At 43.8% G+C, this 72,089-nt stretch overlaps 4 protein-coding genes and 1 long non-coding RNA gene across 6 annotated transcripts; 4 read left to right on the forward strand and 1 right to left on the reverse strand.

Annotated features, from left to right (window-relative positions):
- The first annotated feature begins 3,875 nt into the window (after nucleotides 1-3,875).
- Nucleotides 3,876-4,909, forward strand: LOC115204957 (olfactory receptor 2AT4). Its single transcript, XM_029770533.1, has one exon. The coding sequence runs from the start codon at nucleotides 3,935-3,937 to the stop codon at nucleotides 4,907-4,909; it is 975 nt and encodes a 324-aa protein (XP_029626393.1). The 5' UTR covers nucleotides 3,876-3,934.
- Nucleotides 4,910-6,238: 1,329 nt separating this feature from the next.
- LOC115204958 (olfactory receptor 2AT4-like) lies at nucleotides 6,239-7,276 on the forward strand. Its single transcript, XM_029770534.1, has one exon. It carries the CDS (start codon nucleotides 6,271-6,273, stop codon nucleotides 7,219-7,221), a length of 951 nt encoding a protein of 316 aa, XP_029626394.1. The 5' UTR covers nucleotides 6,239-6,270; the 3' UTR covers nucleotides 7,222-7,276.
- An 866-nt stretch (nucleotides 7,277-8,142) lies between these two features.
- sln (sarcolipin) lies at nucleotides 8,143-8,588 on the reverse strand. Its single transcript, XM_029770535.1, has one exon. It carries the CDS (start codon nucleotides 8,391-8,393, stop codon nucleotides 8,298-8,300), a length of 96 nt encoding a protein of 31 aa, XP_029626395.1. The 5' UTR covers nucleotides 8,394-8,588; the 3' UTR covers nucleotides 8,143-8,297.
- A 10,549-nt stretch (nucleotides 8,589-19,137) lies between these two features.
- alkbh8 (alkB homolog 8, tRNA methyltransferase) lies at nucleotides 19,138-27,979 on the forward strand. Of its 2 annotated transcripts, XM_029773707.1 has the most exons (12): nucleotides 19,138-19,499; nucleotides 19,736-19,967; nucleotides 20,091-20,222; nucleotides 21,120-21,215; nucleotides 21,329-21,433; nucleotides 21,699-21,769; nucleotides 23,672-23,778; nucleotides 24,863-25,023; nucleotides 25,124-25,389; nucleotides 26,614-26,763; nucleotides 27,029-27,284; nucleotides 27,411-27,979. In XM_029773707.1, the coding sequence occupies exons 1-12, from the start codon at nucleotides 19,365-19,367 to the stop codon at nucleotides 27,794-27,796; spliced, it is 2,097 nt and encodes a 698-aa protein (XP_029629567.1). In that variant the 5' UTR covers nucleotides 19,138-19,364; the 3' UTR covers nucleotides 27,797-27,979. The 2 variants fall into 2 exon arrangements, with proteins under 2 accessions (XP_029629567.1, XP_029629565.1); XM_029773705.1 differs by having other exon boundaries at nucleotides 19,143-19,499; nucleotides 27,029-27,979.
- An 8,860-nt stretch (nucleotides 27,980-36,839) lies between these two features.
- LOC115204961 (uncharacterized) lies at nucleotides 36,840-37,243 on the forward strand. Its single transcript, XR_003880540.1, has 2 exons — nucleotides 36,840-36,912; nucleotides 37,193-37,243. It is a non-coding gene; the product is annotated as an uncharacterized LOC115204961 (long non-coding RNA).
- The last annotated feature ends 34,846 nt before the right edge of the window (nucleotides 37,244-72,089 follow it).

Below are 72,089 nucleotides of genomic sequence, written 5' to 3' on the forward strand. Positions count from 1 at the left end.
GAAGGAGAGTTTACAGTCTAACCAGACACCTAGGTATTTGTAGTTGTCCACATAGTCTAAGTCAGAACCGTCCAGAGTAGTGATGCTGGACGGGCGGGCAAGTGCAGGCAGCGATCGGTTGAAGAGCATGCATTTAGTTTTACTTGTATTTAAGAGCAGTTGGAGGCCACGGAAGGAGAGTTGTATGGCATTGAAGCTTGTCTGAAGGGTATTAACACAGTGTCCAAAGAAGGGCCAGAAGTATAGAGAATGGTATTGTCTGCGTAGAGGTGGATCAGAGACTCACCAGCAGCAAGAGCGACATCATTGATGTATACAGAGAAAAGAGTCGGCCCAAGAATTGAACCCTGTGGCACCCCCATAGAGACTGCCAGAGGCCCGGACAATAGGCCCTCCAATTTGACACACTGAACTCTATCAGAGAAGTAGTTGGTGAACTAGGCGAGGCAATCATTTGGGAAACCAAGGCTCTTGAGTCTGCCAATGAGGATGTGGTGATTGACAGAGTCGAAAGCCTTGGCCAGGTCAATGAATACGGCTGCACAGTATTGTTTCTTATTGATGGCGGTTAAGATATCGTTTAGGACCTTGAGCGTGGCTGAGGTGCACCCATGACCAGCTCTGAAACCAGATTGCATAGCGGAGAAGGTGCGGTGGGATTCGAAATGGTCGGTAATCTGTTGACTTGGCTTTCGAAGACTTTAGAGAGGCAGGGTAGGATAGATATAGGTCTGTAGCAGTTTGGGTCAAGAGTGTCCCCCCCTTTGAAGAGGGGGATGACCGCAGCTGCTTTCCTTGTACAACACGGAATATAAGAACACCAGTCTGGCACGTCACAAATAACACGTAACACAAACAATATCACACAAAGACATGAGGGTGAACAGAGGAATAAATACATGCAGTGTGATTGGGATTGTAAACCAGGTGTGCAGGGAACAAGACAAAACAAATGGATCAATGAAAATTGGAGTGGCGATGGCTAGAAAGCCGGTGACGTCGATCGCCGAACGCTGCCTGAAAAAGGAGAGGAGCCGACTTCGGCGGAAGTCGTGACAGCAATTTAGGTTGTTAAATGGATTACTGTTACAGTGCTATTTAGGTTGTTAATTGGATTACTGTTACAGTGCTATTTAGGTTGTTAATTGGATTACTGTTACAGTGCTATTTAGGTTGTTAATTGGATTACTGTTACAGTGCTATTTAGGTTGTTCATTGGATTACAGTTAGAGCTATTTAGGTTGTTAATTGGATTATCGTAATTTCCGGACTATAAGCCGCAATTTTTTTCCCACGCTTTGAACCTCGCGGCTTAAACAATGACGCGGCTAATATATGGATTTTTCCCGCTTTCAAATGTTTTTTCTCCAAAAAAACACATTCTGTGACATGCTCAGTTTTTTGCTGGCATGAAGCTTTCATTAGACCAATGAAATTGCCGTACGGGTTAAGGTCAAACAACTTTTTTGTTTACTGTTTAGATGAAATCGAGCACTCTCAAACTTCCCATCATTCTGATTACGGTAGTCATTTTGTCACCCTCATCATGGCAAAGACACGGAGAAATCCATATGATGCAGCTTTCAAGTTGAAGGCGATTGATCTGGCTGTTGGAAAAGGAAATAGAGCTGCTGCACGGGAGCTTGGTCTTAATGAGTTGATGATAAGACGTTGGAAACAGCAGCGTGAGGAATTGACTCAGTGCAAAAAGACAACTAAAGCTTACTGCAAATTGTTTTTTTTTTTACAAGCCGTGTTTCGTTAAAGCCTATTTATTTTTGTTACAAGCCGTGTTTCGTTAAAGCCTATTTATTTTTGTTACAAGCCATGTTTTGTTAAAGCCTATTTATTTTTGTTACAAGCCGTGTTTCGTTAAAGCCTGTGTAAAGTTCACTTGTTTCAATGTACCGGTAGGCACCTGCGGCTTATTTATGTTCAAAATAATATATATTTTTTAATTTAGTGGGTGCGGCTTATATTCAGGTGCGCTCAATAGTCTGGAAATTACGGTACTGTTATAGCTATTTGGGTTGCTAATTGGATTACTGTTACAGTGCTATATAGGTTGTTAATTGGATTACTGTTACAGTGCTATATAGGTTGTTAACCAGAAACCGTGGATGGATGGCGGCATAGCCGTGTCCTCAATCGCTCCCTATCCCAGTCTGTTGTCCCCACATGCTTCAAGATGGCCACCATTAAACCCAAAGAGGTCATCACCATGTTGGTCTCCCATAGCAGCTAGCTAGCTTTATGAGACAGATTAAGATAGCCTAACTAGCTTTTATCATTAAGTATGATGAAATAAAAGCATGTCTTTGAATACTTTTTGTTTTGTGTAGATATTTTGCATCATTACATTATGATTTAAATAAATAAATGACAAAGAACAAGAGAAAACCCCTCATAAACACTGTGTATAATTACCTTAGGGAGTAAGGTCAGGTGCAGAATTATGTCACGGGGTGTCAACAGTTATTATAAATTGGACACGGCAAGTGTCCGTGTCAGACATCAGACTTGGGTAAGCTTTGATTTACTACTATGCAGATCTGGAGTTACATGGCATGTCTTGATAGCTCACTTTATGCATCTTCTTAATGTGTTTTCTGAATATATGAATGAGATGGAATATGTTCTCTAATCTTTAGATGATAACATTGGATAACTTCACTTCATGACACAAGACTCCATTGAAAGATTTATTGTGAGATGCAGCTTTTGTATTGACATGCCACACATTGGGTGAAAATAGGTTGCTGAAAAATGGTTATTCATTATTTTAGTATTATTCTTTAAATGTCTTCATATCTTGATAGTAATATATAGTGGGACATACACTGAGTATACCACACATTAGGAACACCTTCCTATTACTGAGTTCCACCCTCTTTTGTCCTCAGAACATTCTCAATTTGTCGGGACATGGACTCTACAAGGTGTCGAAAGTGTTCCACAGGGATGCTGGCCCACGTTGACTCCAATGCTTCCCACAGTTGTGTCAAGTTGGCTGGATGTCCTTTGGGTGGTGGACCATTCTTCATACACACGGGAAACTGTTGAGTGTGAAAAACCCAGCAGCGTTGCAGTTCTTGACACAAACCACTGCGCCTGGCACCTTCTGCCATACCCTGTTTTGTTTTCACCCTCTGAATGGCACACATACACAATACATTTCTAAATTGTCTCAAGGCTTAAAAATCCTTCTTTAACCTGTCTCCTTCCCTTCATTCTACACTGATTGAAGAGGATTTAACAAGTAACATTAATAAGGGGTCATAGGGGTCATAAGGGGTCATACATTAATAGGGGTCATAAGGGGTCATACATTAATAAGGGGTCATAGCTTTCACCTTGATTCACCAGGTCAGATTCACCAGGTCACTATGTCATGGAAAGAGCAGGTGTTCTTAATATTTTGTATACACAGTGTATAATATGATACAAAATGTCATATCACTTGTAATATCAATAAAATAATACAACGTTAAAACATACCGGTACGCTAGAAGAGATATGTACATTAACCTATAATGATGCATTGACATCCAATTAATGTACTTTTCACTGCAAAACGTTTACTGTCTACAAGAAAAAGATTTTACTCCGTTGATATAAAATGTATGAACTTATAATATAATATAACCAAATGTGCTACCTAGTTTTGTTAATTCAACTTAATTTCCAGAGTTGACATACTGTAAATTAAAGATGAAAGGCAGCCTGGTAACTTAAGTTAGGTCAAATCAAATTGAGTTGACAAAACTAGGCCAAATAAAATGAGTTACAACTTCATACAATATATCATTTTAAGTCAAGAGGGTAACTCTTATACTTTACGATGAAATAGATAACATTTCCATTTAGATTTCAATTAAGGATTCAATAATTAATTAATCCTTTATTTCCGCAGGTTGTCTAAGAGACCATCATCATGTCAGCTGGGAATCACAGCTTTGTGACAGAGTTTATTATCGTTGGGTTCCCTGGACTTCAGCCAGAGTTCTACGGCCTTGCCTCAACTGTATTATTCTTGGTGTATTTTTGCACTGCAGTAGGAAATGTTATTATTCTTGTATTGTTCGCAACAGACCGGGATCTCCACAAACCCATGTATTTTGTTATTTTACATCTGGTTGTTTCTGATATTCTCTTTAGCACCACCACATTACCAAAGATTATTGCCAGGTATTGGTTTCAAGCAGGAGCCATTTCATTCACAGGTTGTTTTGTCCAGATGTACTTAGTGCACTATTTTGGAACTGTAAATTCATACATTCTATTTATAATGGCTTTAGACCGATATGTTTCAATCTGTTTTCCGCTCAGATATCCAATGATTATCAAAAACTCCACTATTCATATTCTCAGTGCCACTGCGTGGATTGTTGCGAAAGCCTGCCCATTGATGATGGTAATTAGGGCCTATCCTCTTCCTTACTGTGACTCAAACAAAATCATGCAGTGCTACTGTGATCATATCGCTATAACAACGCTTGCATGCACTGATAGGGCCCCTTATAGTTTTCCTGCTTTTATCTTTGCCATGCTGGCATTACTGGGACCTCTTGCTTTTATTATATTCTCATATTGCTCTATTATTGTGGCAGTTGTTCAGATTGCGAGCCCCCAAGGCCGCCTCAAAACCCTTTCTACCTGCAGTGGTCAGCTGATCATCATTGCCCTGTATTATCTCCCCAGGTGTTTTATTTATCTGTCCAGTAATATCGGCATTAGATTCAGTACTGATTTACGTATTGTTATTATCATGTTGTATAGCCTGCTTCCTCCCCTGATCAATCCACTGATATACTGCTTCAAAACTAAACATATAAAAACAAGCCTTATGAAAAGATTCAAGAAGCCAATTGCTCCACAGAAAGATGATGTATTTGCTGTAAGCCAATGATTAAAGTTGATTTTTAATCAGAGATTGAGTTCTGTTATTACTTTTAGAAATACTCGTCCTTACAACAATATTAACTGAGTACCAAATCCTGACTTCAATGCCAAAATGGACATATATGGCCCTAACGCTGTGTAACAGTAGCGAACACCTTGTTAAATTGACACAGATATTGCATGTAGTGTTTATTGTTGTACAAAGAACATTATGTATTTAGTTATTTTAAATCGGGTTGTTTCTGATATTCTGCTTTAGTTTCCACCATATTACCAAAGATTATTGCCAGGTATAGCCGACGATTACATTTGTTTTGAATCAGAGGATTTTTTATTATGTAACAGAATTCCCTACAACAGTATAAACTGAGCACCAAATCCTACCTTAAAATCTAAGAGGGACATAAAAGGAAGGCCTTGATTCTGTTTAACCTGCTCCGTAGGGAACACAGCATGTTAGATTGACACAGACACAGCATGTAGGGTTTCTTGTTCTAGAAAGAGTATTGTGTTGACTCACTGGGTAGTTGTTCCCCTTGTGGCTTTGCCATCTACAGAACTTGTCAACGTCATCATAAATTATTCGGTCACTAAGTAGATAAATTGTGAGCATAACAATCATTGGTGAAGAGCTTCTCAGGAAGTGTCTTCGTACTCACATTGTAGTTTACTGTAATCGAGGTAAGGACATTTTTCTAATGGAATTGATTTGATTTTTGGTGTATCAAACTGAGTACATGATGATGAGTGATGATGGTACTTCGTTTCTCATTTGATTTGCCAACACCTTATTTGAATGTCTGCTTTTAAACTTCTTACACATAGTATTACATTGTTTGTTTCCTACTACATTTAGTAAATCCATTCATAAGGCCTGTTGTTCATGATTAGTATAGCTTTACAGGTCCTGGTTATACATTATGTAAGTCAATACATTCACATATAATTAATCATATCAATGAACAAATAACACATTACAATTTTCAAAGGTTTACTGATGGTTATTTAAGACAACAAAAAAATATACATATGTATAATATTATGATTGTTGGCATTGTAAAACAACTCTGTCTGTGAGCTGAAATAATTATTGGTAAATGCACAATGGGCCAAATCCTAACATGAAACCTGCACTCATAACATTTCTTTGTTCAAATCTTCGATTGACAATATGCATGATTTACATGAAAGGCACATATGCATACGTCAATTTAGGATTTGACACTGCAGTATTATGAGCAATGTTCCAATTGATTTGACAAAAACCTGATAAAAACTCTTAGGCTGCTCTAGTTTGTAATGATGGATAGTTTACTATAACATAAAATGTTAATTTCTTTCCAGTGGTGGTTCTAAGAGGACATCATCATGTCAGCTGGGAATCACAGCTTTGTGACTGGGTTTGTCATCGTTGGTTTCCCGGGACTTCAGCCGGAGTTCTACGGCCTTGCCTCAACTGTATTATTCCTCGTTTATTGCTGCATTTTAACAGGAAATGTTGTTGTTATTATCTTGTTTGCAACTCATAATGTTCTCCATAAACCGATGTATTTTATCATTTTGAATCTGGTTGTTTCCGACGTACTATTCAGCACCACCACTTTACCAAAGATTATTGCCAGATATTGGTTTCAGGCGGGAGCAATTTCTTTCTTTGGTTGTTTTTTGCAAATGTACTTAGTTCACTATTTTGGATCCGTAACTAGCTTTCTCCTATTGATAATGGCTTTAGACCGATACGTGTCTATCTGTTTCCCGCTCAGATACCCAATGATTATCAACAACTCCAGTATTCATATACTCAACGTCACTGCGTGGGTGCTTGCACACCTTCCCTCTCTTTCAATGGTAATTAGGGCCTATCCTCTTCCTTACTGTGACACAAACAAAATCATGCAGTGCTACTGTGATCATATCGCTATAACAATGCTTGCATGCACTGATAGGGCCCCTTATAGTTTTCCTGCTTTTGTTGTAGCAATGGTGGTATTACTGGGACCTCTTGCTTTTATTATATTCTCATATTGCTCTATTATTGTGGCAGTTGTTCAGATTGCGAGCACCCAAGGCCGCCTCAAAACCCTTTCTACCTGCAGTGGTCAGCTGATCATCATTGCCCTGTATTATCTCCCCAGGTGTTTTATTTATCTGTCCAGTAATATCGGCATTAGATTCAGTACTGATTTACGTATTGTTATTATCATGTTGTATAGCCTGCTCCCTCCCCTGATCAATCCACTGATATACTGTCTAAGAACTGATGAAATAAAACAGATCATGATCAAGCGATTTAGATCAATACAAGTGCACGTTAGATAAGAGCGCATAGGACTAATATATTATGTGTTCAATCAAATAAAAATACTGTACTGTATATTCGTACATGTGTGCTTTATAAGTGTTTAGCTTCCAATACAAACAGCTTGTTTGTTATTGTTTCATCATCACACAATCAACAGTTATTCCAGCTGAAGTTCTCTACACTTACAAAAAAGGTGCTGTCTAGAACCTAAAATGATTATTCGACTATCCTCATAGGAGTATTCTTTGAAGAACCCTTTTGGGTTCCATGTAGGACCCTTTCCACAGAGGGTTCTAAATGGACCCCAAAATGGTTCTACGTGGAACCCAAAAGAGTTATATCTGGAACCAAAAAGGGGTTCTGCTATGGGGATAGCGGAAGTATCCTTTCGTCCCCTTTTTTCAAAGAATGTAGGTGTGTGCTCTGCTTACTGTCAGGATTTGCATGCAGATGTATTATTTAAAACAATGTTGGATGCATCAAACAAGAGAAAAAAAATGTTGGTACAATAACAGTTATTTTTATTGTAGAGCGTGTAAACAGAATGCTTGCCAACTCATCTCTAACACAACAGTCCCTCTAAGAGGCAGGAGTGAAGAACTGCATGTCTTTCTTAGCAGACAGCTGAAGCAGTGAAGCTATATCTATACCTTTCAATGTCTTGTATTCACTTCATTTGTCTTGTATTCACTTAATATGTGCAACTGCTATGTTTCAGAATTAAGATAATATACGATGTATTGTACTTTATTGTCCGTTAACTATATTGTACATTAATGGAAATGTGCCTTTAAGCTCACACCCCAACCCCCCGAGACAAACACACACCCGAGGGACTGGAAGCAATGGGTCAGACGCATGGATCAGCCGCAGAGAAAGTGTAGGGGGTCAAGTGCCTCGCTCAAGGGCACAACAGCAGGCAATGGCATCTAGGATGATGCCAGCAGCCCGGGCTCTAACCACTAGGCTACCTGTCGCCCAATAAGCTTTCAAGATTGTTTGCAACTGCAGTAATTGGATTAGAATGTACCACCCAGTTCCCCCCATTTCTCAGCCCTTCATCTCTCTCCCCTTGTATCTTTCCCCTGGTGGTTCAGGCCTGGTAAGTCTTGACTAGGATCCACATGAGCAGCACAGTGATTAAGACTACTGTGAAGTTCAGAAACAGCTCCTGCACAGACCGGTCCATTCTGCCCTGAGAGGGGTGGCAGGAGAGGAGAAGAAGAATGGGAGTGTGTGGAGACAGGAAGGATGAGGGTCCTCACACCTTGCTTGGGAGGGCAGGTCACTCTGTCGGGGGTCAAAGTCTCTGAAGGTGGAATCTGAAAGGGGGGAAGAAGTTTACCTTGAATTTTCTGGTGACAAATTAAAACAGTTTGCCAAAACACCTTACTCCAGGGACGGACTGGAACCAGATAAAAGACCTGGGCATTTTACGCCCATTCTATCTTGAGGCCCCCATTATTAGCTGAATAATTATAATTTTGTGACAAAACTAGAGTTTAGACAGGCCCACTAGGCTTAAGGTGGACCAGCCCATTTGATATTTTTGCCAGAATTGCCTTATGACCAGTGTCATGACGTTGGCCTGTGGGTAAGGTTTATGACCCCCCATAAATACCTTTCTCCCTTCCCCTCTCTCTCTGACCCTACTGAAGGACTTTGAATAGCCTTTGTTAAATATAGAGAGTCTGGGAACATCAAACAAATGGGGAAAAGGAACCATATTTCAGTAATAGAACCAGTTGGAAATATGCGTTGGAACTTAATGAGTATGGATGTCAGTTCGGCTGTCATCTGAGACATTATGACTGATGACAGGACGACATAAACTGTACCTGGGAAAGTCTACACATTCTAGTTATCAGAGTCACATGGAATTGTTGTGCAATTTAAATGTTTGATATTGAAATTAAATGTAATTTTAGCTTCCAAATGAGAGAATTGGGTTTTCATAGGAAAGTGCCCTGCTTAAATCAGTGGCCCGCCCCTGTGAAGAGACATGGGTTATAAACGATGAAACACACCCTTCTCCCTCTCCACTATATAAGCCTTTGACGAAAAGGTAACCAGCTGTTCCGGGTACGTGAGGTCTGCAGCCTCTGCATTAAAAGGACTCAAATGTCAAGTACAGAACTAAGCCAACCTCAGCGTGAGCTTTGGTTGTGAATGCTATGAACTTGGAACTCTCATTCACTACAGAAGTGATGCTTCCTAGCCTTTGAGTTAGCAGCGGCCACTTTAAACGTGGGCTAGGAAAGGACGGACGACGGATCCAGTCTAACAACCACAGATGAAGATACCACCACGTATCCACTTTACCACCAGAGACATTCTTCCGAGGACAGGAAGATCTGTTGGCCAACCCGGCCAGCATCTACGACCAACCTACCGAAGCGCAGCTCAGAGTAAATATTTATTGCATTTTCCTTTTCCAAATGGGCGGTAATTTAGAATGCATAAGATTCTGTATTTACGATAGCACAGCTTCTCCCTTTGTTCCTCAGTCTTCCCGCTCTTTCATTCAAACCCAACCCCCTCTCTTTGTGTAACAAGCCTCATACAGGTTCTGTCCACCAGGGACGTTTTCTGTATGACAATTTGTATTCTGTGTATATGTAATTCTGTGTGATTAGTTAGGTATTTGGTAAATAAATAATTAAACCCAATTTTGTATTGCTGATTCAACTTGTTAGCCAGGGTTCGTGAAGATAACCAAGAATTTACAACTTTCATATGAGACTGAATAAGGTGACGATTAATATTGACGGCTATCGATGTAAAATATTACTAAGTCTTTAAGAGTTTATTCGGAAGATAACGGCTCTATAAACACTCTTCCGTGGTGTCCCGACTTTCTAGTTAATTACATTTACATGATTAGCTAATCAGGTGATATTAATTACAGAGAAAGGATTTTATAGGATAGCATGTCATATCACTTAATCCGGCATAGCCAAAGACATGACACCAGTCTGTCCCTACCATGCTCCTTCCTCTAGCTCCTACCCTTTCTGTAGCAGGTTGGCATTTATTGTCAGGAGTCTTGCCCTGAAGGCAGCTCTGCAGAATGTGCCTATGCCAGCTCGTGACCAAAGTCTTAAAATCTGATTTTAAACCTAACCTTAACCTTACAGCCAGGTCATCCGTGACACAAGTCAGTAGTCGACGTCCATCCATGTTGTCTGAGGACATCGGGAGATGACGTGGAAACCATCCATTTGGGGCAACAGTGAGCGCTGTTACCTTCAAGTAGGTTTCAGTTTTGCTCTGGTGAAATCCTAAGGTTAGGCATTAACTCCTTATTATTAATGGTAAGGTTTGGGACAGGCTTACATTTTTTACATCAAAAACAACAGGTGTAAGGATCTGCCTCTAATTCCAAAGGTTGCAAGTTTGAATCCTGCGATAGAAAGTTGTTTTTGATGTAAAAAATGTAAGCCTATTGTCACGGCTGTCTGAAGGATCGGACCAAAATGCAGCGTGTTTGTAGTTCCACATATTTATTTATAGTGAAACTAAATGCAATACACAATATACTTGAAACACACACAAAAAAAATGTGACGCAGAGAAGAAAACACACTACTCAAAAGATAAATCACCCACAAAAACAGATGGGACAAACATCAACTTAAATATGACCTCCAATTAGAGGTAACGGGGATCAGCTGCCTCCAATTGGAGATCAACCCAAACAACACCAACATAGAAATACAAAACTAGAAACTGAACATAGAAATACAAAGACAGACAAACACCCCCTGTTAAGGTTACGGACTCACCTCACACAATAACCAACGGCTTGGTTACGGATTCACCTCACACAATAACCAATGGCTGGGTTATAGATTCACCTCACACAATAACCAATGGCTTGGTTATAGATTCACTTCACACAATAACCAATGGCTTGGTTATAGATTCACTTCACACAATAACCAATGGCTTGGTTATAGATTCATCTCACACAATAACTAATGGCTGGGTTATAGATTCACCTCACACAATAACCAATGGCTTGGTTACGGATTCACCTCACACAATAACCAATGCCTGGAGTATAGATTCTATGACTCCCTGTAACCTTTTAGTGGGCCACATGGGCACTAAAATGAAATATTACATTTTAAAAGCCTGTTATATTAAATTAAGCAGCCTTTAAAATAGACCACATTGGAATTCAATGAATCTGATTTTTAATATGAATAGACTTTCTGAAGATTATTAATTATTTAATGTTATTAGTGATTCCAATCCAGTCCCTCATTTTAACATCAACCCTGTTAAATAAACTGAACTCTCATTTTAATATGGTGAAATTATTCCTTTAAAAAAATATATCAAAAGACACATTGAACATCTGATAGTTTAAAAGCAGGTGAACTGGTTTTACTCTTTTTGGACATTTTCTGGTGTTTTGTGGTGGAAAACTGAGCAGGTTGTGTATAATATGTCAACCCTGTTACCCATAGACAAACAGGCTAGAGATGTATTAACAATTCTTTTTAAATTGTGACAGGGTTGATTCTTTTTAAATTCCATTCCCCCTGTCACAAGGGGGATTTCGGGCCGATTTAAGATAAAGTTGTCAACCCTGTTACGGTCAACCCCGTTACGGTCAACCCCGTTACGGTCAACCCCGTTACGGTCAACCCGGCATTTAATAGGCACTTACTATAGCAATTATTTTTCATCAACCGCTGGAGATGGGAAAAAGTGTTTTTTATTAAGTTAAACATTTGCTCTTTAGTTCAAGTTCAAGTTTTATTGTGACATGCACAAGTACAGTGAAATGCATAACTTGCAAGCTCTTTATGACAGAATGTTAGAATTAGGTTAAATAAAACATTTAAAATTCATTACTCAAAAAGGCACTTAATTGGTGGAACGACCCAGTTGATAAGGTTGTTATGGATGTTTAGTAGTGCTGAGATTGAGAAACATTTGCACACCGACTTTGATAGTGACTTGTTATCATGCACGTTGTTGTGCTTTGGTGATTGGTGGTGTATTGGTGTGCCTTCTAAGTGTTACAGGACATTAGCTAATAATGAAAGAACATTAGTTTGTCACACACGGCCATGGAGTATTCCTTTCAGAAACAACAGTTGTTGTAATAACTGACAGGCTAACTTGTTACAGATCACAACAGCTAACCTCACAACTAGCCATATATTCGACAGCTGCTTAAGGAGAGTGTTGCTATCACAAATCTGCTACTAAACCTGCCCTCTGGTCAATCCATAAATACACGCAACACGCCTGCATGCACACACTGCATGTACGCACGCACGCGCACACACACACAGGGGTCACAGCAGGACCGCTGAGAGAGTTTTCCCTGAGCCGCTCTCATTCCAGGATTCCATAGGCATTCCAAGAGGATTAATATAATCCAGGGGACTGTCTCTTACTGGAATTATGGAGGCCTTGCATCTGTGTCCCGCTGCCACCACAGACAGCACTGATGGAGTGTTCTGGGAAATATCAACATGGAGTGATGCTATTGGACCAGGTGGAAAACATACATAATTACACTAGTGTATGTACACATTCTTACTGATTGTGTACACTGTACTTTGACCATGTTTTGGTTCCTAGGTGACAAACCTGAATACACCTATAATACCTCAAATAAACCCATCAAAACCATGAGTACAGAATCCCCTTGCCTGCTGTGTGTGTGTGTGTTGGTTCTTCTATCCTTGTGGGGACCTAAAATCCCAAAACGTTCCCACAAGGATAGTAAAAAAGAAATGAAAAAAAATCTCACTATTGGGGATTTCCAACATCCCCACTAGGAAAAAGGTTATTTTAAGCTAAGGGTTTTAGGGTTAGGGTTAAAATTAGGGTTAGGGTAAGGGATTAGTGGTTAGAGTTACGGGTTAAGGTTAAATATAATTTATGGAAATTCATTTTAGGTCCCCACGTGCGTGTGTGTGTGTGTGTGTGTGTGTGTGTGTGTGTGTGTGTGTGTGTGTGTGTGTGTGTGTGTGTGTGTGTGTGTGTGTGTGTGTGTGTATGTGTGATAACAAAGCCCTCACCTGTCCTCAGCCATCTCGCTAAAACCGACAGTCATATCTATGCTGGCCAGGGGGAACCCTCTGTTATGGAAACAGTCTGGCCAACCAAACAACAGCTGGGTTATGTAACACTGCTTGTGTCCTACCAAATCAATCCAATTTAATTTGGGTTCAGAGCTTTTACAAATGTATCACAAACAACAGCATCCCAGACCTAATCCCTCGAAGAGTAAGTAGGGGCAAAAGAAGCAATATCAAACCACACACACTAAACTGTAGTTTTAACCTAATATTGTTTACACTTATGCACACTACACACCCATGACCCCTTCAGAATGCCTGGAATGGTGGTCAGGGGCCTGTTGGCATCCCCATGTCTCATCATGGAATGGTGGTCGGGGCCTGTTGACATCTCCATGTCTCATCATGGAATGGTGGTCGGGGTCTGTTGACATCCCCATGTCTCATCATGGAATGGTGGTCGGGGCCTGTTGACATCCCCATGTCTCATCATGGAATGGTGGTCAGGGGCCTGTTGACATCCCCATGTCTCATCATGGAATGGTGGTCGGGGCCTGTTGACATCCCCATGTCTCATCATGGAATGGTGGTCAGGGGCCTGTTGGCATCCCCATGTCTCATCATGGAATGGTGGTCGGGGCCTGTTGACATCCCCATGTCTCATCATGGAATGGTGGTCAGGGGCCTGTTGGCATCCCCATGTCTCATCATGGAATGGTGGTCGGGGCCTGTTGACATCCCCATGTCTCATCATGGAATGGTGGTCGGGGCCTGTTGACATCCCCATGTCTCATCATGGAATGGTGGTCAGGGGCCTGTTGGCATCCCAATGTCTCATCATGGAATGGTGGTCAGGGGCCTGTTGACATCTCCATGTCTCAACATGGAATGGTGGTCGGGGCCTGTTGACATCCCCATGTCTCATCATGGAATGGTGGTCGGGGCCTGTTGACATCCCCATGTCTCATCATGGAATGGTGGTCAGGGGCCTGTTGACATCCCCATGTCTCATCATGGAATGGTGGTCAGGGCCCTGTTGACATCCCCATGTCTCATCAATTTGAGGGTTATCCTGTTCTCTCTATTTTGGACTGCTTTTAGAGCCATATGCAGCTGTCAGCGATGCAGAGCCAAGTGGACCTCATACACACACACTGACACTCATACAAACTAATTGGGGGAGAATGCAAACAGTGAATCTGTGAAAGAGAGACAATGTAGGCCTCACTCACCTCTTCAGAGTCAATCTATGACCAGTCTCCTGTGCTATTGTTATATTTGGAGACCAGATGAAGTCTCATGTTACTTTAAATCCAATAGTCAGTCCAGTGATGATAGTGGACAGTGGAAGATCCTTCCATTTCCTGTTCCCCATATTAACGGAACATTCCAGCTAGCACATAACGTTTTGAGAACAATATGTTTATTACAATGATTTGTATAAACCCTGGATGACTGACGGGGGTGCTTTATTGAAGCACCGCACAGCCATCTTGGTACTCCTCAAGTGTAACATTTTGGGGGGGAGCTATAGAAATGCATGTATTAATGGCTATAGTTATTCTGCATGCAACCTTCCCTCAACTTTCTGGTGCAGGATAGTTGCTTGGCTTTGGAACATTCTCAGAACGTTTAAGAAAAAAATAAAAAATAATTATAAATATATAGATATATAGATATAGATATATAGATATATATAATTACTTTAACAGAAGGTATCCTAAAAGTTCAAACAAGGTTACATTTAATAAAATTTTCGTTCTAGGAATGTTTTCCAACTAGTTTGACATTGGGAATGTTCTCAAATAGTTCAGAGAAAGTCAAGAAACAATGTTCTTCTGTGGTAATTTCAGTACCTCAGCATAACGTTTCCTACAAGTTTCCAAACGGTTCTATTTAAAGTCATGTTCTCTAATTGCTCCGAGAACGTTAAGAAAACATTTTATAAAAAGCCACAAGAAAACTTTAGTTCTCTCTCTCTAGCCTGTCTTGCTAAGTGAGTCCATGTGTGTTGGCCGTGCCTACTAATTGGCCACACCTGATATTAATGATGGCTTGTTTTATTTGAAATGAGGTCTGTTTGAATAGACTAAAATGAACAGCTTTGCATGCATAACAATTATAGCAGGCTCTCTCTATCCTGGTGGCACAGTGGACTAATTCCATAGATAGAGAACCAAAGATTATAAGTTCAAATCTCACTGATGCCATGTCACAGTAAAAAATAAGTGTTTGCATGATTAATGCCTAAGGAAATTCATTTCCATGTGTCCTATTGGTGTTCAAAAAAGATAGCAATGTTAAAGGTCTTGACATTCAGTGAAAGTTTTAATCAAGAAGTTATACAAAAAAATCCAAATAACTTATAATTTCCGTTCTCAGAACATTAATAAAATCTCCCAGGAAACTTTCAGGAACCATAGTAAAACGTTATCAGAACCTCCCTGCAACCTAAAAGTTAATGTTCCCAGAACAGGCGAAATTTCCACTTCCTTTCTCAGGTCTTAGGACTAGGCGTCCCGTCAGCGGGACACATGTCGACAACATCCGGTGAAATTGGAGGGTGCGCAATTCAAATAAATAATCGTAATATTAAACATTTATGAACATACAAGTATCATATCGGTTAAAAGCTTAAACTCCTGTTAATCTAACTGCATTGTCAGATTTACAATAGGCTTTACAGCAAAAGCATACCATGCGATTGTTTGAGGACGGCGCCCACATCAACATATTTCTCAAGCAGCACAGGCTTCATAAAATCACAAATAGCCATTAAATAATTACTTACTTTTTGAAAATCTTCCTCTGTTTGCAATCCCAAGGGTCCCAGCTACAACAAGCATGGTCGTTTTGTTAGATAAACTCGTTCTTTATTTCGCAAAAAGTCTGTTTAGTTGGCGCCAGCGATTTCAGTAATCCACTCGTTCAACATGCAGACAAAGGAATCCAAAAAGCTACCGCTAAACTTTCTTAAAGCAAGTCAAACTACATTTCTATTTAATCCTCAGGTACCCTAAAATGTAAATAAACTATAATATTTCATACGGAAAGAAGTATGTTATAGAAAAGTAAAATTAGCAAGTGCGCGTCCTCTTCATCGCACAATCACAGACTGATTTCCAACTGTGACTCCCTGTACCAAAACTCAAAATTCTTCCTCGTTTTGGAAGAAACAAGCCTGAAACCTTGAACAAAGACTGTTGACATCTAGTGGAAGCCATAGGAATTGCAATCTGGGAGCTGGAATTGCATAGGTCCCATAGCTTTCCATTGAAAGCGCATGGGATCTCAAAAAATAAAAATTCTGGTTGGTTTTTCTTTGGATCTTTTCCGACCATAACAATTGTGTTATAGACTCACACATAATTTTAACATTTCTACAAACTTCAAAGTGTTTTCTATCCAATGGTACCAATTATATGCATATCCTGGCTCCTGGGCCTGAGCTACAGGCAGTTTACTTTGGGCACGTCAGTCAGGCGGAAATTATGAAAAAAGGACCCTAGCCCTTAAACGTTTACCGGTCAGGAAACTTATGGCTTCGTTCCCAGGACCAATGGGAAAAACATACATTCCCACAACTTCCAAGGAAGCAAATGTGCTAGCTGGGATCCTACCCGTGTACGAAAGTGAAGGGGTTAAACCAAGGCCTCATACCTTTTAAAGGATTAATAAATTGTGTTATGATAAACTGTAAGGTATCCTCTTTAGGAGACCTCTGTGTGTGTTATAACGCCTGTTTTGAGTGTTGTGCCCTTCAGACACAATCAGAAGGCGGAAACCGCCTACGCTCAGACTCCTCCTGGATTCTGAGAATACGACTGGTTTTCTGAGAACACAAGGCTGCCGCAGGCCTGATGAAAACAGACACCTGTCAGAAGATGCTTGGACCTTGTTATGGCCCTATACTTGTGATGAAAGGTCAAGTTTCGGTCAAACCCACTTCTGAGTTTTTAATTGCTGACAAGATGGTTGCTGCTGTCAGGGGGTGGTTAGATTTATTAAAATGTTGTTGCCAGGGAAGTCACGCAAGGAGGACTGGGGAGGCTATATGTCATTTACAAAATAGCCTCCAATACCCTACTCAACAAGCTGGATGCAGTCTATCACAGTGCCATCCGTTTCGTCACCAAAGCCCCATATACAACCCACCACTGCGACCTGTATGCTCTCGTTGGCTGGCCTTCACTTCATCATCGTCGCCAAACACATTGGCTCCAGGTCATCTACAAGACCCTGCTAGGTAAAGTCCCCCCTTATCTCCGCTCACTGGTCACCATAGCAGCACCCACCTGTAGCACGCGCTCCAGCAGGTATATCTCTCTGGTCACCCCTAAAGCCAACTCCTCCTTTGGTCGTCTCTCCTTCCAGTTCTCAGCTGCCAATGATTGGAACGAACTACAAAAATCTCTAAAACTGGAAACACTTATCTCCCTCACTAGCTTTAAGCACCAGCTGTCAGAGCAGCTCACAGATCTCTGCACCTGTACATAGCCCATCTTTAATTGAGCCCAAACTACTACCTTTTCCCCTACTGTATTTATTTATTTTATTTATTTTGCTCCTTTGCACCATATTATTTATATTTTAACTTTTAACTTTCTTCAAACTACAAATCTACCATTCCAGTGTTTTTTCTTGCCATACTTTATTTACTTTGCCACCATGGCATTTTTTTGCCTTTACCTCCATTATCTCACATCATTTGCTCACATTGTATATAGTCTTATTTTTTTCTACTGCATCATTGATTGTATGTTGTTTTACTCCATGTGTAACTCTGTGTTTTTGTATGTTGTCGAACTGCTTTGCTTTATCTTGGCCAGGTCGCAATTGTAAATGAGAACTTGTTCTCAACTTGCCTACCTGGTTAAATAAAGGTGAAATAAATAAAAAAAAATAAAAAAATATGAGTTACAGGATATCTCAGACATTTTGCAGAACCTGGGGAGAGCTACCATATACTGTACTCTGTACCAACTTCTGCCTACAATTGTATTACTAAAGGAGAATTGTAATACTTAAACAAAGAGTCTGTGTTTCCTTTCTACTACTAATATATACGTTTGAGAATTATATAGAACTGATCATCTGTTGAAGAAATTGACCAACAAAAGGATCTCAAAACCATAATGTATCATGGGGAAATTGAGACTGACTGACCAACAAATAATAATGAGTAAGTTATTTAAGACGCAAGGATCGTTGAAGATCAGTCAATCGGCAGTCACCTGCAAACCCAACATTAAGACTTAGGTAAGACTGATTCACCGTGCCCAATTCACTATCCTTCACAAATCAAACACATGCAAGTAGCTGTAGTCCGATTTGAGTCACTAGACCTGGTACCAATAATAACTTGAATGTAAATTCATCAACTTAAATTAACCTCTACAAATAACAAATAAATTATGGGAATAATGTGAAGGGAACACTGCCGTTACCATGCTCTTCGAGGTGAATGAATTGAGGAGCAAACTGAAGTGAAGAGAAAATTCAGCAAATCTTTGAAGGCAGTGGAAGTTTATAAAAGTAATGCCAAAGTGTTTCAGCCCTTTTCCGGTTTTACAGATTAGAAAAAGGAAGGAGGCCTTTATATTTCAAAATCGTCTCCTATGGGTTCAGGGACCAATCACAATGGGAATACAAAACAAAACCAATGGTGACGTCATCAACTGGGCAGTTGGGCATCATATTCCTATGATTGGTTCCCTTGCTCAGGCGTTGCACATGCATCAACCAATGATTGTGTGCAATGTCATCAACTGTGCAGTCTAGCAACAGATTATAGCCTGGTTGACAGGCGACCCACATGACTATACACAATTCAAGAATTTAGAGTTAGGCTGGTGTTAGTAGGACTAGCACCAGATCGCTATAGCATATGATGTGATTACCTGATCCGTAAAATACCTATCCAGGGGTTGTAAGATCTGGCATGCATTCGCAAAGTCTGATTAGGGGAACACGACTGTATTAGGCGCATTCCTCTGAATCGGTTTTGCTGAGGCATTCCAGATATTACAACAACGCCTGGATAGGTATTTTACGTAATTCCGGAAACATTTCTCAGGTCTGTGTAACAGTGGGGACGTATTTAGTAGTTACACCATGGAGCCCTGCTCTGAAAACGTGAAAGCTGTCAGGAGAAGTAAAGAGGAGAAGAAACTTATCCGAAAGCAAATCAAAGCCAGTCATATTTTACTGAAACATGAGGGTATAAGCACAGTATCACAGCCCACCAAGGTAATAACCGCAGTCTTTGTTTTGCGGTAGAGTAAGCTAGTTTACGTGTTAGCTACTGTAGCTAGCACCTGTAGCTAGCTGCTAGACAGCAAGAACACATCTGTACGTTTTATAAAGTAGACTGAACACGAATACAATAGCTATATACTGTGCAATGTGACTAGGTAGCAATCTGAGAAAAGAACACAGACACGGTCTAGGACTGTAATGCTAGCTACATTGATGTTTCTCTGCAGAGCCTAGTGGTGGCTAACGGTGGCCTAGGTAACGGTGTGAGCCGTGAGCAGCTCCAGGACGTGCTGGGAGAGGTCGGCGAGGTGGAAACCCTGGTTATGCCCCCAAACAAACCCTACGCCCTAGTGACCTACAGGTCAGAGGTCAGCGCCCAGAGAGGACACGCCCTCAACGGACGACAGCTGCAGTGTGGGGACCAGATTGTCACTCTGTACCTGAGCTATGTCAACACAGGTAAATAGGTGTGTGTGGGGGTCACCGTAGTTGACTCAGTCAGATCTGAAGAAAAAAATCAAAATAATGGCGTGTGTGTTATGCTCCCTGTAGTAACTTGTGTTTGTGTCTGTCTCCTTGCAGTGGACAGTGAGATGTGGGGGTGTGTGGACCTCCCCCCAGGGTTGGTGCTGGTTGAGGAGTTTGTGTCTCCAGAGGAAGAGGCTCTCCTGCTGGATGCTATAGACTGGACGTCCCACGATGAGAATGTCACTGGTGAGCAGTCGGATTTAAACCACTCCTTCACAGACACAACACATGGGCTCTGTTCAGATATTTTAAAGATGTGTTATTCCTTCTGATCAATCAGTCAACCAATCAACTAGTGACGGAATGTGTGTAGACAACGCACGCACATTTATATATAACGATCCTAAACGTCCCTTATCTGTCCCTAATGTTGAAAAATATAATATTTAAACTTACTCTGCCATTTGTCTGTGATGTTGGTCCCACAGCTGGTTGAAATTTGAGACAAAATATCAACAGGAAAGTATTCAACCAACTTCAAAGCAACGGTCTATGTGTGTGGCAGTTAAAAAAGATGTTTGCTCATGACTGAAGGCACGTGCACAAGACAGAAGTACACGGATGCGAACCATGCATACTAACCAAAGTCCTCCGGGTGTTTACATGGTTTTGTGCCTGTGCCAGGGAATAGAAATGTCAATTTCAGTACCGGTGCTCTAAAAAGTCAGGCAAACAATACTTTCCTGTAGATATTTTGACCAACACCACAGACGATCAGCAGAGTAAGTTCAAATGTCATTTTATTCAACATTCCGGGTTGTATAGGACCTGAGAGGACCATTTCCAGAATCAAACACTGTCACACAGCAGGTAGCCTAGCAGTTTAGAGCGTTGGGCCTGTAACCAAAAGGTTGCTGGTTTGAGTCGACGAGGTGAAAAATCTGTCGACGTGCCCTTGAGCAAGGCGCTTAACCCTAATTGATCATATAAGTCTCTTTGGATAAGCTCATCTGCTAAATGACAACAAAATAACAGACGGTATGTTACATATTCACCATGTAGGTCCCCAAACAACCAATCAACCAACTGTCAGTGCCTGTGCAGGTTTCAGTCACTGGCTAATAATTGTTGTTTGTCTTCCAGTGCAGAAAGTCCTGAAGCACAGGAGAGTGAAGCATTTTGGTTACGAGTTTCGCTATGACAACAACAATGTGGACAAAGACAAACCGTTACCTGGAGGTGTGTGTGTCTTGTCAGTCCCTATGAACATCATACTATTGTATGGTGTTTGTGTATGGAATATACTCAGTGGTTCCCTTGCTATAAATTGATGTTTGTGGTCTTGTTCCCAGGTCTTCCCCAGGTGTGTGTCCCTGTGCTGGAGAGGTGTGTGAGGGACAGACACACAGAAGTCATGCCAGACCAGCTGACTGTGAACCAGTACCAGTCTGGACAAGGTGAGCGTAATCTCATCCAGCAGCTGTAGTACCCTCCTTGACCACACAGGGGCAGCGTGCTCTGCAGTCAGAAGGTAGAATCAATGCTGCTGTAGAATCAGACTGTAAAGTGTGTGGAACTGGAAATGAACACAATCCTTATGTCAGTTATTCAGAGGTAATTTATAGACCTTTCTACTGGTTGATGTTTGGATAAGTCATGTTAATAGTGCTGGTGTTTAAAGGCAATACCATTGACCTTATGGTTTATTTGTGTTGCTGTTAGGTATTCCTCCTCATGTGGACACTCACTCTGCCTTTGAAGACCTCATCCTCTCCCTCAGCCTGGGTGCTAAGGTACAATCTGTTTTCATTTCCTCACAGAACATTAAGTCTGTACTATGTTCCCCATCCTCTCCCCATCCTCTCCTCATCCTCCACCCTTTTCTCTCTCTGTCTCTCTCTCAATGCACTGAAAAAGCTTTTCAGAGTTTTTGTGAGTGTGTTACTGTAGCAGTCTAATTAAAGGATTGAGGATGGGGAAGTGTGAGTTTGCACATGTGTGTGTAAAGGTTTTTCAGTCTAATGGAGGGTTAGTTATGTTTAAGGCCTTTCTTTGCTGGAGAGGCCCTCACAATGCTGCTTAGTATCCCGCAAGACACACACACACACACACACACACACACACACACACACACGTACACACACGTACACACACGTACACACACGTACACACACGTACACACACACACACACACACACACACACACACACACACACACACACGTACACACACACACGTACACACACGTACACACACGTACACACACGTACACACACACACACACACACACACACACACACACACGTACACACGTACACACACGTACACACACACACACGTACACACAAACAAACTACAGTGGAGAGTTCCGTCTCATAGACTGAGTTGATGATGCGTGTCTTTGAAGACTGCTTCTTTTTGGTAATGGTGAATTAATGAAAGAAATGCAGAGACAGATGTAGGAAAGAGGTTCCATATGTCTGTGTGAAGTTGTTCCCTGTCACAGCTACAAGGCAGACACTGTCAGTAAATGACTGGTTGACAGGAGGGGCAGCTTTTCCTGTGACAGGCTGACAGGGAGGCTGCTTTAGATACGACAGGGTTAGAGGATGCGACGCTTCATCTTTTTGGGACGGCAGGTAGCCTGCCTAGTGGTTAGAGTGTTGGGCCAATAACCGAAAGGTTGCTAGATCGAATCCCCGAGCCGACAATAACCTGTCGTTCTGCCCCTGAACAAGGCAGTTAACCCACTGTTCCTAGGCTGTCATTGTAAATAAGACTGTGTTCTTAACTGACCTGCCTAGTTAAATAAAGGTTAAATAAATGTTAAAAAATTGTTCCTCTGTGCCTGCAGTGGTGCCATTAGCAACAGCCTCTCTTACGACACAAGATCAATTACAGACAGACAGAGTACCATGCTGCGTGTCTGACAGAATGATTAGGAACTTCTCCATGTGAAAGGAAGTTTTATACCCAGACTGATAGTGAACTGGGTAGTGAACTGGGTAGTGAACTGGGTAGTGAACTGGGTAGTGAACTGGGTAGTGAACTGGGTAGTGAACTGGGTAGTGAACTGCCCTGAAGTTATAAGGAAGTTGACAGCCTTGACTGATAGTTAATCTTGTATAATATAAAACCTATCCTATGGATAGGAGATAAAAGTAACAAGTAATTAAAGAGGAGCAGTAAAAAATAACAATATATACAGGGGGGTGCCGGTACAGAGGTAGTATGTACATGTAGGTATGTGTTAATATTTCTGACGTTGTAGTGCAGTAGGTTATCTGGACTGACAGGTTAGGCTTACTTGAGGATATCTTTGTTTCCTCTGCAGTAATCATTTTACAGGAAGTTGTCAGGCAAAGGTAATGAATCAGTACACATCGCGTGTGTCTGTGTGTGTGAATAATTGCTGGGGGTTGTAGCATAGAGAAGCTGTCTGGTTCTGGATTGATTTGGTCACAGCCGAGCGGTTCTGTTGATGGGGTGATACTCCCCAGAGGATCTGAGAGGAGGAAGAGAGCCCAGATCGTGTGTGTGTACGAGCCTGTAGATATCAGTAAGGCCTGTGATTTCATGGTGTAGAAAGTTGTGATCTGTTCCTGCTTTGTAACACACCGGTTCAGCAGTGTCTGAGATTCCATTATATCCTGTCACTCTCCTCTCTCTCTCGCTCCATTTCTCTCTCATTACAGACGGTGATGGATTTTCGGCATCCTGAAGGCCGCTCGGTTGCCGTAGTGTTGCCAGGGCGCAGTCTCCTGGTGATGAAGGGAGAGAGCAGATACCTATGGACCCATGGGTAAGAGAGATGAGGAGGGAGAGACCTGATACCTATGGACCCACGGGTAAGAGAGAGATGGGGAGGGAGAGAGCAGATACCTATGGACCCACGGGTAAGAGAGAGATGGGGAGGGAGAGAGCAGATACCTATGGACCCATGGGTAAGAGAGAGATGGGGAGGGAGAGAGCAGATACCTATGGACCCATGGGTAAAAGAGAGATGGGGAGGGAGAGAGCAGATACCTATGGACCCATGGGTAAGAGAGATGGGGAGGGAGAGAGCAGATACCTATGGACCCATGGGTAAAAGAGAGATGGGGAGGGAGAGAGCAGATACCTATGGACCCACGGGTAAGAGAGATGGGGAGGGAGAGACCTGATACCTATGGACCCATGGGTAAGAGAGATGGGGAGGGAGAGACCTGATACCTATGGACCCATGGGTAAGAGAGATGGGGAGGGAGAGACCTGATACCTATGGACCCATGGGTAAGAGAGATGGGGAGGGAGAGAGCAGATACCTATGGACCCATGGGTAAGAGAGAGATGGGGAGGGAGAGAGCAGATACCTATGGACCCATGGGTAAGAGAGATGGGGAGGGAGAGAGCAGATACCTATGGACCCATGGGTAAGAGAGAGATGGGGAGGGAGAGAGCAGATACCTATGGACCCATGGGTAAGAGAGAGATAGTGAGTGGGGGTAAAGGAAGAGGGTGAGACTAGTGGGTGTAGGGACAGTTCAACCAAATGACAAAATAACATTGGTTTCCTTACACTGTTAACAGTCTAGGGACAGGTATGACAGCAATCCATGCTTTAGGTTCAAAACATCCAAAAGTATCTCAAATATATTATGAAGCTTAACAGTCACTTATGGAGGATTTGAACATCATGTGTGAAAAATGCTAACAACGAACCCATTTCTTGAGTAGGATTTGTGCCACAAATGCTAAAATGTTTATATGTATGAACAGTACCATGGACACTAAACCAAAGCATGGATTGACGTCATACCTTGCTTATTGACTGCTGACAGTAAGGAAACCAGCATGTCATTTTGGGGAACTTTCTATTTAAATGAGTGTTTTCTGTGGTTTTCCAGGATAACCCCCAGGAAGTTTGATTTGGTGCCAGCCTGTGACCCAAAATCCCCTGCTGCAGTGACCTCTGACCTCAGTAACCATAGTAACCTCACCCTAAGTAGGAGGGGCACCAGGACCTCTCTCACCTTCCGTAAGGTGCGCCGCACACCATGTGACTGTGGTGAGCTCTTTTGTTTGTTAAAAGCAGATGGGATTGATGTGTCTCTGTGTGTACCTTTACCTGTGCTGACCCATTTGTCCCGGGTCTCTCTTCTGTGCAGGTTACCCCTCGGCCTGTGACAGCCAGCAGCCTACTGCCCCTCCCTCGCCCCCCTCCCTCCCTCGCAGCCAGACTGACGCATGCCGTCTGGAGGCGGAGTTTGTGCACCGCGTGTATGAGGAGATCGCTTGTCACTTCAGCAGCACTCGACACTCCCCCTGGCCACGCGTGTGTCACTTCCTGTCTTCCCTAGAACCAGGAAGCATTCTTGCTGATGTGGGCTGTGGGAACGGAAAGTACCTGGGCGTCAACCCTGAAGTGATTGCGGTAAGGGGAGTCTGTGAGGGTAATTTATAAATACTAGCATCTTTTAACAATATCTATGGAAGAGAGTGTCCTGTTTATTGACCCTACTGTTCTGTTCTCACTCTTCCATTAGCCTGTCATGCATGTTTTCTGACTTTTTTACACGTCTCAGCTTTGTGAAGCCTGATGAAGAAAATAGACAGTTATAAACACTGTGCTATTTTTGTAAACATTTATTATTTGGATAAAAACATGACTTGGTACTCAGACTATGCTTTAGATATACCATATAAGCTTTCAAAGACTCCAAAACAGTCTCTACACGATGTTCCCAGCATAGCGAAGCCTTGTGAATGCTACTCTACTTTTGTGAAAATGGATTAGGATACCTGCAGAGACTCTACTCCCCCCTCAGCCATTCTAATAGTGATAACTTCACTACTTTGAATTGAATGCAAATGTTGACCTTTGTGTGTCTGTCTGTGTGTATGAGCAAGAGTGAGTGTGTATAAAACAGAATATCGGAAATTCTCCCCCAGCGTTCCCCCAGTCCCTTCCTTATAGGCTAGAGCAAATGACTCATGAAGCTTAATTACATTTCTCCCCTGAACAAGAGTTTTATTCAAAAGATTATTACTGCTATCAATTTCCCTCACTCTCTCCTCTCCTACTCTGCTGTGAGTTGTTGCGGATGGCTAGTCTGGCTATAATTTGTCCACTGCTGGTTTTCATTATGCGGTATAAGTTGGGTGACTTTGATGAGGATGTGAAAGTCTTAATGATTCTCTCTAAGGCAGGCCAGTAGTGGGGTTGGCTGGGGTCATATAGGAGGTTTATAATCAGTAGTTGTGTTCATTCCTCTCACTATTTAATCAGAAAACTGTGGAAAAGGAGTAATTACTAATCAGGAAGTTTAGATTAAAATGTGTTATTTTTTATTTTATTTAACCTTTATTTAACTAGGCAAGTCACTTAAGAACAAATTCTTATTTACAATGACAGCCTAGGAACAGTGGATTAACTGCCTTGTTCAGGGACAGAACGACAGATTTTTACCTTGTCAGCTCGGGGATTCGATCTAGTAACCTTTCGGTTAATGGCCCAATGCTCTAACCACTAGGCTACCTTCTGCGGCATATGGGCTATATTGACTAATAAAGTTGTGTGTGCTTGTATCTCTTATTTGTAGGTGGGCTGGGTGGATTAATAAAGTTGTGTGTGTTTGTATCTCCTTCCTGTGTGTAGGTGGGCTGTGACCGTAGCAGTGCTCTGGTCCAGATCTGCTCTGAAAGAGGCTTCCAGGCCTTTGTGTCAGATGCCCTCAATGTACCTCTACGCAGTGACACCTGTGATGCCTGCATCTCTATTGCAGTCATACACCACCTCTCCACACAGGTCACACACACACACCGACACAGATGCTTTCTTTTTAGTGATTTAATTCAACTTGATTTAATGATTTCTGTATTTCACATTGAGATTCTTTAATTATCAAGCTGTCAGTGGTCATGAACTAAAACATATCTTATTTCATGTTTAATCGAGTGTAGTTTGAGTTATTTATTTATGTGTGTGTGTGTGTGTGTGTGTGTGTGTGTGTGTGTGTGTGTGTGTGTGTGTGTGTGTGTGTGTGTGTGTGTGTGTGTGTGTGTGTGTGTAGAAGCGGAGGCAGGCTGTGGTTGAGGAACTTGTTCGACTACTGAGGCCTGGAGGACGGGCTCTGATCTATGTGTGGGCTGTGGAACAGGAATATAACAAGCAGAAGTCCAAATATCTCAAAGAGACCAGACAACAGGGTCCTACAGGCGACCAGGAGTCAAAGAGTCTTACAGGCAATGCCACAGACGCCCACAACACGGCACAGGATCTTTCAGGCATAGCCACAGACGCCCACAACACAGCACAGGATCTTTCAGGCATAGCCACAGACGCCCACAACACGGCACAGGATCTTTCAGGCATAGCCACAGACGCCCACAACACGGCACAGGATCTTTCAGGCATAGCCACAGACGCCCACAACACAGCACAGGATCTTTCAGGCATAGCCACAGACTGCACCAAGGTCCACCGTGAGATAGAGAGTCCAGCAAAACTGAGCGTTCACACCAACCGCACTGCCTTCAACTCCCAGGACCTTCTGGTGCCCTGGCACCTCAAGGGTGGAGGGAGAGGAGGGTGTAACCAGGGGAGCGGAGGGGATGAACAGGGGGAACAAGGCTCCAAAAATACTTTAGACCCCCACACTGAAGCCCAGGCCCCTGTCCCCAATACTGCTCCCAGCCAAGTGTTTCACCGCTACTACCATGTGTTCCAGAAGGGGGAGCTAGAGGAGCTGTGTGTCAGGGTTAGAGGGGTGACCATTCAGAGAAGCTACCACGACCAGGGGAACTGGTGTGTCATACTGGAGAAAACTGGAGACAGATAAACAAACACTTTCAAGATTTTAGTAAATGTGCTCCTGAACTGATAAACATTGAATTCGGAAATAAATTAGCTTTTCGCCTCATCAGATAAAGATGAGACAATTATACGAACCAATTAACCGTTTTATTATCTCTGATTTATTGTAAATAATAAAGATTGAAAAACAAAATGTCCTTCAAATTAATGAGGAAAGTGCCTGCTTGATTTTCTTCACTCCAACTTCATGTACTTAGTTTTAAGCCCCAAGGTGTTGAATGGTAACCTTGAAAGATTTGTGTCGGAACTTAGATTTTAAAGTGAACTATTCAGATGTTTTCATACCTCCGTTAGATTCAAGACCACTTTGGTGGCCTGGAAACTTTAGTTTTGGGGTAAACTATTCCTTTAAGTCCCCTTCATTGCCAAGCTGAGTCACTGTAAGGTCTGGTATATTTACTACAGTGTGTTGGTCTGCTGCTGCCAGCATTGCTTCCCAATGCCAGACTAATTCATCTCAGTGAGGGGGTACCAGACAATCACAGAGAGGGGCCCAAAATGTCCAGCTCGTAAACTGACTGCTCCTCTCTTTCTGTCGGTCTCTCTGTCTCTCTCCATTCTGCTGTAAACTGGGATCATTGTGGTCACTACACTGCCTCTATCATTTTTCTCCCTCTTTGTCACCTCCCTTTCCCATCCTCTGTCTTGCTGCTTCTCTCCCCCACACCCTTCTATCCCTCCCTATCTGCTGTATAGCAGCCGGTGTATCAGTATTCAGGACTACGTGCTATAAGGGAGTCTGGCTCTGTAGACCACACCTGAAATGGACTCACACACACAAATGTTAAGGAGATACGGTCCAACAGAGGAGTTAAACAGCTGAATGGATCACTGGGTAATGGGCTCTTGTTTGTGGCAGTGACGGTATCTCAAAGCAGCCATGTGATAATTCAGAAATGGCTCCCGGTAAATTATCTCCGCTGTCTGAGTCCACCGGGACTGAACTGCCAGTTATGTAGTTAAAAGGAGGAGGCTGGAGTCTAATGTGCCTGGTGTTTTATCTGGCTATCGATTGTTGTGCTGCTGTTGTCTGGCTGCAGATAGACACTTGACATTTTCTGAAAATTAAAGGTGGCTAGATGTCTGCCTGTGCACAGTGTATTGATCAGATGGATAGAAGGTCTAATGCATTTTAAATCTATTTACTGAGGAGGTAACATGAAGACAGCATCATTGCAAAACATTCCTATTCATTATAGGCCATTTTGCATTCTCTGTTATGGTCAACATCCTGGCCTTGACATAAGCACGCCTATCTCTTATCCTTCAGCCTACTCAGCAGAACACACGGGCTACCACAGAACTACACTGAACAAAAATATAAATTCAACATGTTGGTTTCATGAGCTGAAATAAAAGATCCCATAAATGTTCCATGTGCACAAAAATCATATTTCTGTAATATTTTGTGTACAAATTTGACTACATTCCTGTTAGTGAGCATATATTTCTCCTTTGCCAAGATAATCCATCCACCTGACTGGTGTGGCATATCAAGAAGCTGATTAAACAGCATGATCATTACACAGGTGCACCTTGTGTTGGGGACAATAACAGGCCACTCTAAAATGTGCAGTTTTGTCACACAACACAATGCCACAGAAGTTTTGAGGGACTGTGCAATTAGCATGCTGACTGCAGGAATGTCCACCAGAGCTCTTGCCAGATAATTTAATGTTAATTTCTCCAACATAAGCCAATGTCATTTTAGAGAATTTGGCAGTACGTCCAACCAGCCTCACACCTGCAGACCACGTGTAACCACGCCAGCCCAGGACCTCCACATCAGGCTACTTAACCTGCGGGATCATCTGAAACCAGCCACCCGGACAGCTGATGAAACTGGGTTTGCACAACTGAATCATTTCTGCACAAACTGTCAGAAACCATCTCAGGGAAGCTCATCTGCATGGTTGTCATCCTGACCTAACTGCAGTTGGCACATGCTCACCTTCGATGGCGACTGGCACACTGGAAAAGTGCGCCTCACGGATTAATCCCGGTTTGAACTTTACCGGCCAGATGGCAGACAGCGTGTATGGTGTTGTGTGGGCGAGCGGTTTGCTGATGTCAGCGTTGTGAACAGAGTGCCCAATGGGGTGGTTATGGTATGGGCAGGCACAAACTACGGACACAGTTGTATTTTGTTAATGACAATGCACAGAGATACCGTGACGAGATCCTGAGGCTGCCGCCTTCACCTCATGTTTCAGCATGATAATTCACAGCCCCATGTCGCAAGGGTCTGTACAGAATTCCTGGGAGCTGAAAATGTCCCAGTTCTTCCATGGCCTGCATACTCACCAGACATGTCACCCACTGAGCATGTTTGGGCTGCTCTGGATCGACGCGTACGACAGTGTGTTCCAGTTCAGGCCACAATCAACAGCCTGATCAACTCTATGCGAAGGAGTTGTGTTGGGCTGCATGAGGTAAATGGTGGTCACACCAGATACTGACTGGTTTTCTGATCCACGCCCCTACCTTTTTTTTAAGGTATCTGTGACAAAGAGATGCATATCTATATTCCCAGTCATGTGAAAAACATAGATTAGGGCCTAATGTGTTTATTTCAATTGACTGAAATTGTTGCATGTTTATATTTCTGTTCCGTGTAGAATGAGATTCTAGCTCTATGGGAGCTACACTATTTCCCATCTCTCAAGTAGTGTCCTGCAGACATACAGTGAGATTGAGAAAGGATACCTTTCAATTAAGGCCTAAAGGAGGGGGGCTTGAACCTTGTGGTTATGGGATGAGTGCACTACCCTACCACCTGTAGAATAATATTCCATGTAAGCCAGGTTAGTCTGATATCGCACATCCATTGAGGACTTGGATTAGCTAACACAACGTGTCGTTGGAACACAGGAGTGATGGTTGCTGATAATGGGCCTCTGTACACCTATGTAGATATTCCATAAAAAACGTCAGTTTCCAGCTACAATAGTCATTTACAACATTAACCTCTTCGCTGTAGGGGGCAGTATTTTCACGTCCGGATAAAAACCGTACCCGATTTAAACTGGTTACTACTCTTGCCCAGAAACGAGAATATGCATATTATTAGTAGATTTGGATAGAAAACACTCTGAAGTTTCTAAAACTGTTTGAATGGTGTCTGTGAGTATAACAAAACTCATATGGCAGGCAAAAACCTGAGAACATTCCAAGTAGGAAGTGGCCTGTCTGAGAATGTGTAGTTCTTCTTTTGGTTCTCTATCGAAACTACAGTATCTGTGCTGTTACGTAGCACTTTCTAAGGCTTCCATTGGCTCTCTAAAGCCTTCAGAAAGCGGATTGAGGCGTCTCCTGTCTCTGGGTAGAATTTTGTAAGTCAGTTTGTCAGTGGTTTGCCTGGTGACTAAGAGATTGGATATGCGCATTCACGAGACCATGCTGTTTTTTCTTTTCCTCTTTGAATGAATACACTATTGTCCAGGTGGAATATTATCGCTATTTTACGAGAAAAATACCATAAAAATGTATTTTAAACAGCGTTTGACATGCTTCTAAGTACGGTAAAGGAACATTTGGAATCTTTTTGTCTCAAAATGCGCTCGCGCGTTACCCTTTGGATAGTAACCTGAACGCACTAAATAACGGAGGTATTTGGACATAACTATGGATGATTTGGGACAAAAACAACATTTCTTGTGGAAGTAGCAGACCTGGGAGTGCATTCTGACGAAGATCAGCAAAGGTAATACAATTTTTCGAATAGTAATTCTGAGTTTAGTGAGCCCCGAACTTGGCGGATGTCAAAATAGCTAGTCGTGATGGCTGAGCTATGTACTCAGAATATTGCAAAATGTGCTTTCGCCGAAAAGCTATTTTAAAATCTGACGTAGCGATTGCATAAAGGAGTTCTGTATCTTTAATTCTTAAAATAATTGTTATGTATTTTGTCAACGTTTATGATGAGTAATTTAGAAAATTCACCGGAAGTTTTGGGTGGGAATGCATGTTCTGAACATCACATGCTAATGTAAAAAGCTTTTTTTCGGATATAAATATGAACTTGATTGAACAAAACATGCATGTATTGTATAACATAATGTCCTAGGAGTGTCATCTGATGAAGATCATCAAAGGTTAGTGCTTCATTTAGCTGTGTTTTGGGTGTTTGTGACGTATATGCTTGCTTGGAAAATGGCTGTGTGATTGTTTTTGGCTATGTACTCTCCTAACATAATCTAATGTTTTGCTTTCGCTGTAAAGCCTTTTTGAAATCGGACAATGTGGTTAGATTAACGAGAGTCTTGTCTTTAAAATGGCGTAAAATAATCGTATGTTTGAAAAATTTAAATTATTGCATTTTTGAGGTTTTTGTATATTGCGCCACGCTCTTCCATTGGATATTGGCGAGGCGTTCCGCTAGCGGAACCCCTAGATGTAAGAAGTTAATGTGCTTCTTCTTGAGCCACTCCTTTGTTGCCTTGGTCGTGTGTTTTGGGTCATTGTCATGCTGGAATACCCATCCACGACCCATTTCCAATGCCCTGGCTGAGGGAAGGAGGTTCTCACCCAAGATTTGATGATACATGGTCCCGTCCATCGTCCCTTTTGATGTGGTGAAGTTGTCCTGTCCCCTTAGCAGAAAAACATCCCCAAAGCATAATGTTTCCACCTCCATGTTTGACGGTGGGGATGGTGTTCTTGGGGTCATAGGCAGCATTCCTCCTCCTCCAAACAAGGCGAGTTGAGTTGATGCCAAAGAGCTCAATTTTGGTCTCATCTGACCACAACACTTTCACGCAGTTGTCCTTTGAATCATTCAGATGTTCATCGGCAAACTTCAGATGGGCATGTATTTGTGCTTTCTTGAGCAGGGGGACTTTCCTGGCGCTGCAGGATTTCAGTCCTTCACGTCGTAGTGTGTTACCAATTGTTTTCTTGGTGACTATGGTCCCAGCTGCCTTGAGATCATTGACAAGATCCTCCCGTGTAGTTCTGGGCTGATTCCTCACCGTTCTCATGATCATTGCAACTCCACGAGGTGAGACCTTGCATGGAGCCCCAGGCTGAGGGAAATTGACAGTTATTTTGTGTTTCTTCCATTTGCAAATAATCGCACCAACTGTTGTCACCTTCTCACCAAGCTGCTTGGCGATGGTCTTGTGGCTTATTCCAGCCTTGTGTAGGTCTACAATATTGTCCCTGACATCGTTGGAGAGCTCTTTGGTCTTGGCCATGGTGGAGAGTTTGGAATCTGATTGATTGCTTCTGTGGACAGGTGTCTTTTATACAGGTAACAAGCAGAGATTAGGAGCACTCCCTTTAAGAGTGTGCTACTAATCTCAGCTCGTTACCTATATAAAAGACACCTGGTAGTCAGAAATCTTTCTGATTGAGAGGGGGTCAAATACTTATTTCCCTCATTAAAATGTAAATCAATTTATAACATTTTTGACATGCGTTTGTCTGTATTTTTGTTTTGTTTTTCTGTCTCTCACTGTTCAAATAAACCTAACATTAAAATTATAGACTGATAATTTCTTTGTCAGTTGGCAAACGTACAAAATCAACAGGGGATCAAATACTTTTTTTCCCTCACTGTATGCGTGGAACTTGAAAGTGTATACAGGGAGAAGAACCAAGCGATGCGGGTTGTCCTGGACATGACACAGGGACTAAGTGGCCACAACATCACATGCGATAACTTTTTTGCTTTGCACAAGCTGGGACAGGAGCTCCTCAAGAGGAAACTGATGAAGGTAGGAACAATGCGAAAAAACAATCCAGAGCTCGGACTTCAGCTGTTGAATACACGGAAGAGACCTATCAATTCCTCTAAGTTTGTGTTCACGGGCGACTCGTCCCTAGTTTCCTACGTGCCAAAGAAAGGCAAAAATGTGGTACTCATGAGTACGCTGCATAGGGATTGGAGAATCTGTGGCCAGGAACATCAAAAAACAGATTTTACAATGGATTACAATGCCACAAAAGGAGTGGTGGTCAATTTAGACAAGCTGGTGACTGGCTACAACTGCAAAAGAAGAACCCTACGCTGGCCACTTGTGATATTCTTCAACATCTTGGACAACTCGGCGTACAACGCGTTTGTCATCTGGATGGCTTTGAACCTAGATTGGAACAGAGGGAAGCTCCAGAGGAGACGACTCTTTCTCAAGGAGCTGGGCAAGGCACTGGTAAGTCCTCAAATCCAGAGGCAGCAACATATCCCAAGGACCCCAGCTACTGCAGCCATCGTGAGGAGGATTCAGGAGGAGGATGCTGGTGCCCCGTCCGCCCGACCCACAGAACCAACAACTCCAATACCGGAAGTAAGTGTGAGTGATGTTGTTGCATATGTGTGTGTATGACTCTTCTACCTTGGCCAGCTGTAACTATATATGTGAGTGAGATGTTAGTAAAATTCCTGAACTAAGTGTTTTCATCATTCTAGATTGCAGCCGGTAGCAACAAGAAGAAGCACTGCGATGTGTGTGGACATAAGAAGGACAGGAAGACACAGTACACATGGATCAAGTGCAAGAAATACATAAGCAACACACACTCAGTAAAACTCTGTCCCTCATGTGGTGTGTAGACTGGCCTTAATTTGTGTTCAATGGGGCTCATTTATCCTTTCCATAAAATACTGTATGTAAAATGTGTCCTTTCAATTTGTTCATTTCAAAGCAAATAACACCAATAGTGATGAAAACCTTGTTCATTTATATTTGTTCAAGATAAACGTGATTTATTCCACCCGTGTCTTGATTATAATAGATTTTTGTTAATAAAAATCTAATTTTATCCCAAAAAACGAACAGCACTTTTATTGATAAATGTGATCTAGCAGAGGTAAATGGCAAGTATTAACCATGTATGCTGTCTATAATGCTTGTAATTGATATGTCAACATCTAAGTATTAAGTATTTAACGTAAATGTTATGGCTGTATTGTGTCCCCGGTGATGCATTGGGCAGACCTCACCACCTATTGGATAGCCCTGCTGTTGCGGGCGGTACAGTTACCGTAACAGGTGGTGATACAGCCCGACAGGATGCTCTCAATTGTGCATCTGTAAAGTTTGTGAGGGTCTTAGGGGCCAAGCCAAATTTCTTCAGCCTCCTGAGGTTGAAGAGGTGCTGTTGCGCCTTCTTCACCACACTGTCTGTGTGGGTGGACCATTTCAAATCGTCAGTGATGTCAACGCAGACGAACTTAAAGCTTTCCACCTTCTCCACTGCTGTCCTGTTAATGTGGATAGGGAGGTGCTCCCTCTGCTTTTTCCTGAAGTCCATGATCAGCTCCTTCGTTTTGTTGACGTTGTGGGGAAAGGTTATTTTCCTGCCACCACTCTGCCAGGGCCCTCACCTCCTCTCTGTAAGCTGTATCATCATTGTTGGTAATCAGGCCTACTATGGTTGTGTTGTCTGGCCACGCAGTCATGGGTGAACAGGGAGTACAGGAGGGGGCTGAGCACACACCCTTGTGGAGCCCCAGTGTTGAGGAGGTGTTGTTTCCTACCTTCACCACCTGGGGGCAGCCTGTCAGGAAGTCCAGGACCCAGTTGCACAGGGCGGGGTACAGACCCAGGGCCCGAGCTTGATGATGAGTTTAGAGGGTACTATGCTGTTGAAGGCTGAGCTATTGTCAATGAACTGCATTCTTACATAGGTTTTCCTCTTGTCCAGATGAGATAGGACAGTGTGCAGTGCGATGGCGATTGCATCGTCTGTGGATCTATTGGGGTGGTAATCAAATTGAAGTGTGTCTAGGGTGTCAGGTAAGGTGGAGGTGATATAATCCTTACCTAGCCTCTCAAAGCACTTCATGATGACAGAAGTGAGTGCTACGGGAAGATAGTAATTTAGTTCAGTTACCTTTGTGACTTTCTGAATGCAATTTATCAAATCAAATGTTATGGGTCACCTACACATATTTAGCAGATGTTATTGCAGGTTTAGCAAAATGCTACACCTGTCAGGTGGATGGATTATCTTTACAAAGGAGAAATGCTCACTAACAGGTATGGAACATCTTTGGGGACCAATTTTTACATGTTGCATTTTATATTTTTGTTCAGTGTCTTCATTCCTTTTCAATTCCTTTCAAAGTACCCAAGTACATGAACTTGTTTACCTGTCCCCCCTAGTTGCTCCTGCTACAGGACTATGCTCTTCTTCTCTATGGTCGTCAGTCATTTGTGATGTGGGCACGGTAGACACTAGGTGGCGGTGTTCCACACAGTGGAGGTGGTTCCTTCCTCTAGTCCTCTGCGAATGCACTGTCTGCTGAATGTCTACCCACCTTGCCTCAGGTGATCAATAGATTACCATGGAGAAATAAAGAGCAACAGATGCTGTGCCCTCCGAGGGCAGGAAGGAAATGACAAGGTGGATAGACACTTGAATCAATGGAAGCAGATTGATGGTGTTTACAGTGGTGTGATTGATTAAGGCGCACCATAGTGTGTGTGTGTGTTTGTAAATATGAGGTGTCGTCAGGGAATGGCAGGACAAACACTGCTGCAGGGAGATAAGACCTGTGACGCAACCACTCCGGATAGAGTTTAACACGGTTAAATTCCTGCCTGCAGAACACACATATACTCACTTACCTTACACCATACATATGCCATGCACACAAAAAAATGAGTAGTGGGATCCATGCTATCTCCTGGGCAGCTGTGTTGACTTCATAAACATACAGTGTGAGGTGTGTGTAATGGTAACGGATAAGCTTCCTGGAGGAAATCATCTCAACTCTCTCTAAATATGTATATTTCCTTCTCTCTCATCTTCCCCTCCATGTCTGCTCTCACTCTGTCTCATCTGCGTTCTCCTCCCTTCCTCTCTCTCACCTCATCTCCCCCTCCATCACCGCTCTCCCTCCCTCCCTCCCTCTCACCTCATCTCCGTTCTCCCTCCCTCTCTCTCAACCCCTCCCTCCCTCTGTCTCACCTAATCTCTGCTCTCCCTCCATCTCCCTCTGTCTCACCTCATCTCCACCTCCCTCTTCCCCCCAGGAGAAGCAGCAGTATGAAGAGGAAGGAGCAGAAGAGACAGAGAGGAGAGAACACCTGGATGCTCCCTGAAGTTGACATCAGACTGCAGCAGCTAAAACAGGTCAGCAGGTCATTGCGTCAGTAACCCCGTGACCTTTTAAGACGTCACTTGTGCTCTCCCTATCCTCTGCATGGCCTAGAAGCAGGGTTGACCCCCAAGTCAATATTTGGTTCTCAAACAGCAACAATGAAAATAGAGCTGCGCTGTTTTTCATACCTGTCATCCTTTTTTGACGATCTAGCTTGAGCATTGATGTTTCCAAACACTTTATCCTATCTATAATGGCACATGAAAGATCACCTCATTTTGCATATTTTAATCTAATTTCTGTCACCTTCAGGAGGTTTCGGGCAAAAGCAAGGACAAGACAGAGAAGAAGAGTAAGAAGGAATAGAAGAAGAAAGGGAAGGAGAAGAAGAGAACTCTGGGAGGAGATGGGTCCAGTGATAGCTCAGAGCTAAGCACGATTGGACTGGTATATCTTTGTATTGTTCTTCCGCCCTCCCTCCGTTTACTCTTACCTCATCTCCGCTCTTCCGCCCTCCCTCCGTTTCCTCTCACCTCATCTCCGCTCTTCCACCCTCCCTCCGTTTACTCTCACCTCATCTCCGCTCTTCCGCCCTCCCTCCGTTTACTCTCACCTCATCTCCGCTCTTCCGCCCTCCCTCCGTTTACTCTCACCTCATCTCCGCTCTTCCGCCCTCCCTCCGTTTACTCTCACCTCATCTCCGCTCTTCCGCCCTCCCTCCGTTTACTCTCACCTCATCTCCGCTCTTCCGCCCTCCCTCCGTTTACTCTCACCTCATCTCCGCTCTTCCGCCCTCCCTCCGTTTACTCTCACCTCATCTCCGCTCTTCCGCCCTCCCTCTGTTTACTCTCACCTCTTTCTTTTCCTCTAATGTCTCCTTCCCTCTCTCGTGTTTCCTTTATACCGAACATATACATGTTATCTCTCTGTCTCCTGCCAAGTCTGAGGCCAAGCCCACAGACAGCAGCCCTACCCCGGTCGAGAACAACCAGGTAACACCCCCATCCACCATCCTCCACAGCGCCGGTAAACCGTAAGACAGGGATCATCAACTAGATTCATCTGTGGGTTTATTTATTTTTTGAGCGGATGGTCAGGGCGCCAGAACATAATTACACATTTTTTGTAGACTGCAAATTGACCATAAGAAGCACAAACAGATATAGTATTATTAAAACAATCATTTCAAAACTTGCTTACATTTGTATACGATCACATACAGTTGCGGCCAACTAAATTGGCATCATTGCACTTCTCTTAAATAATTCCTTATTTCTTCTAAAATGAGTAGATTTTTTTCTAAAACGTTGGATTTCTACTTTCCGAATGCACTGTATATACAAAGTTATTGGCACCCCAGAGCTAGTACTTGGTTGCACAGCCTTTGGCCAAAATAACTGCAGACAAACACTTCTTGTAGCTACAGTATCAATGAGCTGGCTGCATCTTTCAACTTACAATTTGGCCCACTTTTCAGCAGCAAACTGCCTTAACTGCTGTTTTCAGATCTCTCTACAGGTTTTGGGTTTGATTCAAATCCGGACTTCACTGGCCACTCCAGAACAGTCCAGCATGTCCTCTTAACCATTCCTGGGTGCTTTTTGATGTGTGTTTGGGGTCGATGTCCTGCTGGAAGACCCATAACCTTCAACAGAGACCCAGTTTTTGGACACTGGGTTCAACATTTTGACTACAAAACACCTGATAATCTGCTGATTTCATGATACACCCATTCTAGGTCCCCAGTACCCCGGGGACCTAACTTCTGAAGGAAATTGTTTGCACCGGATCTTATTTAGGGGCTTCACAGCAATGGGGTGAATACATAATCACGCACCACTTTTAATTTTTTTATTTTTTAGAATTTGTTGAAACAAGTTATTTTTTTTCATTTCACTTCACCTAATTTGGAATATTTTGTGTATGCCCATTGCATGAAATCCAAATAAAAATCCACTTAAAGTACAGTTTGTAATGCAACAAAATAGGAAAAACACCAAGGGGGATGAATACTTTTGCAAGGCACTGTGCATAAGTAGTCTCCAAATTCAGCTGAGGTGCATCCTGTTTCCATCGATCATCCCTGAGATGTTTCTACAACTTGATTTGAGTCCACCTGTTGTAGATTCAATTGATTGGACATGATTTGGAAAGGCACACACCTGTGTCAAAGCAAAAACCAAGCAATGAAGTTGAAGGACTTTTCCGTAGAGCTCAGTGACAGGATTGTGTCGAGACACAGATCTGGGGAAGGGTACCAAACTGCAGCATTGAAGGTCCCAAAGTACACAGTGACCTCCATCATTCTTAAATGGAAGATGTTTAGAACCACCAAGATTCTTCCTAGAGCTGGCTGCCTGGCCAAACTGAGCAATCAGGGGAGAAGGGCCTTGGTCAGGGAGGTGACCAAGAACCTGATGGTCACTCTGACATAGATCCAGAGTTCCTCTGTGGATATGGGAGAACCTTCCAGAAGGACAACCATCTCTGCAGCACTCCAACAATCAGGCCTTAATGGTAAAGTGGCTAGACCGAACCACTACTCAGTAAAAGGCACATGGCAGCCCACTTTGAGTTTGCCACAAGGCACCTAAAGACTCTCAAACATGAGAAACAAGATTCTCTGGTCTGATTAAACCAAGATTGAACGTCTGGGGAAAACCTGGCACCATCCTTACGGTGAAACATGGCGGTGGCAGGATCATGCTGTGGGTATGTTTTTCAGTGGCAGGTACTGGGAGACTAGTCAGGATCGAGGGAAAGATGAACGGTGCAAAGGACAGAGAGATCCTTGATGAAAACCTGCTCCAGAGTGCTCAGGACCTCTGGAGCTAAGGTTCACCTTCCAACATAACAATGACCCTAAGCACACAGCCAAGACAACGCAGGAGTGGCTTGGGGACTGAATGTCCTTGAGTGGCCCAGCCAGAGCCCGGACTTGAACCCAATTTAACCTCTCTAGGGTATGTGGGACGAAATCGTCCCACCTACTCAACAGCCAGTGGAATCCCGTGGCACGTTATTCAAATACCTTAGAAATGCTATTACTTCAATTTCTCAAACATATGACTATTTTACACCATTTTAAAGACAAGACTCTCGTTAATGTAACCACACTGTCCGATTTCAAAAAGGCTTTACAACGAAAGCAAAACATTAGATTATGTCAGCAGAGTACCCAGCCAGAAATAATCAGACACCCATTTTTCAAGCTAGCATATAATGTCACATAAACCCAAACCACAGCTAAATGCAGCACTAACCTTTGATGATCTTCATCAGATGACAATCCTAGGACATTATGTTATACAATACATGCATGTTTTGTTCAATCAAGTTCATATTTATATCAAAAACCAGCTCTTTACATTAGCATGTGACGTTCAGAACTAGCATACCCACCACAAACTTCCGGTGAATTTACTAAATTACTCACAATAAACGTTCACAAAAAACATAACAATTATTTTAAGAATTATAGATACAAAACTCCTTCATGCAATCGCTATGTCCGATTTTAAAATAGCTTTTCGGCAAAAGCACATTTTGCAATATTCTGAGTAGATAGCCCAGCCATCACGGGCTAGCTATTTTGACACCCACCAAGTTTGGCCCTCACCAAACTCCGATTTACTATTAGAAAAATTTGATTACCTTTGCTGTTCTTCGTCAGTATGCACTCCCAGGACTTCTACTTCAATAACAAATGTTGGTTTGGTTCAAAATAATCCATAGTTATGTTCAAATATCCTCTGTTTTGTTCGTGCGTTCAAGACACTATCCAAAGGGTGACGATGGGTGACGCGCCCGACGCGTTTCGTGACAAAGAAATTCTAAATATTCCATTACCGTACTTCAAAGCATGTCAACCGCTGTTTAAAATCAATTTTTATGCGATATTTCTTGTAAAAAAGCGATAATATTCCGACCGGGAAACCCTGTTTTTGTTCAAAGACTAAAAAATAAAAACATGGTGTCGCCTCGTGCACGCGCCTCAGTCTCATGGTTCTCTGATCGACCACTATCCAAATGCGCTACTGTTTTTCAGCCAGGGCCTGCACAGGCATCATTCAGCGTTTTGCCGCCTTCTGAGAGCCTATGAGAGCCGTAGGAAGTGTCACGTTACAGCAGAGATCCTCAGTTTTCAATAAAGAGAGTGTAGAAGCCCAAGAAATGGTCAGAGAGGGCACTTCCTGTAAGGAATCTTCTCAGGTTTTTGCCTGCCATATGAGTTCTGTTATACTCACAGACACCATTCAAACAGTTTTAGAAACTTTAGGGTGTTTTCTATCCAAAGCCAATAATTATATGCATATTCTAGTTTCTGGGCAGTAGTAATAACCAGATTAAATCGGGTACGTTTTTTATCCGGCCGTGCAAATACTGCCCCCTACCCTAGAGGGGCTAACACATCTGGAGAGACCTGAAAATAGCTTTGCAGCGACGCTCCCCATCCAATCTGACAGAGCTTGAGAGGATCTGCAGGGAAGAATGGGAGAAACTCCCCAAATACAGGTGTGCCTAGCTTGTAGTGTCATACCCAAGAAGGCTTGAGGCTGTAATCGCTGCCAAAGGTGCTTCAACAAAGTATTGAGTAAACAGTCTGAATACTTATGTAAATGTGATATTTCAGGTTTTTATTATAATCCACATCTGTGATCTGGTTTTAAAATGAATATATCTAGTGGAAATTAATGATGATATATATGGAGGTAGTTTTAAAAGAAGCGCTTTATAAATAAACAAGAGAGCATGTTTCTCTCGCCTCACAGATAGAGAGGCCCAATCCACATGTTGATATAGGATACAGTGATGAGTTTTGTAACTATCACCCGTGATAAACCTGAGTGCACAATGGTAAATAGCATCCAGTGGTTTTAATGTGTTTGCCGATGCATGCATATAGATAATATCACCATAATCTAAAACGGACATAAAAGTAGCCTGCACAATTTGTTTTCTATTTACGGAGGACAGACAAGCCCTGTTTCTGTAAAAGAACCCTATCTTGAATTTTAGCTTTTTTCCCAATTCAGTAAAATGTTTTTTAAAAGAAAGCCTATCATCTAACCATACCCCTAAGTATTTATATGCAGAGACCTGTTTGATTTGAGTACCATCCAAGCTAGTGATTACAAAAGTGTCTCTAACTGAGAGTTTAGACCTAGAAAAAAAACATGATATTTGTTTTCTTAGCGATTAAAACAAGTTTAAGCTGTAAAAGAGACCCCTGTAGTATCCTAAAATCAGACTCCAACTGCATTAAAGCTTGGTCCGCTGTTGGAACAATAGAGTACATCACTGTGTCATATGCATATAAATGGAATTTACAATATCTGACATCATCACCAATGTTGTTTATATAAAGTGAGAACAATAGTGGGCCAATTATTGAACCCTGAGGGACCCCTTTAAGTAACTGTAGGGGGTCAGACTTGACCCCGTCGACCATGAGTTCTATCTTTAAGATAGTCATAAAACCATCGGCAGGCATCAGTGCCCAGTACTATAGATGACAACTTACTCAAAAGGATAGCATGGTCTACAGTGTCAAAAGCTAAAGTGGTGTTCTTATTGAGCTGTCTCGTCTATGAAAGGTAAACATTTTTCTCTCCAAATCAAATTGTATTAATCAGGTACACATTTTCCAGCAGGTATAAAAGGTGCAGCGACATTATTGTAGTGAGGGTGTGTTTCTAGGACATTGGATCAATAGAGCCCCACTCTTAATTAGGTCTGAACGATGCACAGCCTGTGTCAACATCGGCAAACACGGATCAATAACCAGGCTTTTCAGGTTTCTGTCCAGGATGGTGGTGATGATGAGTAAGGCAGGGGGAGGCCCGGAGGGGTGCTCTGCCCTCCTTTGGATTTTGGCGTTGAACAACTTTCCTGCAATCTAGAGACAAATAAAAATGTTATATAGTGGCACAGTGCCTGTCTTACATTCTAGTGCTGTCACACACCTTCCCTTATAAGATGTAGCCCCACTGTGTGTGTTTCCGTCTGTCTGTGTGTAGAGAGAGAGAGAAAGAGTGTTTGTATTTGAAAACGGAGAGACTGTTAGAATCCTAGACTCTGGCTTGATAGTCATATTAGCATTTATAATCAATTAGCATTTTTTGTGTTGTACTATTTACATTAGCCTGTCAGGCAACATGTGTTTTGTCCGTTGCTCTCTCTCTATCCCTGTCTCCTTTCATCCATCCGCTAGAGAGATGAGTCGATGACGTTTGACTTCTTGACAATGACAAACACCAGAGAAGAGGGCTGAGAAAGAAAGTTTGAAAGAGGGGGAGAAAAAGAAGGCCCGGGTCGTCCAGCAGGTGTGTGTGCTGGCTATGTTTAAATAGAAGGGTGCTGGAAGTCGATTGCCTCCCATCACCTCTTCGAGTTGGTTACCTGGGCAACCAAAAGTGCCGAACTAAGCAGGTACAAGGGACTTGACAGTAGCTTTGTGTACGTGTGTGTATGAGTGTGTGTGTGTGTGTGTGTGTTCGTGTGTGTGTGTGTGTGTGTGTGTGTGTGTTCGTGTGTGTGTGTGTGTGTGTGTGTGTGTGTGTGTGTGTGTGTGTGTGTGTGTGTGTGTGTGTGTGTGTGTGTGTGTGTGGCACTCTAGGCTGGTCTGCAAAAGCTGGAGTTAAATCCGTTCTGGAAGGGCGGCGGGAGTGGCCTGCCCCCAGAAAAGAAAGCCAGTAATGTGATTTAAAAGGTAAATCAAACCCCCTGCTCAACATCAAACTACATCATCAACCTTTCCTGCTCTCACACTTAAACCTGAAGTTTAATCATCAAACCCATGTACACAACTCTCTATATCATCCCAGTCGTCAGTCAACCCTCCACCCTCCCCCGGCCTCTCCGTCTGTGCTAGGACTCCACCTCCCCTCTATCTGTGCCTGGACTCCCCCTCCCCTCTATCTGTGCTAGGACTCCCCCTCTCTCTGTGCTAGGACTCCCCCTCCCCTCTATCTGTGCTAGGACTCCCCCTCCCCTCTCTCTGTGCTAGGACTCCCCCTCTCTCTGTGCTAGGACTCCCCTCCCCCTCCCCCTCTATCTGTGCTAGGACTCCCCCTGTATCTGTGCTAGGACTCCCCCTCCCCTCTATCTGTGCTAGGACTCCCCCTCCCCTCTATCTGTGCTAGGACTCCCCCTCTATCTGTGCTAGGACACCCCCTCCCCTCTATCTGTGCTTGGACTCCCCCTCCCCTCTATCTGTGCTAGGACTCCCCCTCCCCTCTATCTGTGCTAGGACTCCCCCTCCCCTCTATCTTTGCTAGGACTCCCCCTTCCCTCTATCTTTGCTAGGACTCCACCTCCCCTCTATCTGTGCTAGGACTCCCCCTCCCCTCTATCTGTGCTAGGACTCCCCCTCCCCTCTATCTGTGCTAGGACTCCCCCTCCCCTCTATCTGTGCTTGGACTCCCCCTCCCCTCTATCTGTGCTAGGACTCCCCCTCCCCTCTATCTGTGCTAGGACTCCCCCTCCCCTCTATCTGTGCTTGGACTCCCCCTCCCCTCTATCTGTGCTAGGACTCCCCCTCCCCTCTATCTGTGCTAGGACTCCCCCTCCCCTCTATCTTTGCTAGGACTCCCCCTTCCCTCTATCTTTGCTAGGACTCCACCTCCCCTCTATCTGTGCTAGGACTCCCCCTCCCCTCTATCTGTGCTAGGACTCCACCTCTATCTGTGCTAGGACACCCCCTCTCCTCTATCTGTGCTAGGACTCCCCCTCTATCTGTGCTAGGACTCCCCCTCCCTTCTATCTGTGCTAGGACTCCCCCTCCCCTCTATCTGTGCTAGGACTCCCCCTCCCCTCTATCTGTGCTTGGACTCCCCCTCCCCTCTATCTGTGCTAGGACTCCCCCTCCCCTCTATCTGTGCTAGGACTCCCCCTCCCCTCTATCTTTGCTAGGACTCCCCCTTCCCTCTATCTTTGCTAGGACTCCACCTCCCCTCTATCTGTGCTAGGACTCCCCCTCCCCTCTATCTGTGCTAGGACTCCACCTCTATCTGTGCTAGGACACCCCCTCTCCTCTATCTGTGCTAGGACTCCCCCTCTATCTGTGCTAGGACTCCCCCTCCCTTCTATCTGTGCTAGGACTCCCCCTCCCCTTTATCTGTGCTAGGACTCCCCCTCCACTCTATCTGTGCTAGGACTCCCCCTCCCCTCTATCTGTGCTAGGACTCCCCCTCCCCTCTATCTGTGCTAGGACTCCCCCTCTATCTGTGCTTGGACTTCCCCTTCCTTTTATCTGTGCTAGGACTCCCCTTCCCCTCTATCTTTGCTAGGACTCCCCCTCCCCTCTATCTTTGCTAGGATTCCCCCTCCCCTCTATCTGTAATAGGACTCCCCCTCCCCTCTATCTGTGCTAGGACTCCCCCTCTATCTGTGCTAGGACTCCCCTTCCCCATTTTCTGTGCTAGGGAAAATTGGAGGGGCAGGGAGAAGGAGAGGGGGCAGAGAGAAGGAGAAGGGTCAGAGAGAAGGAGAGGGGTCAGAGAGAAGGAGAGGGGTCAGAGAGAAGGAGAGTAGGCAGAGAGAAGGAGAGTAGGCAGAGAGAAGGCGAGGGGGCAGAGAGAAGGAGAGGGAAGAGAGAAGGAGAGGAGAAAGAGAGGAGAGGAAGCAGAGAGAAGGAGAGGGAAGAGAGAAGGAGAGGAGAACGAGAGAGGAGAGTAGGCAGAGAGAAGGAGAGGGGGCAGAGAGAAGGAGAGGGAAGAGAGAAGGAGAGGAGAAAGAGAGGAGAGGAAGCAGAGAGAAGGAGAGGGAAGAGAGAAGGAGAGGAGAACGAGAGAGGAGAGGAGGCAGAGAGAAGGAGAGGGGGCAGAGAGAAGGAGGGGGGGCAGAGAGAAGGAGAAGGGTCAGAGAGAAGGAGAGGGGTTAGAGAGAAGGAGAGGGGCAGAGAGAAGAGGGGCAGAGAGAAGGAGAGGAGGCAGAGAGGAGAGGGGTTAGAGAGAAGGAGAGAAGCAGCGAGAAGGAGAGGGGTTAGAGAGAAGGAGAGGGGTTAGAGAGAAGGAGAGGGGCAGAGAGAAGAGGGGCAGAGAGAAGGAGAGGAGGCAGAGAGAAGGAGAGGGGTTAGAGAGAAGGAGAGAAGCAGCGAGAAGGAGAGGGGTCAGAGAGAAGGAGAGGGGCAGAGAGGAGAGGGGCAGAGAGAAGGAGTGGCAGAGCGAAGGAGAGGAGGGAGAGAGAGGAAGGAGAGGAGGCAGAGAGAGGAAGGAGAGGAGGCAGAGAGAGGAAGGAGAGGAGGCAGAGAGAGGAAGGAGAGGAGGCAGAGAGGAAAGGGGCAGAGAGGAGAGGGGGCAGAGAGAAAGAGAGAGGGAGGCAGGAAGTATTGAGATATGCTGTCTGAGAGAGGAATGCTTTTAAAGTAAGAGCTGCAGAGAGAAGGGCTTGGTTCTATTAAGCTGACAGTGTGTCTCATCTCCACTCAGTAGGTACTCTGCCATCTCCTGAGTAAGCTTCACTTTAACAGCATGGCAGAATAAGCAGACTTAAGACACAGACACACTCACACAGATAGTGACGCACACTGTCACTTATGTATGCAAACCAAACTCTGCTCGATTCAGACATGGACAGTACACACACACACACACACACACACACACACACACACACACACACACACACACACACACACACACACACACACACACACACACACACACACACACACACACACACACACACACACACACACACACACACACACACACACACTTTTCTCTCTGAGCTCTGTGTGTCAGAAGGGAATGGTGTTTTCTTCATCCCTGGTTTGACTGAGAGGTTCATGAGAGGTGTGTCTGAATGAAGGGGGTTTAAACCTTGCTTTTAACTTGGGCTTTTGACAGACACTCACATGCATGCACACACACACACACACACACACTGTGTGAGAGAAAAGAGATTGAGAAAGAGTAGAAAGGGATGAGGGGTTAACTTCTCTAGGGATGGCAGATGTGAAACTGTTCAGGAGAAGAGAGATGAGGGGTTAACTTCTCTGGGTAAGGCAGATGTGAAACTGTTCCGGAGAAGATGGATGAGAGGAGAGGGAGCTAAAGGCGGAGCTGTTATCTTTGGAAGTGGGATATGTTATTCTGTTCTCTGTGAAAGATAAAAGTTTATTTCTAATTATTTCCCTCCTCCCTCTGGTCTCTCTCTCTCTCTCTCTCTCTCTCACTCTCTCTTTATCTCTCTCCTCCCTCTCTCCCTTCCCTTCTCTGTCTGTATCTGCAACTGTAGATGATGCAGGACTAGGTTGGCTCAGGAAGTCTTACCAGAGGATGAGAATTAATTTCCCCCTGGTGGGATAATAAAGTTGATCTGAATCTGAGAGAGAAGGCACAGAGAAAGCAATGCAATCTGGAGGTCCGAGTGGCAGAACCATATGGGGTGAGAGTATCCACACACACACACACACACACACACACACACACACACACACACACACACACACACACACACACACACACACACACACACACACAACCATATGCACGTGCACAAGCACACGCAGGTTGACAGACACAGAGTCCATACAAAAAACACCAGTAAACATTATAAACAGCTAATTACAGTGCCTTCGGAAAGTATTCAGACCCCTTGACAATTTCCACACTTTGTTTTTTTAAACGAATCCTCAGAAATCTACATAAAATACAACATAATAACAAAGTCAAAATAGGTTGTTAGAAATTGTTTGAAAAACTGAAATACCGTATTTACATAAGTATTCAGACCTTTTGCCATGAGACTCAAAATTGAGCTCAGGTGCATCCTGTTTCCATTGATCATCCTTGAGATGTTTCTACAACTTCATTGGAGTCCACCTGTGGTAAATTCAATTGATTGGACATGATTTGGAAAGGCACACACCTGTCTATATAAGGTCCCACAGTTGACAGTGCATGTCAGAAAAAAATTCAAGCCATGAGGTCAAAGGAATTGTCCGTAGACAAGATTGTGTCGAGGCACAGATCTGGGGAAGGGTATGAAAAAATGTCTGCAGATTTGAAGGTCCCCAACAACACAGTGACCTCAATCATTCTTAAATGGAAGATGTTTAGAACCACCAAGACTCTTCCTAGAGCTGGCCGCCTGGCCAAACTGAGCAATCGGGGGAGAAGGGCCTTGGTCAGGGAGGTGACCAAGAACCCGATGGTCACTCTGACAGAGCTCTAGAGTTCCTCTGTGGAGATAGGAGAACCTTCAAGAAAGACAACCATCTCTGCAGCACTCCACCAATCAGACCTTTATGGTAAAGTGGCTAGACGGAAGCCACTCTTCAGTAAAAGGCACATAGCCTGCTTGGAGTATGCCACAAGGCACCTAAAGACTCTCAGACTATGAGAAACAAGATTCTCTGGTCTGATGAAACCAAGATTGAACTCTTTGGCCTGAATGCCAAGCGTCACGTCTGGAGTAAACCTGGCACCATCCCTACGGTGAAGCATGGTGGTGGCAGCATCATGCTGTGGGGATGTTTTTCAGCAGCAGGGACTAGGAGACTAGTCAGGATCGAGGGAAAGATGAACAGAGCAAAGTACAGAGAGATCCTTGATGAAACCTTGCTCCAGAGCGCTCGGGACTTCAGACTGGGGCGAAGGTTCACCTTCCAACAGGACAACGACCATAAGCACACAGCCAAGACAACGCAGGAGTGGCTTCGGGACAAGTCTGAATATCCTTGAGAGACCCAGCCAGAGCCCGGACTTGAACCCAATCGAACATGTCTGGAGAGACCTGAAAATAGCTGTGCAGCAACGCTCCCCATCCAACCTGACAGAGCTTGAGAGGATCTGCAAAGAAGAATGGGAGAAACTCCCCAAATACAGGTGTAGTGTCATACCCAAGAAGAATCAAGGCTGTAATCACTGCCAAAGGTGCTTCAATATAATACAGAATAAATGTTCTGGATACTTAGGTAAATGTGCTATTTCAGTTTTTATTTATTTTTTATTTGCTAAAATGTCAAAGAAACTGTTTTTGCTTTGTCATTATGGGGTATTGTGTGTAGATTGATGAGGGGAAAAACAATTTAATCCATTTTAGAATAAGGCTGTAACATTATAAAATGTGGAAAAAGTCAAGGTGTCTGAATTCTTTCTGAAGTCACTGTATGTAAACATTCTCTCATGCACAGAAATCCTACAACATGCATCCTTCCATACACAGTCCTACTGACAGACGCACTACCACTACCTATCTCCCTGGTTAATTCCCTCTCTGCAGTGTTGACGCTTGTCTGAAAGGCTCTCTGTCTGTCAAAAGTTACAAGGCTCCTAACAAAGTGCAACTTAGGTACACTGCAATGCACCGTCGGAACATCATGTCACTCAGCTCACCTGTGTGTGTATGTATTATATGGTAATTTGTGTTTGTTTGTTTCACACCTGCAGTCCATGGAGAAGTTTCAGAAGAGGATGCATGAGGATGAGTTGGATACAAGAGAGGAGAGGAAGGGAAGGGATGGGCAGAGGGAGAGGAAAAGGGTGGAGAGGAGAGGAAGATGGGAAAGATGGAGAAAGATGGATGAGAGGACAGTAGGAGGGAATAGGCAGAGAGAGGTGGAGGAGACCAGACAAGGGTAGGGACTCCTTATCTGGAGAGAGAGTGATAGAGAAAAGGAAAGTGAAAGAGAGAGAGATGGAGAGGGGGATCGAGAGAGGAATAGAGATCGTCACTGGGACAGAAATCAGGATGGAGGTAGTAGCAGAGATAAAGATGGTGATAGAGATGGAGGAAGAGACCGAGAAAGGGGTAGAGAGAGGGCTGGAGGTACACCTAATGACTGGGATAGAGAGAGGGATGGAGGTAGACCTAGTGACTGGGATAGAGAGAGGGATGGAGGTACACCTAATGACTGGGATAGAGAGAGGGCTGGAGGTAGACCTAATGACTGGGATAGAGAGAGGGATGGAGGTAGACCTAATGACTGGGATAGAGAGAGGGATGGAGGTACACCTAATGACTGGGATAGAGAGAGGGATGGAGGTAGACCTAGTGACTGGGATAGAGAGAGGGATGGAGGTAGACCTAGTGACTGAGATAGAGAGAGGGATGGAGGTAGACCTAGTGACTGGGATAGAGAGAGGGATGGAGGTAGACCTAGTGACTGGGATAGAGAGAGGGATGGAGGTAGACCTAGTGACTGGGATAGAGAGAGGGATGGAGGTAGACCTAGTGACTGGGATAGAGAGAGGGATGGAGGTAGACCTAGTGACTGGGATAGAGAGAGGGATGGAGGTAGACCTAGTGACTGGGATAGAGAGAGGGATGGAGGTAGACCTAGTGACTGGGATAGAGAGAGGGATAGAGGTAGAGAGAGGGATAGAGGTAGAGAGAGCTTTGAAAAGTCAGTTCCTCAATCCTGCTGATGAGGATGGTGGATGTGAGTTCAGTGTAGTTGTCGCACCCTGATCAGTTTCACCTGTCCTCGTTATTGTCTCCACCCCCTCCAGATGTCGCTTGTTTTCCCCAGTGTAATTATCCCTGTGTTTCCTGTCTCTCTGTGCCAGTTTATCTTGTATGTCCAAGTCAACCAGCGTGTTTTTCCCGTGCTCCTGTCTTTTCTATTCTCTTTTTTTAGTCCTCCCGGTTTTGACCCTTGCCTGTTTCTGGACTCTGTACCCGCCTGCCTGACCATTCTGCCTGCCTTGACCTCGAGCCTGCCTGCCACTCTGTACCTCCTGGACTCTGAACTGGTTTTGACCTTTTGCTGTCCACGACCATTCTCTTGCCTACCCCTTTTTGGATCAATAAACATCTAAGAGTCCAACCATCTGCCTCCTGTGTCTGCATCTGGGTCTCGCCTTGTGCCCTGATAGTAGTACCTCGTTCCACACACACAAATATACACACACACTCTACTGACACTCTACTAGGTCGGAGTGTCAGACCCTGCTCCAGTCCAAGCTTCCATGGGTTTCCTGAAACCTGGGTCTGACAATGAGTCGGATCGGAAGAGCAGCGGTCCGGCCTGGAGGAATAGCAACTCCGGACAGAAATCTCCTTAAGGAAAAACAATGCAGAATAAAGAGAAAGAATCTGGGTAAACCATATCCACTCCTGACCAGGGTCATAGCAGCAACAGGCCTGCAGTGACATCATTCAGGTCAGAGGTTACAGTCGCCATAGCACTGTTCCAACTGTTTAGCAATTCCTTTTCTCTCTCTCCCCTGTACTAATCACTCGTCTAACCTGCTTGGATATGTGAGCAAGAGTTCCAACAAGATCCATAGATATGCATGTTGGTGACAAGGGCAAGTTAATATGCTTGAATGACAAGGGCAGGTTAAAATGCTTGGATGACCAGGGCAGGTTAAAATGCTTGGATGACAAGGGCAGGTTAAAATGCTTGGATGACAAGGGCAGGTTAATATGCTTGGATGACCAGGGCAGGTTAAAATGCTTGGATGACAAGGGCAGGTTAATATGCTTGGATGACCAGGGCAGGTTAATATGTTTGGATGACCAGGGCAGGTTAATATGCTTGGATGACCAGGGCAGGTTAATATGCTTGGATGACCACGGTGGGTTAATATGCTTGGATGACCAGGGCAGGTTAATATGCTTGGATGACCAGGGTAGGTTAATATGCTTGGATGACCAGGGTAGGTTAATATGCTTGGATGACCAGGGCAGGTTAATATGCTTGGATGACCAGGACAGGTTAAAATGCTTGGATGACAAGGGCAGGTTAAAATGCTTGGATGACAAGGGCAGGTTAAAATGCTTGGAGACCAGGGCAGGTTAAAATGCTTGGATGACAAGGGCAGGTTAAAATGCTTGGATGACAAGGGCAGGTTAATATGCTTGGATGACCAGGGCAGGTTAAAATGCTTGGATGACAAGGGCATGTTAATATACTTGGATGACCAGGACAGGTTAATATGCTTGGATGACCAGGGCAGGTTAATATGCTTGGATGACCAGGGCAGGTTAATATGCTTGGATGACCAGGGCAGGTTAATATGCTTGGATGACAAGGGCAGGTTAATATGCTTGGATGCACAACATTTCAACTGAATAGGTTGTAACAGTCCTAGAGGTGTTTCGCTATTGGCTAGACTGAACTTGTAGAAACATTCTTCCAATCCCCAGAGTATTCTCTGAATATCTGAACTCTGAACCTGAAGTCATTTATTCTCTATATGACTAAGATATAAGTTTTCTACGCACACACTGTCCTTGACCCTGGCCCTGTCTACTGATTGGGAAAACTTTCCCATTACTTCATCCAAACTTTAAAATGACCCCTCAGACGATTCTCTCCTCCATTCTCGCCTCTTCTTCCTTTTTTTTACACTCAATCATTCCCTCCTTTCACCACAGTCTTCACAGCGATCGTTCCAAAGTGGCAGTAGCTGTTCCAAAGTGGCAGTAGCTGTCCCAAAGTGGCAGTAGCTGTCCCAAAGTGGCAGTAGCTGTCCCAAAGTGGCAGTAGCTGTCCCAAAGTGGCAGTAGCTGTTCCAAAGTGGCAGTAGCTGTCCCAAAGTGGCAGTAGCTGTCCCAAAGTGGCAGTAGCTGTTTCGAAGGGGCAGTAGCTGTCCCAAAGTGGCAGTAGCTGTCCCAAAGTGGCAGTAGCTGTCCTAAAGTGGCAGTAGCTGTCCCAAAGTGGCAGTAGCTGTTCCTAGGGGCAGTAGCTGTTCCAAAGTGGCAGTAGCTGTCCCAAAGTGGCAGTAGCTGTCCCAAAGTGGCAGTAGCTGTTCCTAGGGGCAGTAGCTGTTCCAAAGGGGCAGTAGCTGTTCCAAAGGGGCAGTAGCTGTTCCAAAGGGGCAGTTATCACTTCACTCACCTTAGAACACTCAGAGAGGGACAGAGAGAGAAAAAGAGCAGGGAAATTGACAGGAAAGAGAGAGAAGGGTGGAAATGGAGGGAGGGATAGAGATAGAAAGAAAGAAAGAGAGCAGGGAAATGGACAGGAAAGAGAGAGAAGGAGGAAATGGAGGGAGGGATAGAGAGAGAAAGCCATCATGGGAGAAGCGAGCAGAACAATCTGTTAAGAGCTGTTGATTTGTGAGGGGGTAAGCACTGGGACAGCTATGACGTTCTTATGGATCGGTCTGGTTGTTCCCATGCTGCTAAGCCTAAATTTAGTAGAACCTCTTGGACATCTGTCATCCATTCAGACATGGACAGTACACACACACACACACACACACACACACACACACACACACACACACACACAGGTCTCTGATGTGTCCAATTTGTACCTCATTGTCTTTGTTTAATTTAACTTCTCCCCTGTGTTTCCCCTGTGTCTTCAGGAGGAAGAGGTACCGATCCTCACAGATGAAGAGAGGAACAAACTGGGGGCCAGGCTGGTGAAGGCAGAGATGATGGCTAACACGGTGAGGTCATCCACATGGGCGCTGTGTTTCCTCTCCTGATCCTAGTCACTCAAAAAAAGACACAGACAATTCCCCATTCTAGACGCTTTCCATACACACATGCCGATAGGCCCTTCCTCTAGCGTATCAGGTACCACAGCTCTCTCTCTCGTTCTCCTTAATCACAGTAACAGACACATTTTATAGCATTCACTCTGTCCACTCAACTCCCATCCATCTCAGTATATCAATCCATACAACGTTTTACTGGCCTCAGAGTACTATTTAACACACATTTATAGCAGACAATTTGACTGGGCCTTGACTACTCTATAGCAGACCACGAAGTGCCCCTGGTTTGATAGACTACATTGGTGTGTGTGTGTGTTTTTGGTAATTGCCTTTTAACTGTGTGCTTTCATACCCTATAGAATAACAGCATTGGCATCTGTCACTAGAGACAGGCTTCAGAGGAATGGGTGTGGATGTGGCCACTACTCTCCTTCTATATCCCATTCAGAGGACTGAGTGTGGATGTGGCCACTACTCTCTTTCTATATCCCCTTCAGATGAATGAGTGTGGATGTGGCCACTACTCTCTTTCTATATCCCCTTCAGAGGAATGAGTGTGGATGTGGCCACTACTCTCCTTCTATATCCCCTTCAGAGGACTGAGTGTGGATGTGGCCACTACTCTCCTTCTATATCCCCTTCAGAGGAATGAGTGTGGATGTGGCCACTACTCTCCTTCTATATCCCCTTCAGAGGACTGAGTGTGGATGTGGCCACTACTCTCCTTCTATATCCCCTTCAGAGGACTGAGTGTGGATGTGGCCACTACTCTCCTTCTATATCCCCTTCAGAGGAATGAGTGTGGATGTGGCCACTACTCTCCTTCTATATCCCATTCAGAGGACTGAGTGTGGATGTGGCCACTACTCTCTTTCTATATCCCCTTCAGAGGACTGAGTGTGGATCTGATCAAATGGCTACCCAGACTATTTGCATTGTCCCCCCCCCTCTTTTACACTGCAGCTACTCTCTGTTTATTCTCTATGCATAGTCATTTTGATAACTCTACCTACATGTACATATTACCTCAATTGCCTCAACTAATCTGTGCCCCCGCACATTGACTCTGTACCGGTACCCCCCTGTATATAGCCTCGCTATTGTCATTTTACTGCTGGTCTTAATTATTTGTTACTTTTATTACTTATTCTTATTTATTTTTAAAAGTATTTTTTTTTGTTTTCATGATGACTGGTGTCTGTACGTTTAAAAGGGCTAATTTCAACTACAACCTAACGAAATTAACATTTAATTCCAGAAATGTTACGACTGCTGTCCTAAAGTTTAAAAGGGTGAATTTCAACGTGGAGGTGATGATCACCACGCTGGAATGGTGAATTTCGACTAGACCAGCTAGAATACAGCACGAGCTGATTATGGTAACTTGTTATCAATTTTGAACTGTTATTCACTAAAGAAGAAGTGATACATCCTAGACGTCGAGTTATCAGCTGCAGCTGTAAACGTACGTGGCCTAGGAAAGGACAGACAATCTCCTAATAAGAGCGACAGGGTATAACGTATCCGCTCTACAACACTACGAACAGAAAGATTATTCTAATGATAATGGCAATCTCTGCTGGGTAAACCAGTCTTCCATCTTCGGCCCACCTATCGAAGCTCAGCTCAGAGTAAATATATATCTTGCATTTCCCTTTTCCCAAATGGGCGGTATTTAGAATGCATACGTTTCTGTATTTATGGTAGCATAGCTTCTCAAGGTCCGATAGAGACCCAATCCCTTTGTCCCTCAGTCTTCCTGCTCTTTCATTCAAATCCAACCCCCTTCCTCTGTGTAACCAGCCGTCATATCGGGTTAACCCACTAGGGGCTTTTCATGACATGATTAGTAATCGATGTGCGATCTATCCTGTGTATATATATGTCATTCTGTGTTATTATTTAGGTGTTTTAGTAAATAAATAATTAAACCAATTTTGTGTATTGCTAATTCAACTTGTTAGCTAGGGTTCGTGCAGATAAAAAAGTACTTTACGACCATCAGAATGAGACTGAATGAGGTGACGATTAATAATTGACTGCTATTGATATAGAGTGGATTCGGGAGATAACCGTTCTATATAAATGAATGCTTCTGTGGTGCCCCAGGTTATTAATGGTTTAATTGTTGCATGGTTTCATTCAATCACGTAATCAATTAAACGTTAGGTAATTGATTTGATAAAATACCATGTCATATAATTTAATCTGCACAGTACTCTTGCAGTCATCTTTGCAGGACGGCCACACCTAGGAAGAGTAGCAACAGTGCTGAACTTTCTCCATTTGTAGACAATTTGTCTTACTGTGGACTGATGACCATTTTGTGAGTGTTTTTTATATGCAGGGCAGTTCTAACAACATCTCCAATCTCGTCTCATTGATTGGACTCCAGGTTAGCTGACTCCTGACTCCAATTCGCTTTTGGAGAAGTCATTAGACTAGGGGTTCACATACTTTTTCCAACCTACACTGGGAATGTTTAAATGAGGTATTCTATATAGACAAGAAAAATACAATAATTTGTGTGTTATTAGTTTAAGCACGCTGTGTTTGTCTGTTGTTGTGACTAAGATGAACATCAGATCAGATTGTGTGACAAATTGATGCAGAAATCCAGGTAATTCCAAAGGGTTGAAATACTTTTTCTTGCCACTGTATATGGATGAAAGGATAGATGGATGGAGGGATAAATGGAGGGAGGGAGAGACAGGCATGCTAGTCTTTGCCTCCCTTAACCCTCAGGGAGCCAAGAGGATAAGGTAGTAGCCTACTGTATGTATGTGCTACTCTTGTGGAGTTACCACTAGCACTTTAGAACAGACTAAATCACTATCAGCTGACTGACTGAGTGCTGAGTAGCAACAAGCCTGCAGGCTGATTGACTGCTTTACCCCTGCCTGTCTGTCTGTGACTGTCCACTCCGTCTGTCTGTCTGAATACCTGCTGTCTGAATGCCTGTAGAGTTATTCTTTCCGGTTAGCAGTAAGAGTTGTCGTTGACATGAACCCATTTTCTTCCTCGTTCAGATTTATATATCCTAGAGTTCTAGGGTACACACACAAACAACACATCTACCCTTGTCAGATTTTTTTCCCTAGCATTCTCTCCTGCCCTGGTATGGGTTTATCCAAACAGAGCTCATATCTCCACTTTTATTACAAGTGGTTTAAATTAACGCCATTATTGTGTCATTCATCTTCCACCAGGCATGAGGAATGTCAGACACTCAAAGAGGAATCTTCAAAACAACGTCACATCTCAACTTTTATTAGAAAATACAATCGCTGTTAGTATGTGGCATTCTACTTTTCCTGTGTGTGTGTCATCAGATTTACCGGCTGTCTTTGAGCGTTGGTAGTCCTTAGTAGAGGCCAGAATATCCTGTATGTACTTATCCAATACACTAATCTGGCAACCTAGAACACCATAGAGTTTTGGACCTTCTTTTTTTGTGTGTATTTGTCTTAATCTGCATTTATTTGAGTTCATTTAGAGTCCATACTGCAGAACTACTGGCAGAGTAGAGTTTGGTCCCCTATCAAGACTGCCATTGCTCTGTCAGTGATTATTTCCAGGGTTGCTGGGTAGGTAACCCTGGGTTACAGCAGAACACCACAGTGGGTAGCTGCCCAATCAGAGAGGAGGAGGGAACTACTGGGTTAGGTAACCCTGGGTTACAGCAGAACACCACAGTGGGTAGCTACCCAATCAGAGAGGAGGAGGGAACTACTGGGTTAGGTAACCCTGGGTTACAGCAGAACACCACAGTGGGTAGCTGCCCAATCAGAGAGGAGGAGGGAACTACTGGGTTAGGTAACCCTGGGTTACAGCAGAACACCACAGTGGGTAGCTACCCAATCAGAGAGGAGGAGGGAACTACTGGGTTAGGTAACCCTGGGTTACAGCAGAACACCACAGTGGGTAGCTACCCAATCAGAGAGGAGGAGGGAACTACTGGGTTAGGTAACCCTGGGTTACAGCAGAACACCACAGTGGGTAGCTGCCCAATCAGAGAGGAGGAGGGAACTACTGGGTTAGGTAACCCTGGGTTACAGCAGAACACCACAGTGGGTAGCTACCCAATCAGAGAGGAGGAGGGAACTACTGGGTTAGGTAACCCTGGGTTACAGCAGAACACCACAGTGGGTAGCTACCCAATCAGAGAGGAGGAGGGAACTAACCATTATCTCAGCATCTCGCAAAACAAACTCTTTTTTTTTCATATTAATTTATTTTTATTTCAAGGTCCATTATCATGATAACGTGAATATGTGTCTGTGTTAGTTTTGGATCATCAGGACAGTCAAGGCCATTGTAAAACCTTGTCCCAATAGTTTTATCTTACTCATACCAGATACCATATTCAGTACTGGTGATGTGCCACAGAGTAGGTACTTCTGTTTCAGGATTTGACCAGAAAACACCCTGTACTCGTACATTACAGTTTGAATTTTAGATGGTCAGCTTTTTGGTTGACCTTGGCATTGGTTGTCCGCGTGTGTGTGTGTGTGTGTTAGCGGAGATAAGAATAGTGTGTGTGTGTGTGTTATGGATGTAAACCGTGACAAGCACACAGTGAATGAAGGCCAAAAGTCTTGACTCAAAATCATTAGCTTTCACAATGCATTGTGATATTCCATTAAGAGCACACATGCCTGTTGGTATGCCTGGAAGCGTGATAGGTTTTCCCATTGGAAATGCTTGCGGTGTATTGTCTCTTTTGTAGAAGGTCTTTGGTGCAGTCTGTGTGACAGGATACGTCAAGGTAAATGTGTTAGCTCCACTGAGGGCAGAATGGAGTGAACAGCCTTCTGGGATGCGTAGTCTTGCAGCCTCACTTCCTCTGTACTAGAAACTGACAAAGTAGCACTGTCAGATTTATCCATCTGAATATGTATCCTTCCAGTTTTTAGCGAGAGTCTCTCTCTCTCTCTCTCTCTCTCATGATACCTCTTCACCGCTCTCTTTTTCTCTCAGTAAATGAGTAAATATTTTGGTGTGTGTGTGTGTGTGTCTGAGAGAGAGAGAGAGAGAGAGAGAAAGCATTATTAATCAACTCTAGGAGATGTTAGAGTTGCCATGGGGATTCAAAATGAAAGCAACAAAGTTGCACCTTTTTTAGCTCACTCTCCTCCGTGGGCTATATCCTTATCTCTAACACACATACACTATTGTCATGACTGGCCTGTGAGGATCAGCTTTAGAGAGATATCTCTCCCTCCCGCAGAGGAAGAGAGGTATGGAGGTGGGGGTGGGGGGCTTATGACCTCACGCCCATCGTAAATTGTAAGGCAGCAGACCAACTCCTTTCTGGTCTCTAGTGTGAGAGATCGGAATGTCTGTGTGATTTATGAAGAATTTACAGACCAAAATTAAAACATCAAATATATGGACTTTCGGACAATATATTTGATCAACCAAATGGGTGGGAATAATGATGGATGCAAAATGAAAATTAATGTCTATTTGATGTGATTAAAATGTAAATGAAGACGTTATGACAAAACATTGTAACTTGAAGAGTTTTTATAATGTGTATGTGATGTTTACATACTTTATGTTGTGTAGAAAATATCCAGATGAAAGAGAATGTTTTGGTGACGATAAGACTGTGATTTTAGATGTCTAAACAAGATCATAGTAAATTCAGAGAGAGAGAGAGAGAGAGAGAGAGAGAGAGAGAGAGAGAGAGAGAGAGAGAGACAGACAGACAGACAGACAGACAGACAGACAGACAGACAGACAGACAGACAGACAGACAGACAGACAGACAGACAGACAGACAGACAGACAGACAGACACAGAGAGAGACAGACAGACAGACAGACAGACAGACACAGAGAGAGACAGACAGACAGACAGACACAGAGAGAGACAGACAGACAGAGAGAGACAGACAGACAGAGAGAGACAGACAGACAGACAGACAGAGAGACAGACAGACAGACAGAGAGAGACAGACAGACAGACAGACAGACAGAGAGAGACAGACAGACAGACAGACAGAGAGAGACAGACAGACAGAGACAGACAGACAGACAGAGAGACAGAGAGAGAGAGAGAGAAAGTAATAAACGAGTGAGAGCAGAGAGCCAGAGAGAGAGGATATGAGAGGGACACAGTGAAGTCAAGCAGATAGTCTAGGAGTAAAGTGTATGACCTTGAAGAAATAAGTCTGGACTTTGATGATGTGTGTGAGTAAGAGCCTGTCTGTCTCGTAGTGTGTGTTTTTCTGTCAGTATGCTTTTCAGTGTGTCTGTATTTCAGTGTGTGTGAGGCGCTGAAATGTGCTCATGACATCAGGACACACAGTGGTTTAGAACAGCAGGGCATTGCTGGGATTAAACGTGAGTGTCACTCCCCCTCTGCTCCTCGGACTAAGAAACAAACCTTGTTACCGTGGCACCCAGACGAGCCAGGAGAGGTTCTTGAGTTAATTCGGGAAACGGAATGAACTTTTCCCCTTTAACCTCTCTGGGCCAGTGGGACGCTTGCGTCCCACCCTAATCAACAGCCAGTGGAATCGCGTCACGCGAAATGCAAAACCTCATAAATGCTATAACTTCAATTTCTCAAACATATGACTATTTTTTTTTTATATATACACCTCTCCTGAATCGAACCACGTTGTCCGATTTCAAAAAGGCTTTACAGCAAAAGCAAAACATTAGATTATGTCAGCAGAGTACCCAGCCAGAAATAATCACACAGCCATTTTCAAAGCAACTAGATGCATCACAAAACCACAGCTAAATGCAGCACTAACCTTTGACAACCTTCATCAGATGACACTCCTAGGACATCATGTTACACAATACATTTTGTGTTCGATAAAGTTCATATTTATATATAAAAACAGCATTTTACATCGGCGCGTGACGTTCAAAAAATCTTTTCCCTCAAATGCTTCCGGTGAATTAGCGCTACAATTGACAAAATTACTATTCGAAAACATTGTTAAAATGTAATATTGTCATTCAAAGACTTATATATTAACATGTCTTGAATGCCATCGCTTTGCCAGATTTAAAAATAACTTTACTGGGAAATCACACTTTGCAATAAACGACGTGGTATGCCCAGAAAAATAGTCTAGGCTATACATGTTGGAGCCATCTTGGAACGATCAACCATCAAAAATACTATTGTAAATAATCCCTTACCTTTGATTATCTTTATCAGAAGGCACTTCTAGGAATACCAGGTCCATAACAAATGTAGTTTTGTTCGAAAAAGTTAATAATTTATGTCCCAATAGTGTTAGCACGCTCCGAAGGCTACTGAAAATGTACCGTGTGCGTCGGACTTGTCATCAGGAATGAGCAAAAAATATATATTTAATCACGTAATAATAAACAGTTAATTATTCTATAAATAACATTTCATCAGATTAATGATGACGTGCTGTGTCACGAAACTATCCTTTTCTCCTCCAACAAACACACACTATCCTTATCTCCTCCAACACACACACACACTATCCTTATCTCCTCTAACACACACACACTATCCTTATCTCCTCTAACACACACACACACACACTATCCTTATCTCCTCTAACACACACACACTATCCTTATCTCCTCTAACACACACACACTATCCTTATCTCCTCTAACACACACACACACACACACACACACACACACACACACACACACACACACACACACACACACACACACACACACACACACACACACACACTATCCTTATCTCCTCTAACACACACACACTATCCTTATCTCCTCTAACACACACACACACACACACACTATCCTTATCTCCTCCAACACACACACACTATCCTTATCTCCTCTAACACACACACACACTATCCTTATCTCCTCTAACACACACACACTATTCTTATCTCCTCTAACACACACACTATCCTTATCTCCTCTAACACACACACACTATCCTTAGCGCACACACACACACACACACACACACACACACACACACACACACACACACACACACACACTATCCTCATCTCCTCTAACACACACATCTAGAACCAAGATGGTGTAGCAGTCGGACGTGTGTGTTGTCTTGTCCTGTCCCGTGTAAATATTGTTTTCCCTTGTTTTTTTTTGTATATATTTTAATACCACTTTCCATCTACAGACTGAATATAGTCTCCTGCAACCCGCTTCACCCAATGTGGTACGGATCTGCTATTTTTTATAGTTAAGAACCGGAACCCCCATCAAAAGCTAGCCAGCTAACTAGCTACTTGTTTTTTGAAAAACAAGCAAGAATTTGGGGTTTTGGTGAAGAGAGCACCAGAACAATAGCAGTCTTTCGGGGCGCGAGGGAGAGGGCGCACGCTTACTAATTTTGCTTTCCTATTGAACATACTACTTTCCGTATAAAATAGTATAGTTTATTTACATTTTAGGGTACCTGAGGATTAAATAGAAATGTCGTTTGACTTGTTTGGACGAAGTTTAGCAGTAGCTTTTTGGACTCCTTTGTCTGCACGTTGAACGAGAGGATTACTGAAATCGATGGCGCCAACTAAACTGACTTTTTGGGATATAAAGAAGGATTTTATCTAACAAATGACCATTCATGTTGTAGCTGGGACCCTTGGGATTGCAAATAGAGCAAGATCTTCAAAAGTAAGTGAGTTATTTCATCGCTATTTGTGATTTTATGAAGCCTGTACTGGTTGAAAAATATGTTGATGAGGGGCGCCGTCCTCAGACAATCGCATGGTATTCTTTCTCTGTAAAGCCTATTGTAAATCGGACAACAAAGACAACAATTTAAGCTTTTAAATGATTTAAGATACATGTATATTCATGAATGTTAAATATTACGATTATTTATTTGAATTGCGCGCCCTCCAATTTCACCGGATGTTGTCGGCTGGTGTCCAGCTAATACTGTCCCTGTTTCCTCCTCAACCGCTACACTCGTCCTTATGGCTTTAATACTGTCCCTGTTTCCTCCTCAACCACTACCCTATTCCTTATGGCTTTAATACTGTCCCTGTTTCCTCCTCAACCACTACCCTCGTCCTTATGGCTTTAATACTGTCCCTGTTTCCTCCTCAACCACTACCCTATTCCTTATGGCCTTAACACTGTCCCTGTTTCCTCCTCAACCACTACCCTATTCCTTATGGCCTAGTTCCTAGTTCCACAACTGATGCTCAATCTAAACAAGGCAAAGTCTCATTCGCCCATTCGGGGAATAGGGTACCTGTGTGCGTGCGGCCGGCCCAGGTAGAAGTGGTCTAAAACTCCAGCAGTGAGGTGCAGCAATTACACCCACACACACAGACCTGTGGTTTAATGAATGAATTAATGATCCACTTAGTGAAGGCTGACAATATGAGCCCCACACTGGCCCAGCACACACACAGTTATCACATCTCTGCCTTAGTGTCTGTAAGCGGCTTTAGCTAGATCAACTGCCTCCCCTGTGCTCTGTCTGAGACAGAAAGAGGATATTAGAGCTGGATTAGACTAGATCAATTAGAGCTGAGATTAAAACACAGACACACACTACACAAACGACACACAACACCACACCACACACTACAAACACCACAAACACTACACAACACACTACACCACACACACTACATCACACGCCACACACACTACACTACACTACACCACACACACTACACCACACACCACACGATACATATGCCACACACACTACACTACACACGCCACACTACACACACACACACCACACATACTCCTAGGCCTGCTGTCAATCAGTCAAGACAGGGTGTGGAGACACGACATCCACACAGCTCTTCCTGTATCCATGGAGACGCCACTGTCACTGCCATAAAAAATTACATCCTAGAAGCAACACTCAACCATCAGGACCTGTAGACATGGTTTATATGTGACATAAGATGACAACTGAACCAACACCAACACAACTTTTCAAAGCACCTTCCTATCTTTTTTCTGTTGCGATGTGAAGAGTGGGAATATGTGCCCGCTGTTCGTTGCTCCCAAGTGTTATCTTTATTGAGCTACAGCAATAACATGCACTGACCCAACAAGGACCTCTGTTAGCCGACCCAACAATGACCTCTGTTAACTGATCTAACCATGACCTCTGTTAACTGATCTAACCATGACCTCTGTTAACTGATCTAACCATGACCTCTGTTAACTGATCTAACCATGATCTCTGTTAACTGATCTAACCATGACCTCTGTTAACTGATCTAACCATGACCTCTGTTAACTTATCTAACCATGACCTCTGTTAACTGACCCGGCTTCAACAATATGGATTTGTATTGATACACTGATTGATTAGTCTGGTGTGAGAATAGCCCTTTGGGTCTCTGTGTGTGTGTGTGTGTGTGTGTGTGTGTGTGTGTGTGTGTGTGTGTGTGTGTGTGTGTGTGTGTGTATTGATAATGTAGGCCAGAGACTATATTAGCTCAATAATCACGCTTGGGTCAAACAGTGAGCAAACAAACACTTCATCAGATGATGGGGGAGCCAGATGATGACAACTACACCCTGGATGACACGTTCGTTTCGAACGTGGCTCAGAGAGAGGGGGAGGAGCGAGATGAGGAGGGGATGAGGAGCAGAGCCATAGCGGACCACAGGTGACTGGCCGTTACCATAGAGAAATTACATCACTGCTTCAGCAACCCGAGCTCAAGAAACTCCTGCTCATCGCCATAGGAACGTGGGTGAGGAAAAAGGGAAGGAGGGCTTGGCCTCCTGGGATTTGTAGTGTACGATGTGTGTGTGTGTGTGTGTGTGTGTGTGTGTGTGTGTGTGTGTGTGTGTGTGTGTGTGTGTGTGTGTGTGTGTGTGTGTGTGTGTGTTCTGACAGTGAGTGTGTGTGTGTGTATAGGTACAGTACCAGTCAGACATTTGTCACACTTACTCATTCCTTGGTTTTTCTTTATTTGTACTATTTTTTACATTGTAGAATAATAGAGAAGACATCAAAACTATAAAATAACACATATTTAATCATGTAGTAACCAAAAAAGTGTTCAATCAAAATCTATTTTAAAATGTTTGATTCTTCAAAGTAACCACCCTTTGCCTTGGTGACAGCTTTGTACACTCTTGGCATTCTCTCATCCAGCTTCACCTGAAAGGAGTTCCCATATATGCTGAGCATTTGTTGGCTGCTTTTCCTTCACTCTGCGGTCCAACTCACCCCAAACCATCTCAATTGGGTTGAGGTCAGGTGATTATGGAGGCCAGGGTCATCTGATGCAGCACTCCAGCACTCCATCACTCTCCTTCTTGTACAAATAGCCCATACACAGCCTGGAAGTGTGTTGGGTCATTGTCCTGTTGAACACAAATGATAGTCCCACTAAGCGCAAACCAGATGGGATGGCGTATCGCTGCAGAATTTTGAGGTAGCAATGCTGGTTAAGTGTGCCTTGAATTCTAAATAAATGACTGACAGTGTCACCAGCAAAGCACCATCACACCTCCTCCATGCTTCATGGTGGGAACCACACATGCGGAGATCATCCGTTCACCTACTCTGTGTCTCACAAAGACATGGCGGTTGGAACACAAAATCTCAAATTTGGGGCCTCCTGAGTGGTCTAAGGCACTGGGTCGCAGCATGAGCTGCATTACTACAGATCCTGGATCGATACCGGGCTGTGTCGCAACCGGCCACAACCAGGAGACCCATGAGGCAACGCACAATTGGCCCAGCGTTGTCCGGGTTAGGGGAGAGTTTGGCGGGCCGCGACTCCCGTGGCAGGCTGGGCGCGTGCACGCTGACATGGTGTACGATGTTTCCTACAACACATTAGTGCGGCTAGCTTCCGGGTTGAGCATGCATTGTGTTTCGGAGGTCACACGGCTCTCGACCTTCGCCTCTCCCGAGTCTGTACGGGAGTTGCAGAGATGGGACAAGACTGTAACTACCATTTGGACATGACAAAAGATTGTGGAGAAAAATGGGTAAAAATAACAAAAAAATACAATTTTCTCAAATTTGGACTCATCAGACCAAAGGACAGATATCCAACGGTCTAATGTCCATTGCTCTTGTTTCTTGGCCCAAGCAAGTGTCTTCTTCTTATTGGTGTCCTTTAGTAGTGGCTTCTTTGCTGCAATTCGAATTTGAAAGCCTGATTCACACAGTCTCCTCTGAACAGTTATTGTTGAGATGTGTCTGTTACTTGAACTCTGAAGGCTTTATTTGGGCTGCAATTTCTGAAGCTGGTAACTGTAATGAACTTATCCTTTGCAGCAGAGGTAACTCTGGGTCTTCCTTTCCTGTGGCGGTCCTCATGAGAGACAGTTTCATTATAATGCTTGATGGTTTTTGCGACTGCACTTGAAGAAACTTTCAAAGTTCTTGTCATGTTTTGTATTAACTGATCTTCATGTCTTAAAGAATTAAGGACTGTCATTTCTATTTTCTTATTTGATAATATGGAGTTGGTTTATTACCAAATAAGGCTATCTTCTGTATACCACCCCTACCTTGTCACAACGCAACTGATTGGCTGTCTACATACCACCACAGATCGATGCTGGCACTAAGACCGCATTCAATGAGCTGTATTCCACCATAAGGTAACAGGAAAATGCTCATCCAGATGCAGCGCTCCTAGTGGCCGAGGAATTTAATGCAGGGGAAACTTAAATCCGTTTTAGCAAATTTATATCAGCATGTTAAATGTGCAACCAGAGGGGAAAAAAACTCTAGACCACACATAGAGATGCATACAAAGCTCTCCCTCGCCTTCCATTTGGCAAATCTGACCATAATTCTATCCTCCCGATTCCTGCTTAAAAGCAAAAATTCAAGCAGGAAGTACCAGTGACTTGGTCAATAAAAATGTGGTCAGATAAAGCAGATGCTAAGCTACAGGACTGTTATACTAGCACAGACAGGAATATGTTCCGGAATTCTTCCGATGGCACTGAGGAGTACACCACATCAGTCATTGGCTTCATCAATAAGCGCATCAATGACGTCGACCCCACAGCGACTGTACGTACATGTCCCAACCAGAAACCATGGATTACAGGCAACATCAGCACTGAGCTAAAGGCTAGAGCTGCCGCTTTCAAGGAGTGGGACTCTAACCCGGAAGCATATCAGAAATCCCGCTATGCCCTCCGACGAACCATCAAACAGGCAAAGCTTCAATACAGGACTAAGATCGAATCGTACTACCCCGGCTCTGACGCTCGTCAGATGTGGCAGGGCTTCAAACCATTACAGACTACAAAGGGAAGCACAGCCAAGAGCTGACCAATGACAGGAGCCTACCAGACAAGCTAAACTACTTATATACTCGCTTCGAGGAAAATAACACTGAAACATGCATGAGAGCACCTGCTGTTCCGGACAACTGTGTGATCACGCTCTCCGCAGCCGATGTGAGTAAGACCTTTAAACAGGTCAACATTCACAAGGCCGCAGATGGATTACTAGGATGTGTACTGTCAGCATGCGTTGACCAACTGACAAGTGTCTTCACTGACATTTTCAACCTCTCCCTGTCCAAGTCTGTAAAACCAACATGTTTTAAGCAGACCAGCATAGTCCCTGTGCCCAAGAACACTAAGGTAACCTGCCTAAATGACTACTGACCGTAGCACTCACGTCTGTAGCCAGGAAGTGCTTTGAAAGGCTGGTCATGGCTCACCTCAACACCATTATCCCAGAAACCCTAAACCCACTCCAATTTGCATACCGCCCTAACGGATCCACAGATGATGTAATCTCTATTGCACTCCACACTGCCCTTTCCCACCTGGATAAAAGCAACACGTATGTGAGAATGCTATTCATTGATTACAGCTCAGCGTTCAACACCATAGTGCCCTCAAAGCTCATCAATAACCTAATGACCCTGGGATTAAACACCTCCCTCTGCAACTGGATCCTGGACTTCCTGTAGGGCCGCCCCAGGTGGTAAGGGTAGGTAACAACACATCCGCCACGCTGATCCTCAACACAGGGGCCCCTCAGGGTGCGTGCTCAGTCCCCTACTGTACTCCCTGTTCACTTATGACTGCATGGCCAGGCACGACTCCAACACCATTGAGTTTTCCGATGACACAACAGTGCTAGGCCTGATCACCGACAAACGACGAGACAGCCTATAGGGAGGAGGTCAGAGACCTGGCCATATGGTGCCAGGACAACAACCTCTCCCTCAATGAGATGGAGAAGAAGATGATTGTGGACTACAGGAAAGGAGGACTGAGCATGCCCTCATTGTCATCGACGGGGCTGTAGTGGAGCAGGTTTAGAGCTTCAAGATCCTTGGTGTCCACATAACCAACAAACTAACATGGTCCAAGCACACCAAGACAGTCGTGAAGATGACAAGACAAAACCTATTCCCCATCAGGAGACTGAAAAGATTTGGCATAGGTCCTCAGATCCTCAAAAGGTTCTACAGCTGCACCATTGAGAGCATCCTGACTGGTTGCATCTGCCTGGTATAGCAACTGCTTGGCCTCCGACTCTGTACCGGTACCCCCTGTATATCGTCTCGCTATTGTTATTTTACTGCTGCTCTTTAATGACTTGTTCCTTTTATTTCTTATTCTTATTCATATTTTTAAACTGCATTGTTGGTTAAAGGCTTGTAAGTAAGCATTTCACTAAGGTCTACACCTGTTGTATTCAGCGCTTGTGACTAATACAATTTGATTTGATTTTGAAACGCATTACGAAGGAAAGAAATTCCACAAATTAACAGAAGGTTCACCTGTTAATTGAAATGCATTCCAGGTGACTACCTCATAAAGCTGGTTGAGAGAATGCCAAGTGTGTGCAAAGCTGTCATTGAGGCAAAGTGTGGCTACTTTGAAGAATCTCAAATATAAAAAATATTTTGATTTGTTAAAAACTTTTTTGGTTACTTGATGATTCCATATGCGTTATTTCACCGTTTTGATGTCTTCACTATTATTCTACAATGTAGAACATTTTAAAAATTAAGAAAAACCCTGGAATGAGTAGGTGTGTCCAAACTTTTGACTGGTACTGTGTGTTCTGACCGTGTGTGTGAGCTGACTGTGTGTGTTCTGACAGTGAGTGTGTCTCTGCAGGTGTATGTGCCTGGAGATGTGTTTCTGACAGTGTCACTGTCTGATCGCTCCGCTGCAACACCACTGCTCTGCCACTGGATTGAACGAGGACATGTGGACCGAGATCCAGGTCAGCCAATCAAAAACTCTGCCTCTACTACAGCCTAGACATGCCCTCCCACCTTTCAGATTTTCACTGATTGGTCTAGAAGGCAGAGAATGGAGTTTGTGTGTGACGTTGTGTGTTTGTCCTGAGTGCAGGTGTTCTGCAGGGTGCTGGTATGGATGTTTGAGTCTCAGGATCAAGGCTGTGTGTTTATGGAGGCCCATATGAACCCATCGAGCTGTCATGAAATGGTCCCTCTACCCAGACAAATGGGAGACATGGCTCCTATCTACTTTAAGGTGTGTGTTTGTGTGCCTTCCTGTAGAAAACCATCTATAGAATAGATGAGGGGTCTTGGTCAATAAAGTGGGTTCATGTGTCCTACAGAATTCTATCGCGGATTGTGATGAGGAGTGGGAGATGAATAAGAAGCTTGTGGATTTCTCCTCCAAAGACATCCGCCATGATGTGAGTTATACCTCCATCTTCTCTTGTCTTTCCCTCTTTCTCATTCCTGAAATGCCTTCATCCCTCTACCAAGCTCCAGAACCAGTTGCCTAACCCTGCTGTTTGGGTTAGGGTTGTCATAACTCTCCTGTGACGATATGAAGGATCAGGTTACAGTGGGTCTACCTTGCAGCGTGCGGTTTCTCGTCGACGGGGAGAACTGCCTCTATGCTCTGTAGTGTTTGAGTTTGGAATGTAAAATGTGGAACACAGAGAGACACTTAGACAATCAAAAGTTTGAATAATTAAACAATATTTATATTTTTGAGAATGTGGGAATGGTCTGGGTATTTAAAGAACAATCCTGTCAAAGTTGTTTCATTTGGTGACCTCATGAAAGACAGGAAACCCACATTACTGTATCTCTGTTTGTGTACACGTTTCAATTATCAGATTTACATCTAGATGTTGGATAAAATGAATGAGTAAATATGAAACTATTTGTGACAAATGTAATGTGATGTCAGCCTTCTAAATGAGAGTATGGATTTTCATATAAAGTTTAACTAGTCAGTGGCCACGCCCCCGTGAGGCCAGACATTACATCAGGTGTCATGAAATTGCCCCTTTTCCCACAGAGTATAAAACCACTTCCTGCAAAATGTACATTAAGTCAGAGAATGCTTCTCTGATCCTGTCAACACGTTGTTTTACGCCGAGATTATTCGGATTAAAATAAGGGCAGAAAGCCATATAAAAAAAATAATTTAAAGCTGGTGTACAATTGTTGTGTATTTGGTTTACGTTGTTTTTACTCTTAAAATAGCTAGGTGAGACAACCATATATCATAGCAAGTACAATTTCCCCTCAAAGTACAGTAGTTAACGAAAAAGTCAGTGCTAGTAAGAAAAGACAAGTGCAGGTAAATTTTATTTTGATTTACCTGCTTTGTCATCAGGTAACCGGCAAACACCAAAAACACAGCCAAATGTACACACTCACTAACTTATACACACACACAAACACTTTTACTTGTTGGTAATCTGCCAAACCAGACCCAGCAGCTGCCCTCATCATTCAGACACTAGTATGGTCTAGACATGACTAAACCACTCCAATGGCTCTTATTGCTGTGCCCTGAAAAATGCGTCGCGCCGACGCATAAGAAGAAGAAGGGCGGGGGGTGTATGCTTCATGATTAACGAATCATGGTGTAATCGTAACAACATGCAAGAACTCAAGTATTTTTGTTCACCTGAACTAGAATTCCTCACAATCAAATGCCGACCATATCTCCCAAGAGAATTCTCATTGGTTATTGTCACAGCCTTGTATATCCCTCTGAAGCCGACACCACAACGGCCCTCAAGAAACTTCACTGGACTCCACTGAAAAATATGTCCTGATGCTGCATTTATTGTAGCTGGGGATTTTAACAAAGCATATTTGAGAGCAAGGCTACCTAAATTCTATCAGCATATTGATTGTAGCACTCGTTCGGGGAATCCACTGGATCACTGCTACTCAAACTTCCGTGATGCCTACAAGGCCCTCCCCCACCCTCCTTTGGGCAAATCAGTCCACAACTCCATTTTGCTCCTCCCATCCTATAGGCAGAAACTCAAACAGGATGTACCTGTGACCAGAAATATTCAACGCTGGTCTGACCAATCCGAATCCATGCTTCAAGATTGTTTTGATTACGCGGACTCGGAATTGTTCCAGGTAGCCTCAGTGAATAATATAGATTTATACGCTGATTTGGTGAGTGAGTTTATAAGTAAGTGCATTGGAGATGTTGTACCCACTGTGACTATTAAAACCTATCCTAGCCAGAAACTGTGGATAGATGGCGGCATTCGCGCAAAACTGAAAGAGCAAACCACTGTATTTAACCATGGAAAGATGACTGGGAATATGGCCGAATACAAACAGTGTAGTTATTCCATCCGCAAGGCAATCCAAAAAGCGAAATCTCGGTATATGGACAAAGTGGAGTCGCAAATCAACGGCTCAGACACGAGACGTATGTGGTAGGGTCTACAGACTACAAAAAGAAAACCAGCCACGTCACGGACACCAACGTCTTGCTTCCAGACAAACGAAACATTCTTTGCCCACTTTGAGGATAATACAGTGCCACCAATGCGGCCCGATACCAAGGACTGCGGTCTCTCCCTCTCCTTCTCCATGACCAAGTAAGACGTGTTAACCTTCGCAAGGCTGCCGGCCCAGATTGCATCCCTAGCCGCGTTCTCAGAGCATGAACAGACCGGCTGGCTGGTTGTGTTTACGGAAATATTCAATCTCTCCCTATCCCATTCTGATGTCCCCACATGCTTCAAGATGGCTACCATTGTTCCTGTACCCAAGAAGGAAAAGATAACTGAACTAAATGACTACCGCCCCGTAGCACTCACTTCTGTCATCATGAAGTGCTTTGAGAGACTAGTCAAGGATCATATCACCTCCACCTTACCTGCCACCCTAGACCCATTTCAATTGGCATACCGCACCAATAGGTCCACATATGATGCAATCGCCATCACACTGCACACTGCCCTATCCCATCCGGACAAGAGGAATACCTATGATAAAATGCTGTTCATTGACGACAACTCAGCATTCAACACCATAGTACCCTCCAAGCTCATCATTAAGTTTGAGGCCCTGGGTCTCAACCCCGCCCTGTGCAATTGGGTCCTGGATTTCCTGACGGGCCGCCCCCAGGTGGTGAAGGTAGGAAACAACATCTCCACTTCACTGATCCTCAACACTGGGCCCCACAAGGATGCGTGCTCAGCCCCCTCCTGTACTCCCTGTTCACACATGACTGCGTGGCCATGCACGCCTCCAACTCAATCATCAAGTTTGCAGACGACACAACAGTAGTAGGCTTGATCACCAACAACGCCGAGACAGCCTATAAGGAGGAGGTGAGGGCACTCGGAGTGTGGTGTCAGGAAAACAACCTCTCACTCAAAGTTAGCAAAACAAAGAAGATGATTGTGGACTTCAGGAAACAGCAGAGGGAGCACCCCCCTATCCACATCGACGGGACAGCAGTGGAGGAGGTGGAAAGTTTGAAGTTCTTCTGTGTACACATCACGGACAAACTGAAATGGTCCATCCACACAGACAGTGAAGTGTAGAAAGCGCAAAGAAATTTGGCTTGTCACCTAAAACCCTCACAAACATTTAC

This window comes from Salmo trutta, chromosome 13, assembly GCF_901001165.1.
Source record: "Salmo trutta chromosome 13, fSalTru1.1, whole genome shotgun sequence".
Classification (NCBI taxonomy): domain Eukaryota; kingdom Metazoa; phylum Chordata; class Actinopteri; order Salmoniformes; family Salmonidae; genus Salmo; species Salmo trutta.

Bases quoted from the DNA above. Each gene is read 5' to 3' on its own strand.
- LOC115204958 (XM_029770534.1), top strand. From the start codon at position 6,271: ATGTCAGCTGGGAATCACAGCTTTGTGACTGGGTTTGTCATCGTTGGT.
- alkbh8 (XM_029773705.1), top strand. From the start codon at position 19,365: ATGGAGCCCTGCTCTGAAAACGTGAAAGCTGTCAGGAGAAGTAAAGAG. The intron at 21,434-21,698 runs GTGAGCGTAATC...TGTTGCTGTTAG, and splicing joins CCAGTACCAGTCTGGACAAG to GTATTCCTCCTCATGTGGAC. The intron at 21,770-23,671 runs GTACAATCTGTT...CTCTCATTACAG, and splicing joins CCCTCAGCCTGGGTGCTAAG to ACGGTGATGGATTTTCGGCA.
- sln (XM_029770535.1), bottom strand. From the start codon at position 8,393: ATGGACCGGTCTGTGCAGGAGCTGTTTCTGAACTTCACAGTAGTCTTA.
- LOC115204957 (XM_029770533.1), top strand. From the start codon at position 3,935: ATGTCAGCTGGGAATCACAGCTTTGTGACAGAGTTTATTATCGTTGGG.